The sequence below is a fragment of the Diadema setosum genome, chromosome 14 (genome assembly GCF_964275005.1).
Source record: "Diadema setosum chromosome 14, eeDiaSeto1, whole genome shotgun sequence".
NCBI classification, from domain to species: Eukaryota; Metazoa; Echinodermata; class Echinoidea; order Diadematoida; family Diadematidae; genus Diadema; species Diadema setosum.
The window spans coordinates 13,051,363-13,120,747 of NC_092698.1; the positions used below are offsets into that span (position 1 = coordinate 13,051,363).

At 38.2% G+C, this 69,385-nt stretch overlaps 1 protein-coding gene across 1 annotated transcript; it reads right to left on the reverse strand.

The window, feature by feature from the left end:
- Positions 1-781: 781 nt before the first annotated feature.
- On the reverse strand, positions 782-16,940 carry LOC140238044 (cyclin-dependent kinase 2-like). Its single transcript, XM_072317969.1, has 7 exons — positions 16,655-16,940; positions 12,990-13,067; positions 10,802-10,922; positions 10,144-10,314; positions 9,008-9,109; positions 8,402-8,605; positions 782-4,047 (listed from the first exon to the last, which is right to left on the reverse strand). The coding sequence occupies exons 1-7, from the start codon at positions 16,768-16,770 to the stop codon at positions 3,940-3,942; spliced, it is 900 nt and encodes a 299-aa protein (XP_072174070.1). The 5' UTR covers positions 16,771-16,940; the 3' UTR covers positions 782-3,939.
- Between the last annotated feature and the right edge of the window lie 52,445 nt (positions 16,941-69,385).

A 69,385-nucleotide genomic window follows, 5' to 3' on the forward strand; every position in this document is an offset into this window, starting at 1 on the left:
GAGTTATCGCGTAAACGGATACAATTTCATGATTTGACCTTGACCTTTGACCTTTAGCTGTTTTCACCCAAAATCTTATCAAATCGTTGCCCCATCATACTTCATACTTGGACCAAGTTTGGTAAAATTCCAGTAAATATTACTCAAGTTATCGCGTAAACGAAAGCGGACGTACGTACGGACGTACGTACGGACGTACGTACGGACGGACGGACAACCCGAAAACATAATGCCTCCGGCACCACTTCGTGGCGGAGGCATAAAAATAAGACATGAAAGTGGGGCATAATATTGGAGCGAGTTCCGTACGTGTAGTAGTAAAAATTTCACTTTACATTTTCATCAAGTTCATTGATCTTGACCACTGAACACGGATTGACCTTTTCCCGTTTCTGCACATAGGTTGCAATCAACGTCACTAGGTGTACCCCAATGAAATCTACGGATAGAAAATGGTGACCTTATGGCCTCTGATTTTCTTTATAGGCAACTAGTTGATTATTCATTCTAACATTACTTACTACTGGATAACATTACCAATGGTACTGTTATCCAGTAACAACCCTAGAACTTCCACACCATGGCCACAAGAGATGTCACACGTGTGTACACATGTTTGCGCAATCAGAGTCTCCAGTTTGCAAGGGGTCCAGGCAGGAGAATCTCCTGTTTAACCCATCGAGGACGGACTGAGTTTGCTACAACACACATTTCCCATAGATACCTGCCCGAGTATACTCCTCAGACATCTACAATACAAATGCAAAATAACTCCCTGTAATTCATATCTACACCAACATTTTATTTTCAAACAAATTATCAGTCTGAAATTTGCTATCTTTCAGACACACTGCTCTGCACAACATTGTCAAGTATAAAGAAATAATCATACACATTGTACTTACAGAAAGTACATCACACATATTGAAAAGTGAAATTTGGATGTGTAAGAGTTATACAAAGAAAAACAAAATCTGTCAAAATCATCCAAACATATGGCAATTTGACCAAGAAAGACTTGCTTGGCATATGATCATGTACATCAATATTATATCAGTGGACACTTTAACATGTGCATGTGTAAACATGCGTTTATACTAAAATGGATATTTAAACAATTTACACACTAACAGTGTCAGTCTAAAGACCTTCACTGATTGGCATATTCAGTACGTATGGTGATAAGAGTTGGTAATTTCCTAGCCCTCATTTACACACAGCAAGCCTTTCTACGACTGTTACATCTGGCTATGAACTAGTCTTTAGTTAAAACTTCTGAACGTATTAAAGTCATAATCATGGACTATGCACGGTGAACCATGTCTATATTGTATCTGTCAACATTGAAGAAGCTTCTTTCTTTGTGATACATGTATATCAAAGGTTTGTGCACATGACACAATCATCAAGTTTTAAACTTTATCTTAAAATATCTCACTGACAGAGGGTCAATTCATGTGAAGTAAAAATTTATATTTCTTGATGTCCTTTTTTACTCCTTATCACAGAGAAGTATATCACAGTCAAGAGCAAAAGCCACACACCTCATGAGACAATGCATCTACATAGAGTAGCTACTTGGACTAGAACACCTGTTGTTCATGTTCGGAGCAAAAGCAATATTTACCAGAGGCCAAGTATCAGTCTGGGTAGGTTTTCAGCTCCTGTGAGGTTAAAAAACCAATTCTGCCAAGATTACATGTAATATCTAGCATTGTCATCTTGTACATCACATATTATACATAATGGGCCTGGCACCTGGGGAAAAATATTTCATCATGAACTTCTTTGTTTTTTCCATCATATACATTGTATGTAGTTCAAACAGCAAATTTTGACAAACAGAAATATGAAAACACATATATGATAAAACACATGAATATGAAATTCTGTATGAAACTTTGCAAAGTAAATTGATCTTTTTCTGAACTATGCATCTATCAAAAAATAAACAAAGAAGGCAATGCAGACCATGACAGTTTTCACTGTGTGACTGCAAAAACACAAAATGCAATTAGTCTTATGCACTTACTGTTGCACTTGCAATTGCATGTTATGGGTGATGAACAAAATTACATTCTGGTGTCATCATACGAGTCTGCACAAATGTTGGAAATAAAGAAATACAGTCAGAGATATGTACTTGGAGGGCTTTGTTTGGTTTGGTTTGGTTTTGATTTGTTTGTTTTTTGTTGAGCTTTTTTTTTTTGGGGGGGGGGTTGTTACACAAGAAACTTGAAAAAAAATTAAGGTATTGTGAGTAAATGCCTTCTTAGGCGAAATATCAATAACTCTGTAAGATGAATGATTTCAGAAAAATGAAAGTTGAGCTGGAGATTTCATAACAGACTCTAGTTATGAAATCAGAGAGTTCTAAAAAGGCTTCCTCCATTGTTTCAATGTGGATTACAGTGTTGGAAGCTATGTGTGCTGAAGGACCACTGACACTCAATGGCCCAAAGTCACGAAGGTGGTTTAAATGTAGATCATAGACTACAATAAGTGTGAAATAGGCGTACCTTTGACATGCAAATATCAACACGTGTTTGTTACTAGACATCTGTTGCCGTACGCAATCTGTCAATTGTAATTACACAGAAGAAATTTGCATAAACCATGGTTTAAATTTAAACCACCTCCATGAATTCGGGCCAATGGGCTGCACAGGTATGTACAAAGGCCACTTGTGAAATGCCAAAATATGATATCTCTCACAATACCTCCTTATTTCCACTTAATTATATCTGGTCAAAATGGACACTTCGGATGTGCAATTTATGTATCACCCACTTTTCTATGCAAAAGTGACATAAATGACTTTCATTCATTCACTTTTCTCCCCTTTGCAATGAGCTACGTGTAGTCGAGTACAAATAACAAAGTCACTCATAGCACTGTTACAGGAAGACTATACAGTATGGCCAAGTCAGTGGGTTGCCATTTATTGATTTTGTTCTGCCTTTTAGGGTTCTCCTGAGATCAAAATAGCCCAAAGTCCATAATTCAACATTAGTTAACTGTTGAAGGTCCTGCAAACTTTTCAGGGCAGTTATGTATAGACCATAATTTGATGCCATGCAAGAATTACTTTTCAGTATAGTATATTTGACAACAATATGAATAGACCCAAATGTAAGGAGTGCATAACACAACACATGAATCCAAATAAAGGAACTCTATCCTATACTTGATAAAACATTGAATATGGCCAAAGTTATTACTGACAAAAGCGCAAATTTGTGATGCATAAAGGAACAGCCATACAAACAATGAGTAAAGAACATGCTGCACTGACAATTACAAGGTCTGTATTAGTATACATATGTGTGCACACACCACAGGCCAACAAAGGGAGCTATAAATTGGCAGAAGGGCTCACAGGAATTGACTTCATGTGAAATATGAGAAGTCAATTCAAGGGTCACTGTTACAGCAGTATTTGGATTAAAATTAAGACCCCTTTTCAAGGATATGGATATTTCCATTGTGTAAAGTACACATCATTGTCTAAACGTGGTATGCATCTTTCATCACAAATGTGTAATGCATTTCTTAAGGCCACGAAAGGGAGAGCAAGCTGAAATTGTGAATTTCACTCATACCTACAACATTCCATTCTCATAATCTGAATGTGTGTGGTAGATATGTCAAAGCTAAAACAATAAACAAAAATTGCTCAGACTACTGATACACACCTCCAGTGTGGAAATTAAGAGCAGTAATAATGATCAGTCAAGATTCACTGTGAAGATGAGTCATTGAAACAGAACTTGCATTTGAAGGACATGTTTAATAATAACATTTGTTACTGCCACATTCTGTATCATTGGTGCACATAACACTTGAAAGTCAACGTAACTCATTGGTATGCTATGCTATAAATAAATAAGGCTCTTTTCCTGGGTAATGATATAGGACTCTGGTGAACCTGTGTGACTGTCATGTTGGAAGGTGAGGAGGTGGCACAAGCTTTGCATCCTTGAAGTACGGATGAGCCAGGGCACTCCTGGCAGATACTCTCTTGTCAGGCTCATAACAAAGCATCATCTAGATCGGGATGAATAGCAGGAAAGACGATCATTAACAAGGGCAGAATTGGGGCTATTAACAATTACCCCATCACACATGAGGAACCACTCTACAAACTAGAATGTAACTTAAACCTATACTGCCATACTCTGCATTTCAAGAACAAGATGAATACAGACTGACATTGAAACAAGTGCCATAAAGAAATTGATAGGTGTTCTAAAATGACAATGCTAGGACATGGCCTAGACATACAGGGGTACCCTGGAACGACAAGATCATTGGGTCCAGCTAATGTACCTCATTATATACAGACTCTCGTGTCCACACACTCTCATACATTCTGCTATAATGAGGTTACATGCCTACATTGCAAGAAGTGATATGGATAACCACCAAAACAGGAAACTTGACAGGAAAGTCAGACGAGTATTCTTGCAGAAATAACAAAATAAAAATGTCAATATGGCAAGTGGTATGCCTCCACTATTTTGCACTATTCTCCAAACAGGTCTACAGAAAATCTTGCCAATGTGAAGCAATGGTTTTATATGACTGGCATATATATAATCACTATCTGTATACACAAATTTTCATGACAACACTTTGAACTATTTTCAAATGTGGACGAAAATAGTGAGGAAATAGCATTTCCTCTTGATCTTTGATCTCATGGCCTAATTTTTTTTCCCCTACAGAATCAATGTGTATGTATGAAAGTCATTTCTAAGGTACATCTCTGTATGGAGAAAATAGTGTAATTTCACCATTAAATAGTGTAATTTTAGCAGTTTCACTTGACCTTTGATGCCATGGTATAAAACTTTCTCTAGAGAATCTTTACCTGGTAATACATACATCTACAAAATTTCATGAAAATACCTTCAGGCATAGCAGAGATATGGGGAAATACTACAAATACTTAAAAAAAAAATAGTATTTGACCTTGAGCTTTGACTTTCAGCATGTGTGCCCACAAGTTATAGACACAGCTTTATCCACACATGCATTTATAAGCCATGTTTCATTCGAATACCTCAAACAGTGCCTTACACCGCATTCATATTGGCCATGCGACTTCGCAGTGAGTGCTCGACTTGTACGCGACTGGTGCGACACCGATGTCAATGTGAAGACTTGCACAATGCACCGCATCAACAATGTCTAAAACTAATCCTGCCGACTAGGCTTGACTGCGGAGTCAGTGCGGTGCTGATACGAGACGGCTACCACTGTGCAGGCCCACAAGAGGCGCACACAAATGTTCGGAGAGGTTGAATCGCAAAAATTGCCAATTTAAAAACAAAGCAGAGTTTTCAATTTACAAAATATTTTCATTTCTTTTACATATTTATTCATATTATCATGGAGGTAGAAAAGAGAGCTTTTCTACCTCCATGATATTATCCATACTTCTAATCATTATATGTATTTATTTTATCACATTTAAAGTTAAATTACATTTTCCTTAAGGTCGATAAGGTAAAAAAATAACATTAACAGCTGTGCACATGCACGCAATGTAAATAAATGGAAGAACGATCAGCTTTAATGCTGCCCTTACACATGCTTTCGGGCAGTGTTAACCCGCTTCAATGTGAACACACTGGTGTGCAACTTGTGCAAGACAGTGAGCGCAATGTGAAGACAATTTAGCCTCGACTGATGCTACACCGATGCGGAACACCGGCTCATATCAGTCACGGGTTAAATCTACTGACCAATGTGAATGCGGTATAAGTTACACTGTCCATAAAATTGATTACAGATGGAGGGACAACCCAAAGACATAATGCCTCCTGCAAAACTTATGGCAGAGGCACCAAAAAATAAAAATAAAAAAATCAAAAAAAATCATGGAAACTAGAAATGTCGCTATGGCGACTGGTATGCCTCCGCCATAATGCATGATTCTCCTAATAGGTGTATAGTACATGTGGACAATGTGTGATGACAGTTTCACATAACTGGCAAAATATTACAAGGCAAGTGCTATAATGTGTCTCGCCCATGGGATATAACAGATTAAAAAAAGAGATATAACAGATAAAATGAGATATAAAAGGGTAAAAATTTATGGCAAAAAAGAAACGTGCCATAAAAAGTGAACATTGGGTCCTTAAAATTCGTTGACCCCTGCCTGTGACCTTTGACCTTGTGGTGACCATCCACTCAGGCGCGGTGGAGCACCCCAATTTGCATCTCATTATCGCCCCGTTCTATTTGAATTTCCAACGGGCATCCACGGCTGCCCGAAACTGTGTGCATGAAAAAGTCAAATTTTTACCTTCTCCTTGTGCCGCTATGCGTGCCGCTAGTAAACTCCCCAAGGGACATCTACCATCCAAGTTTGGTCACAAATGGAGTTATGTATCAAAAGTTATGACCCATAATAGAAATGTGCCATAAAAACTTAACATTGGGCTCTAAAGGTTTGTTGACCCCTGCTTGTGACCTTTGACCTTGTGGTGATCATCCACTTCCCAAGGGACATCTACCATCCAAGTTTGGTCACAAATGGAGTTATGGATCAAAAGTTATGACCCATAATAAAAACGCGCCATAAAAACTTAACATTGGGCCCTAAAGTTCATTGACCCCTACCTGTGAGTTTTGACCTTGAGGTGACCTTCATATATGTTAAAATGTGAAACTTTGCATGACCCCTCTTCCCTCGAAGTTTGATTGCAATTGAAGCCCAGAGTAAAGAGTTATTGAAGTTTTTGTCGATGGACGACGGATAGAATCCCTTACCAGGTAGTCTCCCCTCACCTCCGATGGGCTCGACAAAAATGACATGTTTGTCACAACGTGTTGAATATTCACCTTCCTTGACCTACAATGTAGGTTTAATTGGACAAATGGGAGAGCATGTATTTGGGGATTTGAGGACTTTTACTTGACTTTGACCCTTTTATAAGTTTATGCATTGAGTAATTTTCAAATTATGGAGAAAAAGTGCAATTTCTGTATTGAATAGTAAATTGTTACCATTTTCTCATGGCCTTTGACTCTTGACCTTTGACCCTATGACCCTAAAATTCATGAGAATCACTGTCAGGCAGAACATGCATAAATATGTACTAAGTTTCAAGATAACTTGAGCCACTTCCAAGATAAAGGAAGAAACACTTTCACTTGATCTTTGACCTTGGCCTTTGACCCCTGACCTTTGACCCAATGACCCCCAAATCCCTAGATAATCACTGCCAGTCAGTACATGCATATGTGACCCGCTACAACAAAAGGATCCGAAAGTCAGGGAAGGACAATTTTCTGAAAATGGCATGACATTATTCCCTTACTCTTCTACTTTAATTTCATATATAGCACAACTCATAAAAGTACTAGGTTGCGGAGTTATCGATGATTTTATTAGCACATGTCAAGTAGTTGAGGAAATCAGTGAGTTTCGAGAAAAACGCCTTCAAAGTTTTCCTTCTGACGCTATCATGATCAAGGTGAGGCGAGACCGTTTTCACCGCTTGACAATAGAAGGCATGCTCCTAGCGACCTCCGCGATGTTCATTCAAGCTTAGCGCCAGCGGTCTACACACGACCAATCAGTAATCCAGATGCCACGCTCGGACCAATAAGATCACTCCCTCGTTGCTAGGGGTGGAGTCTAGCTGCAGTGCTAAATCCAAATCTTCGGACACGTTTCTGTTACGTTACGTTACGTTATGTTAAGTCGGAAAATCATGACCCAGAAAAATGCTGATTTCTTGCTTTTCCTTTGATCATTTAACTTCGAAATTTCGGCAGATGATAGACAAAACATTAGACCACAAAATTATGCCAAAAACAGAAATCCGATTGTTTCAACCAACTTTAATGATGTGACTTCAAACGCGATTTTCTCACCTCAGCCGTCAGCGACTTTAGGATCCTTTTGTTGTAGCGGGTCATATGTATACTATGTTCCATGAAGATACCTTGAACCATTTCCAAGATATGGAGAAAAAAGTGAAATTTTAACATTTTCACTTGACCTTTGACCTCATGACCCGAAACTCTTGACCAGAGAATCTTAATTGGGTAGTACTTGTATACACTACGTTTCAAGACAATATCTTCAGGAATTACATAGATATGGGGGAAATAGTGAAATTTAAAGCATTTGACCTTTGACCTTGAGCATGTGCACCCAAAAGTTGATAGGCACAACTTCATCCCCTCATACACATACATGCCAAGTTTCATTAGGATACCTTAAAGGGTTTTTTAGTTACACTGTCCACAAAATTTGATTACGGACGGACGGACGGAAGGACGGACGGAAGGACGGACGGACAACCCGAAAACATAATGCCTCCGGCACCACTTCATGGCAGAGGCAAAAAAAACAACAACAACCTGAAACATCAGTTACCTTCAGAAGCTCCTTTCCATCCTTGTTCAGCATTGGCACTATCTTGTTGAGGTCTTGTGGTGTCCATCTAGGGAAGCTGGTCTTGTAGTCAGGCAGCTTGGTGACACCAGGCCAGAGTTTCTCATCAGGTGTGCCCAGGGTGCGGAATATCCTGAAGAGCTGGTCTATCTCAGAATCACCTGGAAACAGGGCTCTCCTTGTGATCTTTAGCATGATTGGTACAAACCAAGAACACAAGAGAAAATATCATGTAATAAAACATGATATATGTCCTACAAGAGCCTTGCATATGACACTGACATGCAGCAGCAGCTCGAGACCGACGAATGGAGATGGGGGCACTATTGTAAATGTGGCATATTACCAAGATAGAAATACCATGTTGGCCAAACATTGGTTCAATAAAATGGTGCCAGTGTATTAGCCCAATGTCTTTTTGGCCATCAGGCCAATGTTGGCTCAACAGTGAAAGAATGATGCAGGAGAGATTGTTTCTTCAAACAGTTACATAGAGTTTGGAGATGTTAGGAAATACCAGCCTCTGTATCTACTCGCAAGACAGCGACTGACTGATGTTAATACTTTGTCTGGTACACAAAAACTTACCATCTCAACAAAAATGCAACCAAGACTCCATATGTCCACTGCTGTTGAGTAGTACCTGCAACCAAGCAAGATCTCTGGTGCTCTGTACCACAAGGTCACAACCTACCAAGAAAAGGGGGAAAGAGCATTTATTATAAAGTACATACAGAATTAGCTTTAATCTTGGCAATCTGAAATAGACAACACAAACATGTTCAGTAAAACCTGCATATCACAATTCGTGATTATAGTGTTTTCAATGCACATTCATTCACCTTTTGACCTCTACAAACTGTTATACTCTCCTCTTCACGCGATGGTGGCACTGAGGCTTTAAAATTCATACCTTTTGAATGGATTGTCTGATTTTCCTCAAACTTTGCTGACATGTTCTATTAATGCCAAGCACAAGAAGAAAATTGTAATTTTGTCAATTTATTGGAACCAAGTCTACCATCACTGAACATTTCTAGCTGAATGATTGGAAATGACTTTTCTTCCATTCCATAGTAAAATAATCTTTGACTCTTCGTCACGAATTTATCATGGGAATTATTCTCTGCTCATTTCTAACTTTCCTACCTAGTCATATTACCATTTAACAATCCTAGATAGAGTTACAGCTTAAAAGTTTGATTTTAGACAAAGACCTTCGACCACACAAGATTTTTCCCAATATCTACAACTATAATTATTATATCTGTATGTACATCTCATGTAGCATACCTGGACCAAGGTAATGACATAGAAAATCCATCTAGTCTCTTTTCTTGTATTGCAATAAGATGCTTTGGGGTGAAGGGAAAATGAAAACTTGAAAACATAGTGGATCCTGCATCCTTCAGGACAGAGGCATACATTGTAACTCTAAAGTAGATGCCCATTACACATCTCAAGGGATACAGAGACCGGGCATTTTCCTCTATCGCTCCTCACTTATGGAACTCCCTCCTATCTTTTCTCTGTGAAATTGACAAACTGGATCACTTCAAAGCCTCACTAAAAACTCAAAATTTTCACCAGGCATTTAATTGCTAACTCTCTCAGAGGAGTCTGCGCCTTTGAATGTTTCTACAACAGACATTTGGCACTATACAAATGCTGTGGATCAATCTATCAATCAATCAAGTAAAATTCAATGAAAGGTGAAGATATACTTCGTGTGTGTATGTTCTAACTGGAACTCCGAACGCTCGAGCCAGACCAAAGTCAGCCAGTTTGATACGTCCCTCTACATCAATGAGCAGGTTTTGTGGCTTTAGATCTCTGTGCAGAACACGATGTACATGACAGAATGCAATTCCCCGAAGAAGTTGTTGAAGGTAACTCTGAAATGAAAGTGAAAATCCAGTGACTTCCTCACGTTTGCAGTTTAGACTTTAACATCAAACTTTGCTTTGAATATTACCATGGCTTAAGTCATACCCATGACAACGATCTACCAATCAAGCACAATGCAAATTGAAATAAGGATCATAATCCAAAGCTGATGCTCATATGCATGACTTTTTATCATTTGATCCTACACTGAATATCACACTGAATATGTACAAGTCTTGGTACAAACATCGAGTATGCATTGAAAAATGAGTGATACACAAAAACATACATTTAACAATTAATATTACTCACTTCAATGCAATTTCTGAATGATGACAATACTGACATAAGCACAGCCACATTTCTAGTTTTATCTGAATCAGTGAAAAAATCAGGGCAAAAAGGCAGCTGCAAAACATGCATTATTATGATTTATTTCTCATCTGAAATGCATGTCAATAAAGGTATAGCCTGAAGAAACTAGTCTTATGGTACCTTTACAAGGCCAGTTGGCAAGCCAGATGGTGGGGCAACATCCATGTACTTCTTGAGGTCTTGGTTCATGAACTCAAAGACGAGATAAAGTTTCTTGTCACTGTGCACGACATCAAGTAATCTGCAAATAATAATGAGATAAAATATAACAAGGGACCCGGGGTCTCACGCTGACCCAAGTATCGCAAGTTCACCATTCATGCATTATTGCAGATTACTACCTGAGAACATTGCAAACTGGAGGGGGGGGGGGGGTAGGGCAGCTTTGAGGGCTTCCCTTGGGGCATGGTGTCCATTTGCATATTCTATCACACTAGTAAAAATACCTGCAAAGTACACTGTATGTTTAGAAAATTTGATTAGGCAGTTTGAAAAAAGAAAAGAAAAAGAGACATAATAATGGATGTAAAAACAAAGGGGTTTTGTGGTCCTCGCGTTACGTTAAATTGTCATCCTTGTGATAACGCACTGGGTTTTGTGACAAATTTGACCATGCGTTCTCAAGAAGAAGATGAAAATGTACAATTTAGGCCTAATTTTGAGGAGGTCCACGGAGGACACCCCTGGATCTGCAATAAACTTGAAACAACAGCTATCAATGTAGCATAGTATTGACTTAGCTCTATCACTTCTGGTTGTAGCGAAGATTTTATTTATTTATTTATTTTTTTTTAAGATTCCTTCAATTTTGGGGAAAAATATTTTCTGTCATCAATAACAGAAAAAATGGAATTTTTACGGAATTTCATGCAAAAGGGCAAATGGACAGTAAACTCATGTGCAATATCTGAGTCATGAGTTTCTGGTTGACAGGTCACATCTTCAAAGTTCCATTTGGTATATAACCAAGGTTTCTTTGGTAGATAAAAAATGAACCTGATTGAACTATGTACATAACTGACTCAAATCATAAAGCTGGAACATGTCTCTTCAAACTACAGCCTTTGTTCCACATTCGATGACTTTGTGAGTACAAACTTTGAAACTTTGCTTTTGCTTCCATTTTTTTTTTGTTTTTTTGCAATATCTTGCCTCATAATTTTCTCATCTTAGACCATCTTTTTGTCTTCTTTCTCATTAATTGAACAAAAACAGAATTACAGTAAAAGAATCATAACATACATTGCAGACCATCACAATAAAATCCTGCTCAATCTCTCATTTGCGAGTCTGCAAAATTTTCGACCTGATGGCAACACATACAGATGGACAACCTGAAAGTGAGAAATGCTGCACTATTCTTGCCGTGGCATAGACACACAGGCATCGATATGATAAATTAAAACTTATAATTTCTCCACATGAGATATATCAGCTAGACAATGGTTGACTAGTAGCAGTGCAATGACAGTGAATGGAGAAAGCAAGGTCCCTTGCACAACAACTGTTCTTTCATTCCAGGTCGAACACATGACCACTGTAGTAAATAAGGGACCATAACACTTAAATGTGATCATGCATCACAAAACGAACAAGAAGTCGCAAGCAGTGATTTTGTGTAAGCACTGAAAATTGGTGAATTTGGTCAACATAACTAATCTTAAGTTTTTCATATTATCTGAAAGAGCAAATCTTCTTCTACATTATGTTAAAGTTTGGGATCATAAAACAAACAGGAACTTGTGTTTTCATCAGTTTTTCTCGATTACTTTTTGGTGGAATAGTGGGATTAGGCGTTTCTCATAGAGCCCTCTATTCATTTCTTAAAAACCCTGTCCATACTCTTCACTTTCAACTCCAATAACTTTAGAAAGAATAAGGCTACTGCATTGAAAGTTGGCATTAATCATTTACAGAATGTGTTAATGAAGCATGTTTAATTTCAGCTTAATCTCATAATCCCTTCATTGTTGTTGCTCTGATGGTCAACATCCCGTTTTTTATTCCATTCATCCCACAGCTAGCATGGCTTGGTAAAGGTTAAGTGCTTGAATAGACCCTGTACTTCAGAGCCTGTTTTCTCAGTTCACACTTTCCAGAGTGTGTCCTTTCTTTCCAATATCTAGATAAGTTAAGAGAGTCCATTTGAATTGAGTTATACCTCATTTTAAAGCTTAGAGTCTGCTCTTTCAGAATCTGCCCTTAACTAAAAATCCATATCTGGCGACTTTTTGTTGGTTTTGTGATGCAGGGTCACAAATGGTAAAAGCTTACAAACACTGAAACCAAAGTGGTAGTTTATACATACTTCACAATGTTTTCATGATCAAGTTCTTTCAGCAATGCTATTTCCCGTATTGCTGTGCTTGGCACGCCTTCAGCTTCCCTGTGTTGAAGACAATAGAAAAATAAAATTTTAGAATAAAACATTATAACTGTAGAACATGCAACTTTCATGTACATGACAACATTTCATAATCTGAACAAGACCTTGCTATGTATACCTTATACTCATACCTTATACTACATGCCCGAACACTTGGCTTTTAACTTGCCAAGCTTTTTCATCGGCATTCCATAATCAACCAAAACTTCACCTTGTAGCAAGCCCACTCAGGTACAGCAGTCTGTCACAGCCCAACAGAAGGCCATGGAAACACAGTCAGAAATTGGGGGATAAGGTAATCTGCACTCATTGGCAATCAATTTCCGGACATCTCATGCCAATCAGCAATGAAAGCACTACAATACTGTGCATGTCAATTACTGTGCATGTCAATTGTCTAACAGAGCACAGTAAGGGTAAGGGGGGGGGGGGAACCAAATTATACAAATGTATGTGAATTGCATGAATGCAGCAGTGTCAGTAGAAAACGTTGGTGCAGTCTGAGGAAAACACGTATTTTCGGCATATCGCATATAGCCGATATACAGCGATATCAGCTATCGATAGCAAAAAATTCCCTTCAAAGTACCCGGATGTGCTGGGAAGGGTACTTCCGGTACGGTGCTGGATCATATTGCATACACACAGTGTATTCAGTTTTTACGTGTGCTGTGCAAATTCGATCTATGCGACACTGTGTTCACCTCAATTAGGAGCTCAAGCAGTCGATCAAGCTTGGTATCTTTTTTTTTTTTTCATGAGTGAAATTTAAAAGATGGGGTTTTCCTGCGAGGCAGCTTTGTGCTGGGCAGATGATGCCAAGAGGAAAAATACGATGAAATACCCGTGGATGAAAGTACGTACTGTCATGGGTAAAATTTCCAACCAAACGGCAGCAACGTCAACGGAGGATATGGACAAATCTGCTGCGGAGAAAAGACAAGTTCGAACTAACTCGAAACTCGCGACTATGCTCACGCCACTTTGATTAGACAGATATTTTGCCAAATGGAACTTCAAAGAACCCTCCAAAATATTTCTTTTGGAACAATCGCCCTTAACTGCCACCAGTCCGAACGTGAAGCGTTCCAACAGTATAACTGTGTAATGCTAACATTGCAAGGAGCGCCCCTGGGTTACCCTGCCCCATACTGGAACTGGAAGGGCGAGTAGTAGAACAAGGCCAGCGCAGTGTTTTCAAAAGTGTGGGGCCCCACTTCCGGGTTTCATGAGCTAACAAAAAAAAAAAAAAAAAAAAGGCTCATCTCTTCTCCCTGTCCACTTCCGGGTTTCTTCAGTTGACAAGCAAAAAAAAAAAAAAAGGTCCTCAGCTCATCTCTATCCAGCCACTTCCGGGTTTCTTCAGCTGACAAGCAAAAAAGAAAAAAAAAGTCTTCAGAGAAAAAACATAACCTTACCGCCGCCATAGATCTACTTCAAGATCCCTATCTATTTCTATTTTAGTGCCACTTACGCACTTCTAGGTAAAAAAAAAAGTGTGGGGGCCTAAAGTGATGACACCTTTAGTATTAACTACACGCACCTCTACTCCTTCGCAGACGTTATTTTCAGCAGTGGGTGTACGTTTCCTTCATGAATATATCTTTATTAATTGTGGAAAACTAAAATATAAGGAATCCCCGTATTCTATGATAATCATTCAATAATCGGTATGCGTATTTTTTTTTAATTACGTCAAAAACCCACCGAAATCCGTCCTTAAAATCAGGTCTGTAAGTGTCCGTATATCTTCACTCCTCATCTTCTGCGTGTTATTGAATAGCAATCACTCTCCTATACTACAACGTAGCTAGTCGGAGCGGAAGTGGATGAGCTAGTCGGAGCGGAAGTGACGTCAAATCATGAGAGCAGCACGCGCGGAAATACATGTACGTAGAAGACGACAAGCTTTACGTAACACAAGAAACGCACGAGCGTACGTAAAATGCTACCACGGTACCTCGGGTTGAGCGTTCGTGGTAGTTCGTTGATTTTGTGAATCATCGCACTATCTACTCCGAAAAATTCAACAATACGGTTTGGATACCAACAAAACACCAAATTCAACTCAACCATCAGCAAATTATACGATATAGGTGGGTGGTATTACTGTTAAAATCAAACAAAATAAGACATTTTTGTGGTCTTGCCGTCAAAAGCGACGGTCGTTTACAACGTTAAAACACTAGTATGGTAGCCCTACTACATATCGACCACCCTTATTGAAACCGACCGCGTATAATTCGCGCACTGAACACTTTAGTACGCACTTCTCTGCGCGCAAAGCACATAAAAATGGATTGGCTTTGAATATAGATTAGGATGGTGTAGGAAAACGCGATAATTCACTGTTCATTAATGGTTTTAATCAAGGACAAAATTTCGAATGAATATTTTCACCGAATCGTAATGACAGCACAATGTAATGTCTATGGAAGTTTCTAAAAGGCTTCTAAAAAGCTTCGTACAACACGGTGTTCAATACAACTCGGTTTACGTGCATTGTCAATGCAAAATCAGCGGTCGATCCTAAAAACGCGATTTACTGCGGGGAGCTGAAACAAGGCAACGCAAGTTCGTCGGCGATATTTTTGCACTGAAACTTCGAATCGAAAAGGGAACAATGGCATTTGATAGAGCTGGATTTTCTCAATCACGTAGGTCAAGTTTTTTACGTGAATTTCAGTGTTAGGCCTAAATATTCTTATCAAGCAAATAAACATTAGGCGGTCGATTAGTAGTAGGCCTAGGTCCAACCCTACATGTCAGACCGCTGTTTGCACAGCGGTCTGGTCAGGCTACTTTAGTATCTAAGTGTTAACGTTAGATCTATGTATTCCTTTGTATAGATTCTACCAGGTAGTGCACAAAAACTGTGGGGGCCCGGGCCCGAGCCCCCACGGCCCCCACGGCTGCGCCGGCCATGTCTAACAATAGTATAATGCTCATGTTGGGCATTATTTAACGTTAGACCCAACGTTAGATCTATTTTATCTAATTATTTATCTATAATCTAACGTTAGGGTCTATAGGCCCTAGAAGATTTGTCTATTTATTCATGGTTTAATATCAATAATAAACATCTGTGAACATAAACATGTGTGAATTTAATAGACACAGATCAATCCAATCAATCATGCTCACCGACACAGTCACATGTCACAGTCAACAAAGGGTTCCGACACAACTTTAGTTACAAGTTGGAGAAGAAAAGCAAGATAGAAATAGAACAGGGTTCTAACGTTACTAGAAATCTAACGGTTAGACACCTAACGTTAAACCGTTAACGTTAGGGGCCTAACGTTATATCATTTGGATTTACAGTTCAGAGCTCTAACAGTTAAATTTAATTAAATTTATATGTTAATGGGAAAAACCATGAAAACAGTTAGAAGTGTCCAAGTGTTAGAGTCTAACAGTAACACATTTGTTAGCAGAAACTCTCGACCTCTAACCGTTAAGTAACATAACATTGCATTATTACCGGTACTAATGTTAGATAGACTAGACTAGACACCTTCAACACCATTCAAGTAACAAGGAGGTCTAACCATGGAGCTACTAAGTTAACGTTAATGGTTACTTACGTGTCCAGTCGTATCTTCTTGAGAGCAACAGTTTTCCCAGATGCCAAATCCTTCGCCTTGTAAACCACACCATAGGTTCCTTCCCCAATCTTTTCAATTTTTTCAAAATTATTCATTTTCGGTGATTACATCACCCCACCAATTCGCACCTTTCCCGAAACAGAGTAGACTCGATTCTGACCTGCATAAGCTGCAGTTTCTTTGCCTTATATTTTAGCTGGCTAGATATCTATGCACACATACATCACACCCAGTCTATCGCCGGTCGGCGTCATGGTTGCTTTGTCATTTTTCGGCGCGAGCATGCAGACGTTGAAGCACAACACAGCGAACGTACACTCGATCCGTACGAGGTGGTGGGCTGCAACGGCGCGGGCCTTTGGTAGTCCCAGCGCATACAATACGTGCGGTACCACTCGGATGAGATTCATGCAGACGACGTTCCATCCATTTCTAGTTCGCGCACTTTAAATCACATGACCACCTAGTCTGGTTTCCAGACCCTACGCAAGTTTAGTACATTGTACCTTCCTATAGTTACAGCTAACAGGAGATAAAAATGATAATGTTGAAAGAAACAAGAGAGTAGTCAATGTAAGCTTTGTCAGTCACAACTAATAGGAGATGAATTTCATTATATGTTTGTTTGTCCGGCTCTTTCTACAGAGAGAAAATTGTATTTAGAGAATAACTTCACAAAAAGGCCAAAATTTATACTTTAAAAATAGATAAATTATTCAACACGACCAACTTATATTGCAATATGCTTCGCTTTTAATCTTCTTTACTCATGTGATAAATCAAAATAGCTTGACTAATCATCAAGCATTTTTTTACCACTTTGTATATAATGTACAAAATTTTACAATTATTGTTAATTTTCGTTTTCTGTTACTGCTGGTGCCTTGTTACGCATCACTGTTTTACTGTAAAAATTCTCCTTTAGATGTATTAATATGCCAAATAATTTCACATTATTTCTTATCTAAGGCTACAAAAATTGATCTTTAATATACAGATTTTTTCCTGTGTAATTATGTGTTTTCATGTGTAAATATGTTTTATACTTCAGTGTAATGTTTCATCATACAGTGTATTAAAATAAGTTTCATACTGGATTGAGTGTAAATATGTGTAAAAGTGTAAAAGTGTAAAAAAGTGTTTAAGATATCTGCATCAAAGTGATGTTTCATGTTAATAGGCTGAAATTGAGTTCTCCAGTACCCTAATGGGGTGACATGAGAATAAATTACTGTGATTAGTACTGTCATCACTGTCAACTGCGCCCTCCGAAAAGCACGGTAGCTCAACCTGCTATTTCTTTCGTCGTTAGAGGGCGTTAATATTCTGGGAAGATGAGCAGACGGTAGATGGTCTAGAAAGCCAGACCATCATCACGAAGAGTTGGACGGCTTGGCTGTGATTGGTGGAATGTTTCTCACTGTAAGTCACGGCCAATTTGAGAAGAGAAACTTCATTGGCGCTGTTTATCCCTTTCAAGCAAACCCTACCCATTACTTATCAAGTGGGCCCTAACCCTTTTTCTATCTTTACATATCCCATCAGAGGAAAACGAGAAGAGTAAAATACATTTAATGGCAAATGCACGAAGATGAGTGCGTCACTTTTCATCACGGACAGCTCAACAGAAATAATTACTCCTATGGGGTGTGTTCATGCACTTTGTGAAGCTGGATTCACGTCATGAATTACAATTCAAAACATGTTTCAGAACTGCGTTCCTGCTGGTTCCAATTAGTTCGATTCAAACCTACAAGCTATTTTAATTATACAGTGATTATTATTATTATTATTATTATTATTATTATTATTATTATTATTATTATTATTATTATTATTATTTTATTCGGCATTTGCAAAACAATACAAGTGATAACAGAGAAACAGAATAATAATAATGATAAAGGACATTTTATACGGTATTGCGTATACTTTAGCTACTATAAATATATACTCTAGTGCGCATTACAAAGTAATAATCACGACATACATAATTCAAACATAAAACGCATCGTTCAAAAGATGAGCTTTTAACCTGGTCTTAAACTCATTAACTATACGTGCTTGCCTTACAAACTTACAAACAAAGGGAGATTATTCCCATAATTTCGGTGCAGCATAAAAGAACGCCCTGTCACCAAGGGTAGCTTTTTGATTTCCCTGAGAGATATTTCATTAGTGTCTGATCCCTTGTGAACTTCGGAGATGGTAGAATGTTTGAAATGATGATTTTAACTCCACAAGTTCCCGTATGTACACTGGTGCTGTACCTTGAATAGCTCTCCTATACGATCAACAGAGTTTTAGATAAATAAATAGATGATTCTCTGCTTAACAGGCAACCAATGTTACGCACGTAGTAATGGGCTACAAAGAGAAAAACGAGGAGAATTGCAAACTAATCTAGCACATGCATTTTGCACCTTTTGTATTTTACCTAATTGTTGTTGTTGTATTTTAAAGAAAAGAAGAAAGAGAAAATGGTGGCCCTATAAAACAAATAATTTGCCCCGGGCAATACTGACGTAAATCAAAACATAATGAATCCATTGTCAGGTAAACCCAAAAATAAACTGTTACATTTATAATCTAATCTACTACCTTGTGGCAAACGCATGAATGATTTTTTTCAATGCTTTCCCGTTTCAATTGCTTTCGAATATGTGCAATATTAAACAAATTATGAAATGAATTCTTACATACTTCAGAGATATGTCTGTCAAATCACTCTCCCAGATTTCGTGCAGAATCAACACGAAAAATATCAATATCAATCACTTTTAGGCTTTCATGAGTGCGTAATTTTGAAATTTGCTGGTGAGTGCCACATAAACCATTACAAATTAATACAAATAAAAAAAAATACAAATTAAGTTTTCTCATGCTTGAGAAGAAGATCATTGGATAATAACCATTTTGTGAAGATGTGCAGTACTGCGCATTTTGATCCAAGAAGTTTAAAGACCAACTTCAGCATTTTGGGTCCGCTTTTGTTTATTTTTATACAAATGATTTCAAAAATGTAACAAGTGTTTTGTCATTTCCACATCTTCTTTTCACATTGAAACCCAACAATCCTTTTAAATGTAGTGAACAGAGCGTTAAAGTTGGTTCAAATGTGGATTCAAGCAAACAAGTTGTCTCTCAATATGATATACAAAATCATTCATATGTTATTTAGTAATTCTGCCACTCATTTACCAGTCGATATAATGATAATGACTGTTTAATTCAAATTGAATCGTCTAAAATTTTCGGTCTTTATATCGACCATGATTTATCGTAGAAATATCAAATAGATGACTTATGTCAGTGTATGTAAGATGCTTATAGGAGACACTGTAATACGGTAAACACACTCAAACATTTTTCCCAAGTATATTAGAAAAAAAAATGTATTCCACTTTTTATACCGTATACCTAGATTACGGTATATTTGACTTGGGGAATTGTGCAAGTGTTCTTCTCTGTTCATTTTCAAACAAAAACTGAAAATATAATTGTATCTACCACACTCCTAAAAGCACGATGATATAATATGAGTCAGATGTCTCTGTCACTTTGTCGGACATCTCCATTTTCCAAGCATCCATTTGCTAGGAATCTCGTTTTATCTCGGTGTTGAGCTTGATTCGGTTCTTAAATTGGATCGGCATGTGTCATCTCTCTGTCGAGGACTCTATTGCTATCTTTCTCACAGAAAGTGCTGAAATAGATGAACATGCTGTCCTCGCTGTTGTGTTGTCGCAGAAAGAAAAAAATAAAGGGGGGGGGGGGCGCGCGCCTCCCCCTTTATTGTGTTAAGGCGCCCCCTTTTATGGAATTCCTGGATCCGCCCCTGTGTCATTTCTCTTCTATACAACTCGTCACAAATGCAACGTCTTCAGTATTCTGTACCTCCCTATTTTATGCTTTTCTCTTCTTAAAAAGAAGAAAAAAACATTCGACAAAAAAGATTTTTTATCGCCTTTCTTCGGTGCTATAGTCAATATTTAGCCCTTTATGCGTGTTATATTCACAGGAGATCACTACGCACCACTGTGAAGGTTTCAGTACACTCCATTCTTGCTTTATTACGCAGTGCAATAGCGTCCTCACTAGTTCGTGCGTTTTACCATTCACTTTGAAGATACTAAATGTGATTATTCTGACTGATCTCCGTTCTTCAGAAGAAGTTTATGACATTGAATGAAAAATTCCGTGCAAATACATTAACGGAAATAACATCCTGTCTGCTATAAACTCCATGACACTTGACAATTGTCATAATGAAGTAAAATTAATGCTCATTTTCCTTCTCTTTCTGTAACTCTCTGTTTCCATTCAGTTCTCGTCAAAATTAGATAAGCGGAATTAAGTACGAGAATAGTCAAGAGCAAAATGATCCAACAACAACATAAAGACATGACCGGATTGTTACAACAGCTGGCAGATGCTTTCTAGAGTGATAAGAAGAGTGATCCACGGTTTTGCTTTTCAGTCGATCACTATTTTCCACCGCTGTACAATTTGTATTTACTTTTTTATTACAATTGCAAAGTATGCATTTTTTTCTACAATATCATTTTGACTTATATTTTGAATCACTTACTGATTCGTCTTCCAAATTGTTTAAAGACAGTTGAATTAATGTATCTCCATGTATTATGTATTTCCTTTTATTGATTGAAATAAAGAATATTTGTATTGCATTGAATTGAATTGAATTGAATTGAATTGAATTGAATTGAATTGAATTGAATTGAAGAGAGAGAAAAGAACTATAGATGAGAATTTCCCATTATAGCATTCTGCGCAACTGTCTTACATTCAGCAATATTGAGGGATAGTATAGACGGGGTGAATAGGGAGTGACAGAAAATGAGAGATAGAGAGATACTCCAGTATAGATAAATACTAGACATAAATAGGGAGAGAGAGAAACATCAAAGTACAACACCACACCATTGTTCACGTTAGCTTCAATGAAAAGTGCAACACCAGATGAATAGAATGGTATACAGGTTTTCATCTATTGCATGGTGTTGAATTGTACTTTAATCATTTACTAGAGCCCCCAAAATAGTCGAGAAATATTCGGAGGAAGGTTATTGCCAAATTTTGTTAGTCGCATGACATAATTTCTGACAATGTGGTTATATCACGACTCTGAATCAGTTATTACGAAGTAATATCGTTGCTTTTAAACTGTATTTTAGGGATTGTATGAACGTTTTTTATAATTTTTTTTTTATTGACACAGTCGTTTGTTGGTATTTCACAGAGAGCGGCTCTTGGTGTACTCGCGCACCTGCAGCAGGTGATAGTCTTTGTCCGCGGCTCATTTCTTGAAAACTGTGATTTCAGTTTTGGTTTCATGGCAAGTTAGAGACGACATATCAGGTGAGAGTATATGTCAGCTGTTACCTTGTTACTGTAATCATCTTGAATCACGATAACTGACAGAAATCTTTGTCTGAGCAGCAGTGATAAAAATAAACAACACTTTTTAGATCTTTCTTTACCACTCATTTTAATTTTCACAAGTTCATCAAATTTATCTTCAATCATTATAGACAAGTGGGATTGTCATCATTTCGTATAATTATTATACCTTCTTTGTTCTTTGACAAATATGAGGAAATTGAATGCCGAATGGACGTTAATAATAATTTGCAACATTATTACCTTTGGGAGCACACGAAGATTAGGAGTATTGACATCAGCTAGTTCTATAGACTAGCGAACTGGCGCTACTCACAAGGAGGTGCGTCCTTTCGCGCCACGACGTGTCGCGAATCGTAGGACCACTCACGCTCCGATTAGATTACGCGCGAAAAGGCACTGCGTGTCGTCTGCATTGTCTAGATCTCAGCATAATGATAATAATCATTTCTGTTAAAAAGCGTTTACCTGTGCTTGGATAAAGGAAAAAGGACCCCAAGAACTCCACGCAGTCTAGCAATACACCTGCGATATGCTTTCATCAAAATTCGCGGGGTACAACGTTAGTCACGGCCATCGAGACACTGCAAGGAATTGTGAAGGGGCCCGAAGGGAGGGGACAGAGTGCGATAAAAATGCATTTTCTCAATGAGGATGCATGTTGGCTCAGGTGTGTTATTCAATCAGTTGTATACGGTGGTCTACGAAACTAAACGGCTCGATAGTGGCCACATGAATGACAGTGAGCGATTGGAAATTGATGTGATGATTTTTTTGATTCCTACATCCTACATTCACTGTTTCATTTTCGCAGGCTATTTTCTGATTCAAAGTTTAGTTGGTTGCATTTTGACGCTGAAGAAAATTTATTCATTTCGTGTCTTTCTTTCTCAAGGGACGTGAAGTGAAAGGAAAACAGGGAAAATAAGGCTTATATGTATAATGTGTCCTCGTTTGTCATTGAGAAAGTATTTCTACTCAAGAGTTCAGATGACTGAGGAAAACACACTGCAAGACGCTGCCATTTATCATCACTGTGGTTTCAACTTAAGTTCAGTTTAATTATTCTTTTTCTGAATTTTTCCTTGATAGTCATATATTTTACGGCACGTGCATGCATTAAAAATGCACATAATGAATTCACAGTATGATAATCACTATAATCTTTCAAATGTTTGTTGTGGTTACAAAGACATTGGCATAAACCGATTGATAACACATGGGCCAACAGAGACAAGAGTGTGTGCAAGGTATGAATCAGTGTTGCAAGGTTCTCATGGGAGTGCAAATATATTATCGCTATTTGCAAAAAGAATGTATTCAAGAGTTTTGGAGGAATCCATTATCTGCATAAAGATATTACGCAAGGAAGAACGAGGACCCAATAATGATCCCTTGGGAATTTCGGCACATAATAGATTGGATTTCCGGAATTTAGAAAATGTGAATAGTATCATTGCCTTCTTCTAAATACGCTAATAATCAATAATCCATGAAAGTGCCAATCACGAATGCCTAAACCTTTAAACTTCTAAGTCAGAATCATATGTTATATCAAATACCATCATGATCGTATACCTCCTGTAGGTCCTACAATATTCCAATTATGTGTTCGTTATTTGCGAATGTACTGAAGAGTGTACTTACTTGGGTAGCACGGTTAGAAATGATGGAGGTCTAAGCTAATAAAATCCTTAGGAAAGGTAATTGAAAGTCATTAGACCGCCTACCAGGATACTTATGAAATTATTTTTTTTCCTCGGAAACATGGATTCGAAAATAAATGAGAGTAGGCCTATATACTAGTTTATTGTGACTATTAATATGACTCATGACCAGCCCCAGCTGAAACGAATACATTAGTGAAAACGTTATAAAAATTAAGAAAATTTATTATTCTTGATTACATCAACTTTTCGAGGACTGTAGGCCTAATTGCTGATATCTAAGATCAATGCCTTTTTGAGCAGGGGAATAACAGTGGCAATTTTCAGCTTGTCAGGAAAAACACTACCGATATTTGATATGATATACGACTATAGAATTTATACGACACAAGGATCAGCAATATCGAAGAAATTATGCCGTTTGAAAGAAATTACGTTTGTCATCAAAGCCTGCACTTTCTTTGTTATTCATAGCACTAAAAATATCTGTCATTTTCTATTTGGGCTAGCATAGGTGGGAAAAATAACAATTAGTATTTAAATGGCTGGCTTAGAAATTCTGAAAAGTGTTTATTAGAATTACTATCTAACAAAATGTTCTCTAATTGTTGACCTATTATGAATTAAAGATATTAGCTAACATCACTTGGACTTTCAGTTATCTCACTATTGAATCTTATTATTGTTATTTTTTTAATATTTGATTTCTGGTGCAAGTTTCTTTACTTTGTCTCCCTCTACAAATTAAATTTGTTAAGATCGCAACTGCTGATCTGTAAATTACCAAACATGTCGGAAAAAAAGGAACCAGTGGGACTCGAACCTGTCATCTACTGCTTTCCGGGATCAGCAGTTGTGATCTTAACAAATTTAATTTGTAGAGGGAGACAAAGTGAAGAAACTCTCACCTGAACCTTCACCCCTCTGAATGATATCTTTCTTTCATTTGATTTCTGCTTTGAAATATTTATAGCTTGTTTTGATATCTTCCATATACTTCCAATTTCACGTTTGTCACGTTTTGTTCTAATTGAATCGATAGAAATTTCTCTTTTGTATCCACATAATCTTAGTTGAATTATTTTTATAGGACACATGATTACATTCATAGAGCCTTTAGTTTTTTTTAATCTTGATTTAACATAACACGTTTTTTGATGAACTGTTTTTGGGCTGTTTTACGACTTTTAACTCTTTTATCCTTTTGCTTTGGAGTGTAAGCATCAATATGTTTGGTAAGCATCTTAAAAAACAATTCTCTGACGACATATTTTACATTATCCGTGAAGAAAACAAACACTTGACTAGTCTGCCCTTTCCATACTGATCCGTCGATCCTAAATAACTCAAGGCTCGGCGAAACAACATCAGAGGGCAAATTATGTTAGGTGTATAGGTATATTGTTTTGTGATATTACGAGTTAAACAGATAAAAGAAGACGAAAGCGGGATAGTAAGGAAGTAGAGGGGAAAGATTCAGTTCAATTCAAATCAAAGTTTATTTCCAATATCATATCAAATTTGATTACAATCACATATATCGCATAAATAAATATATCACATAAATATCGAAACGATTCTTTTTGTTTTCAATACAATAATTTCAAAAACAAACCAACAAACAAACAAACAAACAATGCATTCCAACAATAATAGATAGTTAAGTAGTCATCAAAATTATTTACCAAACCAATGTTAGTGATTTGGGTTGGAAATCCCACAATAATCATTTAAGTAAGATTCTTTCTTGAAACACTGGTATCCTCAATATTTTTTGCTAGCCAAATTCTGCTTAATGTTTACTCTCCTTTGATTACTCCGTACTTTGGGAAATCCACCCAAAAATAAATAAACTTCAAACGAAAGAGAAAAATATTCCCGACAGAACGATACAAACATTACAAAAATCGGATAAGATATAAGGAAGATATGACATTTTGAAATTTCACATTTTTTTCGGAAAAAATTTCTTGATTAGTGCTTATGAATATTCAAATGAGAGAGTTGATGGTGTCATATCCTCGCAATTTTTCATATATTCTGTTATCTATGAAATTTGGAAAATTATCATTTTTAGCTAATACAAGTAAAATCATGTTCTCATACCGAGATATACCAGAGTTAACATTTGTCCTTTTTATTTGGGGTGGTTTTAAGGCAAGTTTTATATTTATACAGCTGAAATATGAGATTTTTGTCATTTCCATATATGAAATGTATAATAAATTAAAGTTAACTTATTTTTGGGTGGATTTCCACTTTAAGTAGTTATGGCATTCTTCAATTGTGGGGAAATGCTACTATAGGAATATACTAAACTTGATTGTATACTTTTTCGTCGTATCCAAAAACATGTCATTTATGAGAAATATTAACCTTGTCAGATATTGTCTCATACCAACAACATGTTCTTCAAAAACAAAATACTGAAAACAACAGGTTTGTTTAGCTATATGATATTTACGTACCAGTTTTCCAGCTACTGGATTTTTTTTAACTCATATTATGATAAGAAAACAAAAACAGTTTGATTCACAGCTACCCCTCGCACCAAACACGAAATTGACGCATTTCACCTTCCGCGTACTCTAACAATTTTTTGCTAATGCATAGAGGACCCAGATGTTAAAAGAATTTTTAGTGAATGGATGTCTTATATACTAGATATTGTATAGATTTGCAATGTCTATGTAGTTGTATATTGTATATTCATATAATATATTGTATATGTCCTTGTAGGCCTTTACCGTCATGCTTTCGGAATTCATCAATTCCACAGTTCATTGTTGTTGTTGTTGTTGTTGCGTGAAAGCTCAGTGCTTGTACATTCCACTTTTGTGTGTGTGTGTCTATGTTGAATACTCGTAATAGTTGTAATGCAATAATAGTCTTCTACATGCCAAAGTGCATAATTTACAATAATCACTTTTTGAAAGCAAATGAAAACTTGGTCACAGTCATGGTTCATAATCTACTTTATATCAAATATGTACACTGTATATCTAATTTCCTTTATTTGGTGTTTTAATTTGATCTGCTCTGAACTTTCTTGTACGCTCGCCGTTTTTTATTGAATTTGATTATTCGTTGCTAACATCCAAACAAGTTTGCTTTTATTTATGTCCCGCGGTTCTTCTGTTTGAACCACCCGAACCATAATTTAGATTTCTACCAGCTACCATCAAAATTATTGTTATACATATATATTTGTTTGTTTATTGTTCAGTTCAGGTCAGTTCAATAATTTTTTTTTCCATGCAGCAAAAATAAAAATGAAACAAACTATAATACAATATAAAGCATGCTTGAAACCAAAATCACATATTTGATTAATTTCAATCAAGGAAAAAGAAATACAAAACGAAAAGTGAATTGCATAGTATATAATAAGATATGATAATAAGCATGCTTTGAAGGCTAACAATAGAGAAGATATGGAAAACGAGCGGTCCACTAAAAAGGTAAGCTTGTAATACATGGATCACTCAAAACATGATGAATACATACACATCATCGTTATTCAAACCGTAATTATGTTAAAGTGCAGAAAATACAATTTCAGGCAAATCTAGCAATGTTCAAGTTACAAGCACTATTTGAAGAAGAATGGTGAAAAACAAAATAAAACATAAGAAACTCACAATAGTGGATATATACATACACACATGCGAGTGCGTTGCCTACACTCGTAAAAAGGAGAACAAAAACAAAAACAAACAACATATGAGTACATCGATAAAGGACGCGACATCACAGAGAGGACACATGCAGAAGAAGGTAGAACGGCATGCATATTTTAGAGCACGCCACTCCATCGCCGAAAGCATGAATATTATAAAACATAAAAATTATGTATCATTATGATATGTTGACTACAAATACTTTCTTGATTTATGATTAAACGTAAGTAAAATTTACAAGATTCTTTTATACTGTTGTCAAGGTTGTTCCAAAGTTTTGTTCCAGTATTTATGAATGTACTTTGGGTATGCACTGTTCTGAATATAATAAGGGAAGGTGGAATTCATTCGATTGTCGCATCGGGTATTTATGGATGTGACTATTTCTGTGAAATAAATCTTGAAATATTTGGGGAAATATTATTACTTCTATAAATGAACATAAACTGACCAAACTGAAATAAGCACAAATCTTTTATTTTCATGATTTTGTGACCGGAGAACAAACCATCAGTGTGCGCTTGTAGTTGAATGTAAAAAATAAATAAATAAATAAAATTAAGAAAAAATAAAATTCTGAGAGTCTTCTTTTGCAACAACAAAAGTTTTTCTAATAATGTCTGGTAAGCATTACCCCAGGCTAATATTCCGTAATATTTAGATACCGTAGTATCAAACTTGAATACAACAACATCAATGCAGATGAGGGAAACCAATATCTTAACCTATTTATCACATCTATATTACATGAAATAATGGTACAAATGTTATTAACATGACACTTCCATTAAAATTTATTATCGACACAAAAACCTAATAATTTACTGGAAGAGAATACTTCTAATGGAGTACTATTAAACATAATTTCACCTGGTGGATTATCTAATGAGTTACTGAAAAACATACATTTTGTCTTTGTTATATTCAGTAGTGTTAAGTGATAATTCATTCGCGTAAGTGTGTGACATTCTTTAATTCATCATTTACTGTTCTCACCAGGGTCAGGGTGATTCTTGTATTGTTGACAAAGCACAAGAATTTGTGCCATCGTCCAATTTAACCTGATATAACAAGCATGAAATAAACTAAACTGGAGAAGAAAATACAGTCTCGCAAAAATTGAGATTGATTTGAAAATACTATATAGCACTTATATACTGCCTGCTGCTCTGATACTAAACCTACGAGGCAGGCACTGGGGCATCATGAGTCAGGACAGTCTTGCTGCAACAAAAAGTTATATAGTTGTAGAATCTAATGGAGATTAATTTTTCCTATCTATCGTAGTCGATGCCTGCTATTGTCACGGATTATAGAACAAAGACCATTGTATCTTTATTCTGAGCGAAGCGTTGAAATGAAGTCAAATAAATCACCTAGGCTGTGTAGATGTATGGCTGTATCAAAACCGACTTTTTCCCACGTCGTACATCAACCCGTCACTTTGGATTTAGTCCGCCACGGTCCAGTGAATGAACGAGTCCTCATCCTAGGCCCTCTGAAATTGAAATATAGTCAATCGAGTTATAAATTACTGCACATCTATCACCTAGTCCTTTTGTTATCGTTCCGAAAACAAAATTTGACGGAATTTAGGCATCTGCGTTCTTGTATTCTCACAAAGACACCGAGAATAGAGCGCCTAGATATTATGAAAAAGTGAAGTTCTTGTATATGCTCTACTCAAACTCATATTTTAAGCTTTCGTCTTGCCAAAAGATGAGGGAGTGGATGCTAGGCCCTATTAATCTACAGGACAGGTGGGGCCATTACAGTATTCACAAACAATCATTCATATTACCTTGATTAATTGCTTTCAAGGTAGTAGTCTGCAGAAAATAGAAAAATACAGAGCATTAAACGATAGTTTAATCTTTATAAGAAATGCTGTAAAGAAGCTGCCTCACATTCCATATCCAATCGAAATATTCCATCGAAATTGTTCACAAAGCGGAAAAAGAGGGATTATTCACACTTGAAGCTCGAAAAATCAAACGAATTTGAGCATAGAGAACGGGGAAAGGAAAAAAAAAATGAAGAAATACAGAGCGAGAGAGAGAGAGAGGTGGAGGGAACCTTTGAAGCCATTGATTGATCCGAGATTCTTTCATCACTGTTCATACCGTTTGAAATGCGCTTTTCTATGAAATACAAATATGGAAATGAAAGAAGCACACAGAGTGTGGGTACTGGAGCTTAGGAATTCAAGCATTTGCTATTCTCTACTCGGTCAAACGAATGCAGCGATACTGGATTTTGCAATCAGTTTTTTACACGTTTCATTTATCCTACAGAAAGAACAACTTTTATTATTTGCACATATACACTCGCCTTAGTTCAAACAGTTCAAGAAGGTAAAAGGTGGCAGGCATACTGGTAAATCATTGAATCCTTTGAGATTTAGCTTATTCAATTGATTCATGCAGTTGTTCGTTCAGCAAGTGTACAAAAGAATGTGCAAAGATAAGAATAAACTATGTGTATTGGTGGCGCCAAACCGCACAACTGTACTCATATCACACGAATATGCATGTTACCCCACATTAAGAACGCAATAACGGAATGATTATATATTATATATATATATATATATATATATATATATATATATATATATACATATATATATATATATATATATATATATATATAATATATATCTCGCACCCCCTCACTCGCCTTACCTCGCCAAGAATTATTGGGAGTTCAGACTCACGGTATGTGGCTAAGTTTAGGTCTGTTAGCTCGCCACTACCGAGGTGAGGGTCGAGTTAACAAATAAACCACCGAAAAAAGAGAGAATAATTTAGAAAATTAATTAGTTAAATACAGTCAAATAAAACCGTTTGTGGAAATTGATTTGGGATCACAATAATCAACTTTATTCACCCGCCACCCAGGCGTGAAATATCAATGACAGACAGGTTGGTATAAATTATTTAACAAAATGTGATCATTTCAATACAATAACCAATCGGCAGCTTATCAATTCTCACACACATCACACTCTCAAACACACTGACCTTTTTGTTGTTTCTATTCGGGGAAGGGATAGGGAAAGTTAGTGGGGAAATGAAGTTAGTATGTGTGGCCACTTACTATTATTATTGTTTGACGCGAGTGTCCAAATGTCCGAAGAAATGTGCACACAAAACATGAACGCGAAGGTCCTCCTTTGACGACACGGGTGATAGCAGGGATGGGGTGTCTCGACTCTGGGGATGGTGCGTCTACTGCAGGGATGGGGCGTCTTCAGGGATGGGGCGGCTCGGGGAGTGGGGCATCTCGGGAACAAGGCATCTTCTCGGCTAGATCTCCTCTGCTCGTTGTGCACAGGTTTAACACGGGCATTGCCGATTGGGGTTCTTGTTCTTTGAAGAGATGTCTTTAAATTGATGAAGGCGTGGAGTTTCGATGAAATAGTCCCGTTGACAAAACTGGTATTATTTTGTTGTTCCGAATGAAATTACTGGCGTTCGCAAGAGTCCGATTTTCGTTGCTTAGGTTTCGAACGAAGTTACTGATGTTGATAATTACAAATTCAATTTCCAGTCAAAACTTGGACTATATTTCAAAGATGTGCAGCTTCGGAAAAATTAGTAAGTTACAGATGAATAGTGGAGATGAACGGGAACTGGAATACGGGAGCCGAGATAGGGTTGGAGTTGGGGCTGGGACTGGGACTTCGGCCGGGGCGGCTCTGGGACTGGTCTCTCTGCTTCTCGACTCGACTCGACTCCACACTACTGACTCCACTGACTCCACTTAGAATTTGGGGGTAAAGGCTGGGGATATATAGGTCATTACACATTCATTAACACACCCACTAAAACAGCTCACTTCACGCCCACATCACTCCTCATCTTAATCTTACTCTTTATATTTCCATCCCATAATGATTATTTTTTTGGGGAGGTCCTGAGATTAGCCTAAAATGATTGTCATCTTGGATAAGTCATCTCATTGGTCCTAAGTATCATGATCCGCCTACAAGGGATGACAGATTAATACAAGAAATGTTCCAGGAATTAACCAAGTTGTCTTGGACATTTAAACCACGAGTCATTAGAGGGCTCCATTGGGATAGTGGTCAAGACAGATGTGTGACAGGTTGGGAGACAGTCGACGCCATCACCACTCAATAGAACACAAAAATCTGGCGGAAGTTTCCTCTTGGAGTTTGGGATAGTATATCTAAATATCAACACTTTGGGCTTTCAACATTGCCGCTTGCATCCGACGGTGGATGACTCACAATGGCTGTTTCTGGCTAATGTTATGATCACTCCGGCCAGTCCATCTGAGCTGCCTGTCTATAAATCAAAAGGGTCTTTGTTTTGGGGAGTTACGTATAAAAAGGGCAATGACTGTCGAGGGTCAAGAACCTACTGGCAGAAACTTTAACCTTGCACGTAACAGAATTGGGGAACTAGTCTACAAATTCAGACACAATAGGGGGTATATGTCTGTCGCCTTACACCTTCCCTCCTGCCAGCTGAATGGCGTCCTCGACATTCGAAAACTTATTAATTAACTGGTTCATTATGATCCTTTTTTTTTTTTGTACACCACTATATCCTACGACCTATTCATCAACATTCACTAAACAACATTGAACACATACTTGAACAAGAATAGTAGTTACTTCATACGCCTGTGCTTAAACTATCATAACCATGTCTCACACTATACCTTGTCTGACGCTAACAACGGAGAGCACTCATATCCGATGAAATAAATTCGTCTCCGGCATTAACAACTCAATGGCCGAACTCTTATTCAATTCGGTTAACTCTTGTGATTGGCGTGTATCGAGTGTCTTCACCTAAAGCACAACCTTTCTTTCCATAATCATGAACTTAAGAAAATATGTCAAAACTCATTAAATCATGCGTAAACACTTGCAAATATCACACTTGACTGTTCCACTGAGTGATTAAAATGTGATGTAAAAAAAAAATAGTAACTCCAACAACTAAAATGTGAATTTCTAAGGTATATGAAGTCGAAACATAATTAAATGTGGCATTGATAAATAATCAACAAACAAAAATGTATATCTATGTTTTATCTGAATGACAACAGCATCACTATTTGCAGCCGTCTAAACTCTTTTGGTAGCATGAAGGTGGTGTCCACCAAAAAAAATCACAAGCAACACTAATAAAAATCAGGTCAACCCATGTACATATTTAGGTAATTTACCATCAAAACAAACATAAGGTAATTCTATCAAATTATCCTACACTACCGCGCAATCACTTCCTGAAAATGTGTATATACATGTAAGCATCTGAACATTGTTACGACACAAATTTCTTCTTTCATCTTATCATAAAAAAACAAAATAATGCAAGCATTGACTATCTTCATCTTAAAATAGCTTGCATTCCAAGTTATTATCATTTAAATCAAAAGCATTTTTTTGTGCAGTGTCTCAAACACTTGTACTAATGTTATTTTACATCATTCATATACACGAAATAAGCTACAATTTGCGTCATTAAAATGACAGCATCTTCATCAGGCATACAGTAAGTCATACCTGACCTAGGTACATTGCCCATAACGCGATGCATCTATCAATATGCACTTAAACAAATACATCAAAATCAAACTGGATTCAGAGGAGAATCAAATCAAAAAGGTGAACTTTACTTATTCGTCTTTTCTACACATCTGCTCCTGAAATTGGGTCATCCTATCTTTTGGTTTCATTTTCCAAAATGATACTGATGCCCTATCACTGTCTGCATATTGCATGACCTATGACCAGCCCTCATCTGCAAGGAATTGTCTGCCGAAAAGCTCAATTTTTTTTTTTTTTTTTGAGCTTAAGGTAATGCCTGAACTCAAATCCTTACAAATTCCTAAAATAACGCATAATGTACTTTAACCATACATATCAATGAAAACATCAATATCACACATAATACGGGATTCCAACAGAATCATACCGCAAGCCTTATAGTCATACTTAATAACGCTATCTATAGTCACGACGTTCCTCCTGCAATTTGGCAATCCTATCTTTTGGTTTCATTTTCCAAAATGATGCTGATGCCTTAGATGCACGAACACTTTCTGTAAACTGCTGTTTTGCTCTTGGAAAACATGACAGCACAACAACAGACACAAGCACTCCAACACTTACTAGAATCTCGGTCAGTGAAAACAACAAAAATACAATCTTCACCAACATCAACACAACCAACCCAAACAGAATGAGACAACCTGTCTCACTTTCTAAAATTGGTTGTACAATTTGACTCTGGTAATACACAAGCCTGTCAGGTGGATGCGGACACCTTCTTGACCTTCTCGGCTGAAAGTCTTCCTCCTTAACAGAGGCGGTCTCTAATTGCTCACCTGGGGAAAGGGGAGGAGGGACCTGGGGTTCCTCATTATCACACTCTGGTGGGGGCTCATAGGGCAGGGGCACATCATTCGGGGGCACATCATTCGGGGACACATCATTCGGGGACTCATCATTCGAGGGTTCAGGAGCTCGGGGCACCTGATTCACATCAGCAAGCGGGAGGTTCCATGCACTCACACTATTCTCATCAATGTCATCAATCATACGTTCATCATGTTCAAGCTCATGAACACGTTCAAGATTGGGGGAATACCTCTTGGGGTGATTACATTTCGTGGCCGTGGGAGATGGGGGAGGGGGAGGGGCACCCTTGGGAAGGAAATTGCAAGGGAGAAGTAGATTGCGATGAAGAGTTTTGGTCTTCCCACCACCTACTTCTGGGCGTACCATATACACGGGTATGTCTACATTTGGTTGTTTAATGACTACGTGGGGGACCCTACCCCATTTGTCACCAAGCTTGTTCTTGCCTTTTACGCCAACATTTCTGATTAGAACTCGGTCTCCGACTTGGACTTTATTCTCCTTCAGTCTTCTATCGTATAAGGCCTTATTCCTAACACCAGCTTGATCATCACGCTCGGAGACTAGTCGGTACGCGTAATCTAGTCTCTCGCGCAGACTCGAGACATAATCGGGGGCATTATGTGACTGATTATCTCGTACATCTAAGCCTAAGTACATGTCAATGGGGAGGCGGGGATGTCTCCCAAACATGAGATAAAAGGGAGAAAACCCAGTAACGTCATGTTTGGTACAGTTGTATGCATGGATCATGGGAGCTACATGTGACTTCCAGTCACTTTTCTTGTCCTCCGTTAATGTCCCAAGCATACTCAGCAGTGTCTGATTCATTCGCTCGCAACTGCCATTTCCCTGGGGGTGGTATGGGGTAGTTCTCGATTTCTGGATTCCAACCAATTTGCACAAATTGTGAATTACATCTGACTCAAAATTTCGTCCCTGGTCAGAATGCAGGCGTTCAGGGAAACCATAATGTACCAAAAAGTTATCAAAAAGGGCCTTTGCAGTGGTATTTGCAGTCTGATTGCGGGTTGGGACGGCAACGGAATAGCGGGTGAAGTGATCAGTTATTACTAATATGTTACTATACCCTCCTTTGGACTCTTCCAGTGTCAAAAAGTCCATGCAAACGAGTTCGAGGGGGCGCGTGGTTTTGATATTGACCATGGGGGCAGTGTTACGTGAGTTTAGGACGCCCTTCCTCCTGACACATCGACCACATGTTATGATGTACTGTTTTACATCACGACCTAGGTGGGGCCAGTAAAACCTACTTCGGACGAGATCAGTAGTTCTCTCTACTCCAAGGTGGCCCATTTCGTCATGTAGGGACTCTATAGCTAACCAGCGGAATTTACGGGGGAGAACTAACTGAAACAACTCTTTCCCTTCGACCACTCTCCGTCGATACAACACACCTTCTCTCAAAACTAATCTGTCCCATTCACGCAGCAACATGTTTACTTCTTGGGATTCTTTCTTACGGATCCTAGTTGGGGGGCAAACTCCACTAGCTATGTAATTAATTACTTTACTAATTACAGGGTCTTCCCTCTGTTCCTGGGCCCAGTTTGGTGGCTCACTGGGGAACTTGGGCTCATTGACATTACTTAGTTCATGGGACGCTTCGCCAGTGCAAGTACTGCCCTGGTGTACGAGTTCAACGAAGGGGCTACTCTCTACATCTACACGCAGCGCATAGTCTATTACAGCCTGTACTGTGTCCTTACCGATAGGGGCTTCCCCGCTAATTGGAGGGGTGGGGTCGGGTGACTCAGACAGAGGTCGGCGGGAGAGGGCATCTGCATCTACGTTCATTCGGCCGGAGCGATATGCTATGGTCAGATCATAATTTCCAAGAGCCGCTAGCCAACGGTGCCCTGCAGCATCCAGTTTGGCAGTGGTGAGGACGTACGTGAGGGGATTATTATCGGTGACAACATGGACTTTATTTCCATACAAGAAGTCGTGAAATTTCTCTGTCACAGCCCATTTAAGAGCCAAAAATTCTAACTTATGGGCAGGGCAATTTCGTTCGCTAGGATTGAGTGTCCGGCTACCATAGGCAATTACCCTCTCTCTGCCTTCCTCGTCTACTTGGTATAGGGCTGCGCCTAAACCTTGTGTACTGGCATCCGTATGCAGAATGAATGGTTTAGAGAAATCTGCATACTGAAGCACAGGTGGGCTAGTCAAGTGGTCTTTAATTTGCTGAAAAGCATCACTATGCCTCTTGCTCCAGACCCATGGTGGTGCTACGGGGGGACGGGAGAATTTGGTCTTGCCCCTTCTGCGCTTGGGGCCTCCGAGAAGTTCATGCAAAGGACTAGCTATTTTGGAGAGATTCGGGATGAATTTGCGATAATAGCTAGCTAGGCCGAGAAAAGATCGCAGTTCCTTTACGTTTTGTGGGGTAGGCCAATTTCGAACTGATTCAGTTTTGTCGGGATCGGTTTCAATTCCCTCAGCCGAGAGAATGTGTCCGAGGTATTTCACTCGGGTCTGGAGAAGCTTACATTTTGATGCTTTTAGCTTGAAACCGTGCTCAGCAAGACGTTGTATTACAGCTTCTAGGCTAGATACGTGTTCCTCAACTGTCTTACCAAACACGATTATGTCGTCTAGGTAGACGACGCAGGAGGTGTGATTGAGGTCCCCCAAACACTTTTCCATGGCGCGCTGAAATGTGCTTGGCGCATTGCACAAGCCAAACGGCATCCGATTACACTCCCACAATCCCAAAGGAGGGGGTAAGACAAATGCTGTTTTGTGTTTGTCTTTTTCGGCTATTTCTAGCTGCCAATACCCGGATTTGAGATCCAGTGAGCTAAACCACTTTGCTCCCTGCATCATTTGCAATGTCTCATCAATCCGTGGTAAGGCATACGAGTCTCGAATTGTCTTTCCATTTAGTTTCCGAAAGTCTATACAAAATCTGAGTGAGCCATCCTTTTTCCTTACAAGAACCACGGGGCTGGCATAAGGGGAAAAGGACTCTCGGATGACATTTGCCTTGTGCATTGATTGGAGGTGTTCTCATACCTCGGCATACATCGAGGGGGGTATGCGTCGGTATCTCTCTCTGAAAGGTTGGGAATCAGTGAGAGGAATTGTATGCTCAATTATGTCGCTATGGCCTAAATCAATGTCTGACTGGCTGAACGCATGTGGGTAATTGCTAATTACTCGAGTGACACGCTCAACATCTTCAGGTGATGCAGGGGAGTTAGAAAAATCTAGCCCTTCTACAATCCCATCCCTACTTCCTACGTCCTGGCCATTGATAGATTGCGAATTGACATTAATTGTACCCTCAACATCGCACAGATACATTTCACCAAATATCATGTTACGATAGATCCACACAGGACTGTCTGACTGGTTTTGTACTAAGACTGGGACCCTTCTAGCCTTTTGGTTTTCTTTTGTTATCCTGATAACATTCTGATCAACTTGAACACCAAGCGGTAGTCTATTTGGTGTCCTAGGCTCTACTATTACGTCATAAGCTCTGCCTGCAGCTGGGAGAGGGGCTTCCCCATCTAGGATTATGGCCTGTTTGGGAGGAATCCTAACTGCGCGCTTGGCTGCACTCCTAACTACCCCTATTTTACCTTTTGGGTTCACACCTACTGGTAACTGCATGCACTGGTATACTAATCGCCACACCCGGTCAGTTTGTTGATCTGTCACAAAGTTTTCCCCAAACATCAACACACCTCGTTCAACACAAATTTGAATCACATTCGTACCTACACACAAAGGGACTTTCCTGTTGTATGGGGTATCTTGCACAATCAAAACTGGGGCATCTATGTCAAAATCGGGGCTTGGGAGAGAACCTGGGAGACGAATTGAAAGTTCAACATAACCTAAATATGGAACAGGTTGACCATTTGCACCCTCAACTCGAAGAAAATCATCGAGACTGCGTAGTGGGATTCTGGGGAAATGTGACTCATAGAACGATTTTGACAAGGTAGTTATTTGTGATCCAGTATCTAGAAGACATTTACACCTATTTCCATTAATGATAGCGACTGCCTCATTAGCTGTACCTACCATTTTGTCTACGATTTGTTTAGGGGGGCCCTGTGTGGTTGCCTTGTGAGTACCAACGTGGCCTACTGCCCGCCCCGTGGCAGAGGCCCGTTCCTGTTTAAAGGGTAGTCAGAGTTTGCCGGTTGAGACATTAGGGGAGGGATGGATTCCATGGGTGGAGCAAAGGAGGGGTGAGGGTGGGGGTGGGGTGGCTGAAATTGGGGTCTCCTTCTCGGGGCATTACATTCTCGAGCATAGTGGCCAAGACGCCCACAATTATAGCAGGGTCCATTTGGGGCACGGGGGCGCATTGATTGCAATTGGGATCCATGACTAGCTAATTCCATTTCTTGTAATTTCTCCCGGAGTTCCCTGATTTCCTTTTCTAACTCAGGGTGGTTTTCTTTTGGCCTTTGAGCTTGGGTAGCATGGGCACCTACTCTGGGGCGGGGGTGTTGGGGGGTAGAGTGGAAGTTACAGAAGTCTTGTGCCTCCTGTTCGACCAATCTGGACGCTCTAACAAGTTCATCAAAGGACTTCACAGCATCATACTTGTGGCGGACGGCCTGTTTTATCGCCTCATTTGATAACCCCTTCCAAAAAAACTACACGCAAGGTTTCATCCTTAGCAGAAGGCGACAGGCCACCCCTCTGTTCCGCTTTGTCTACTGCAAGTTGTAACCGTGCACTGTATGCAGTGACGTTTTCCCCTGGGTTCTGTTTTGTGGAGTAGAGCTGTTGGAGTAGTACAGCACCAGACTCTACTGTTCCATAAAAGCCGTCTAACTTCTGAACAATTTCTTCCACCTTTGCGTCCACCCCCATATTTAAAATTAATTGGCCTGCCTCTCCTCTTAGGGAGCGACGCACTAATCTAGCAAGGGAGGCAGGGCTGCATCCTTCTTCTAATTTGAGGCATTCAATTTCTTGCCTCCACACCTCGAAAGAGACTTCTCCCCCCTTAGGTTTGGACTCCCCCGAGAACAGGGATAGTTTCAGGGGACTCTGAATTATCGTTTGGGACTGGGACATAGGGTTACGTGGGGGCTCTGGATCAATTGGGACTTCAACTTTAAGTACTAGGTGGGATTTGGGCACTCCCATCACTTCTAACTCATTGCCTTCCAATTTCTTACCATTTAATTTAGCCACCACCTCAGCTGCCACACTCTTGTTTGCAAATGCACAGTGGGCATTTCCAGTGGGCTCCCCAGTCAGGGAATCCTTCCCAAATACTATGCGAATTGCCTCACCTACCGTACCTAAATGAGTTTTCAATGTCTCCTCAGTAGTTTGGGGGTTAAGCTTACGGACTAGAATAACACAATCCCCTTGCAAAGCAGCCATAATGTCTAGACAACAAGACTACAAAAAGCAAATCAAAATATGCCAACAAGCAAATAGATAATTATATTATCGGAATTAGCAAGTGAAACCTACTCCCTCACTCACTCAAATCACCACAAGATATAAATAAATTCACAGACAAGTATGATGAAAAATCATCACCACGACATACAATGCATGGAGTTCAGCAGGTAGTACGAATGACACACTTCATTTCATAGCACGCCACAGCCATACAAATTGTTTCCCAAACAAAGTTATGCTGTCATGCCTTCCAAATGCTTACGCACATCAGTACCATACAAAATTATACTGTCATGCGTCCTTAAATTTTGTTGAGCAACACGCAAACACAAACTCAAACTTCAGGTAATTAAAGTGAGAAAGCTGGAGAAATTTGATATTCAAATTAGGGAAAAATAGGAGCAGTCTGTTACTAATAATAATATGCTGTTCACATATAAGATAATATTCTGTCAGCAATCACTCCTCTGAATCCAGTGAGAAATATTGATAGCTTAAATTAAATAAGACTGTGAAGACACTAACATTAATGTTCTGATTAAAGCACTATGAAAAACTGTAACAGTAAGCCAATCACAAATCACGACTTCATTAGACATCAATCATAATTACCAAACAGAAACATTACCTATATCTCATGCCTGGGTGATCAAAATAAAGCAAAATAGTCGCTGGGTCTTTGGGGGAAATTTTGAATTAAAAAAAAAATTGGGGCTTCAAGGGTTTAAACTTCCTAAAACAAATTCAAAAGTAGAGCATCGTGCTGATGACGCACTGAAGGTCTGGAGTTCCGTCTCGCACCCCCTCACTCGCCTTACCTCGCCAAGAATTATTGGGAGTTCAGACTCACGGTATGTGGCTAAGTTTAGGTCTGTTAGCTCGCCACTACCGAGGTGAGGGTCGAGTTAACAAATAAACCACCGAAAAAAGAGAGAATAATTTAGAAAATTAATTAGTTAAATACAGTCAAATAAAACCGTTTGTGGAAATTGATTTGGGATCACAATAATCAACTTTATTCACCCGCCACCCAGGCGTGAAATATCAATGACAGACAGGTTGGTATAAATTATTTAACAAAATGTGATCATTTCAATACAATAACCAATCGGCAGCTTATCAATTCTCACACACATCACACTCTCAAACACACTGACCTTTTTGTTGTTTCTATTCGGGGAAGGGATAGGGAAAGTTAGTGGGGAAATGAAGTTAGTATGTGTGGCCACTTACTATTATTATTGTTTGACGCGAGTGTCCAAATGTCCGAAGAAATGTGCACACAAAACATGAACGCGAAGGTCCTCCTTTGACGACACGGGTGATAGCAGGGATGGGGTGTCTCGACTCTGGGGATGGTGCGTCTACTGCAGGGATGGGGCGTCTTCAGGGATGGGGCGGCTCGGGGAGTGGGGCATCTCGGGAACAAGGCATCTTCTCGGCTAGATCTCCTCTGCTCGTTGTGCACAGGTTTAACACGGGCATTGCCGATTGGGGTTCTTGTTCTTTGAAGAGATGTCTTTAAATTGATGAAGGCGTGGAGTTTCGATGAAATAGTCCCGTTGACAAAACTGGTATTATTTTGTTGTTCCGAATGAAATTACTGGCGTTCGCAAGAGTCCGATTTTCGTTGCTTAGGTTTCGAACGAAGTTACTGATGTTGATAATTACAAATTCAATTTCCAGTCAAAACTTGGACTATATTTCAAAGATGTGCAGCTTCGGAAAAATTAGTAAGTTACAGATGAATAGTGGAGATGAACGGGAACTGGAATACGGGAGCCGAGATAGGGTTGGAGTTGGGGCTGGGACTGGGACTTCGGCCGGGGCGGCTCTGGGACTGGTCTCTCTGCTTCTCGACTCGACTCGACTCCACACTACTGACTCCACTGACTCCACTTAGAATTTGGGGGTAAAGGCTGGGGATATATAGGTCATTACACATTCATTAACACACCCACTAAAACAGCTCACTTCACGCCCACATCACTCCTCATCTTAATCTTACTCTTTATATTTCCATCCCATAATGATTATTTTTTTGGGGAGGTCCTGAGATTAGCCTAAAATGATTGTCATCTTGGATAAGTCATCTCATTGGTCCTAAGTATCATGATCCGCCTACAAGGGATGACAGATTAATACAAGAAATGTTCCAGGAATTAACCAAGTTGTCTTGGACATTTAAACCACGAGTCATTAGAGGGCTCCATTGGGATAGTGGTCAAGACAGATGTGTGACAGGTTGGGAGACAGTCGACGCCATCACCACTCAATAGAACACAAAAATCTGGCGGAAGTTTCCTCTTGGAGTTTGGGATAGTATATCTAAATATCAACACTTTGGGCTTTCAACATTGCCGCTTGCATCCGACGGTGGATGACTCACAATGGCTGTTTCTGGCTAATGTTATGATCACTCCGGCCAGTCCATCTGAGCTGCCTGTCTATAAATCAAAAGGGTCTTTGTTTTGGGGAGTTACGTATAAAAAGGGCAATGACTGTCGAGGGTCAAGAACCTACTGGCAGAAACTTTAACCTTGCACGTAACAGAATTGGGGAACTAGTCTACAAATTCAGACACAATAGGGGGTATATGTCTGTCGCCTTACATATATATATATATATATATATATATATATATATATATATATATAAAACCTTATATATATTATATATATTGGTGAGAATGCTTTCTTATACTCCCATCTCCCTCTCGAGACAAATTTCCGAATGTGGAAATTAGAAATATATGTAGTTACTTTCAGTGAAAGCAGTAAGGGGTGATAACATAAGTGATCAGCCGCAGAAAATGAACGGTGAAGATGATTGAATTCAGTACAGGGTGTAATGTCGAGAGACAACAATCTCCTTCACGTATCTTAGACATTCCAATCATTTCTCATTTTCTCAGAGCATACCAACATTAAGTATGTGTTGATCCTTTTCGTATTTATACTAAGGAACATGAATCTTTTCATCGGAGGCAGTGTAGGAATATATGTGTTGTCTTGCATGTATCTTGATTTTACAGAAGAAGGAAGACAATGGCGACAAATTCGTGAGAGACCATTACGAAGAAAAAGAGAAATAGCGGAGTTCTCTTACGAGTGGATATGCGCAAGTCTAAAGTTTGACGAAATTTAGCGCCTATGAACAATAAGGGCCGGAAGCATTTTGATTCATTCCGAGCGATCCATTCTGCATTCAAATGCGGTTTTTTTTTTTCACTTTTCCTTTCATTCTATTTTGAAGCTCCAACGTCAGTTTCTGTAAGACAAACAAACGGTATATTTGACTTATACGGTCACGCAAACATATGTGATATTCATGCGGTTAAAGCTAGGGATGGAACGAGCATTTTGCTGCATGCAGCGATTTGCCTGACAGTGCCTGAGGTCGCACGGACCGATGAGGAAAGGAGCTGGAGGATGAAGAGTTAAACAACCTTGTCTCATTCCTCAACGTCATCCGCATGCAGTACATCGTGGTCACACGGGTAGTTGAACACGTACCCACGTTGGTGTCTCTTCTCGCTCATACATTACAACCGCACAGATCCTGAATTTCTAACGGATCACCAGAAGCGTTTAGTGAACCGAGCGACTCAAAGAAACTGCGTGGTGAAGTCTGAAATGATATACCACACAGTCATCACTTCCACTTGAAGGCAACCTTTCGGTATCTTTCATTTCTATCTGTGGTGAAAGAGAGAAAGAGAGAGAGAGAGAACATATGAAAGAAAGACAGACAGATAGAGAGGGAGGAGGAGGATGAAATTATTGCCACTTATAAAAAAGACGAATATAGGTTCTCATGCCAAATGATGATCAAGCTGCTGATGACGCCCATGATGATTTTGATCATTCAAGATAATGTCACCAGTTGACAAGCCGACAATCTAGGATTAATATGTATCCAAATATGCCCTTCTTCTGAAAATTTCTTACGAAGTTCCACGTTCTGGGTGGTAATCACATATTTTGGTTCAAATTAAGCGGGTAGAATCTTCGTTTCCCATCTTGAACAACAAATCATCATTTTCATTTTTGATGAAAACTAGGACGTGTTATCGCCTTGCTTTATACAAACAGTTGTCGTTTCTTTTTAGATACAAAGAATTCACAACAAACAAACAGAGGTCAAATGAGGGCGTTTCAGCAATATATACCTCTTCTTCTTTCTTCTTTTTTTTCTTTTTCTTTCTTTCTTTCTTTTTGCTGGCATTTCATTCTGCTGAATATACTGTCATTTTTGGTAACATGGCTCTGGTTTCTTTGTTCTGTTGGCTGTTTCTTTTCAAGGACACATTAAATTTGGGGTCGTCGACCACTTATATTATTTTCCTTTTGATACCTCAAACAATGTTGAATAGCTTGAATAGTATTCGATGGCCAAGGGTTAACACAGAAATACAACCTCCTGTAGCCGAGCGACTGGCGTGATTGATTCTACCTGCGTGCTTATCTTGGACCTTTGCCAGTGTCAACGGTCAAACTCAATTCCAGGGCTCGTCGCTTCTGAATTCTTGGTATTCTCAAAGTATTTCCTTGTCGTATGCAACCACATAAGTCCATGTATCAGTCACTGTACGTTCTTTCCCTAATTATAAACTCGATCATCATTTATCTATAGTTCTACGCACTATTCACAGCCTCCGAATGTCTTTCGGTAGAGGGACATACTGATCAAACATAATACAAAATCTCAGTCAAACGGTTTTTTAACTGTATCAAATTAAAAGAAGAAGGTGCCTCAATTAAGAAGTATTATTCCTCCAGGGGCCGCGGAACTACCACCTCCCCCCCCCCTCCCCCACCCTGTCTGTAAAAGAAAAAAAAAACTAATAAAAAAAAAGAAAAAATCGAAGAAACAGACAATCAGGACACCTATATTTTCCAATGGGTTCCGTCCCAAGATGCCACAAGATGGGCCATGGCTCAATACCACAAACTGTTATATACTACTGAAAAAATGAGGAGAAAAATCAGCACATCTCCATGCCCAATTCTCGACCGTTCTTGTTATCGGTCCAGCATGGGTCTTCTCAGTGAAGCTATAACTAGCCATTGTTACCATGTTCTGGTCCTTACTGCACATGCAGAACCAACGTCATTTTCCTTCTTTCTTCTCCTCTTCCTCCCCCATCCCACAAAGCATTAATTCACCTGCAAATTTGAAAAAAAAAGCTCGAAAGAGTGATTGCCAGCAGTTTCGCAGATGTCGCCATAATACCACAGCATTGTCATTGTAACATCACATTACTTTCACATCACCTCCCACCTTAACTTGTAAATCGTTTGCGTTCTTTTAATGCATGATATCTGGCACAACTACATGTATAATGACATTCAGTGAAATAAGTGATTTCTGCTATCATTTTCTAGTCAGATGAAACAGTGTATCATCCCTGTAATGACAACGCTTAAAGTATGGTGAACGAGACATTAAAATCAAGAAATCATATTTTTTTAAAAAGGTGGCAAAGCAGAGGGAAATGTCTCCTAAAACAGATTTTTAATGTGACTTATTAAAAGATATTCGCGCCACTGAGAAATCGCGAGTTTAAACTGACTGATTTGCTTCACCGATATTCGCTCCGGAACAGCCGTCTTTTTCAAGCCCTAAAATATGACGTCATGAAATGAACAAAACTCTTTACGAGTGGTGCAGCGGGACATCGAGGCCGCCTTTCATAAAGCACGTATTTCTTGGTGAGCGGATGCAATATCTGGCCTGTCTTTAGTCGCATCTGCTTTCTCGGCTGAGACATTAAAACGTCCAATTTTTACCTTATATTGTACGGAAAGACTTTGAGTTTGACATCGAGAGTGAATTGAGTGTTGACAGTGACAATGACACTAATAGTGGCAGTGGCAAAGTCGGGGTGGTAGACGAAGCGAGGGAGAGGCAACGGAGCCCACTGTGTTGTTGTACGTGTATTTTGTTATGGTGCGCCAAAAGTAACCGTGTCTGGTTCTGTTACAATATCACTTCCCCACTAATAATTTTGTTAAAAAAGCCCGGAGGCTTCATATAATGATGCTGATGCCCTTGATTTTGACAGAAGAGCTAACATTTTGCATTGATTTTGTACTGAATTCCTGATTTTCATTTTGTTTTTATAGTACCGAACATTTGGCGCACCATAGCAACAAACAACCAGCCCGTGTTCGCGGCATAAGGGCTGCGCTTGTAATTGTATTGTCCGACTGATGCTAAGTTTGACTTTCTTGATGGGCCTAGCTAGCTAGCGGCATGATACATGTATATGTCGCGACGCGTCAGCATCCTACTACTAACAGTTAGACTAGTACTGTACTATAACGTAGTAACGTTAGAGGTTCTACTAGGGTCTAATGCTTCTAGAAAATGTCTAACGGCTACTTCTACTAGTAGCTAGCTGCCCCTAGAATGCACCAGAGATCAAGTTGGGTTCAGGATTTCTGTGTGAGGAGATTTGCCAGCAGCAGGCACACGACGACGGTGTTCTAACTAGAGTTCTGCAAACGAAAACAAAACAAAACCAAAAAGACGATTTAGCATGCCATCACTTTACCGGCAAATACAACCTACAAGGGAACTGGTGAGTACAGTTTCGTATGCTTGATTAAATTATGTACCTGACTAAGTTCGTATATCAGGAAATAAAGTAAAACCTTGCATGTCTAATCGTTGACGTTTGATCTAAGAATATAGTAAGATCATCTAACTTAGGCCTACGTGATTACGAGTACGTACATACGTAGGTCAGAGTTCTGGTTCTAAGTTAGAGTGCCTAGGCCTACTACGAGCCGTTTGAGAGTCGAGACTGAGGCGCGAAAGCGCAAGTAGAAGTCTAAAAAGGTGGTCCTCTGTATACTTAATGGTAATTCTAAGGAAGATGGATTCAATAAGTGAAATTATAACTCACTTGTGCCTTATTGTGTGAACAAGATACCTCGCTGAACTCAGTGGGTCATCATGCGGAATTCACGCTTTAAACCACGGCGCCGCGTAGCACAGCGCATCAGCGCAGGGCTGATTCGTTCATTTCATGACGTCATAATTTTGGTCACCAAAATTTCGCCGTCAGATCGGGTTCAGGTGGTCTAAAAAGGGTCTCAAAACACCATCTCCCCATCGTTCTAGAGACGTTTTCACCTTCTGAAAATTAATTATTCATATTCCTAGAGACTTGAGCTTTCCAGAAATATATAAATCACCTAGTTTATGAATATCGTCTTTTTTTCTCGTTCACCATACTTTAATGCAATATCTACCATGAATGACAGTTAAGGTCGATATTACGTAAGTATACCGTAAGTATAACAATGCTAAATGTAATATCGACCCTTAATGTAATATCTTTCAACCCTTAATACTGACTTGACTGTTAGGCCTACATTTAGGATGATGATAGCATTTAAATGGTCGATTTAGCCTAAATACATAACATGAGGGTTAAAATGTAAATAATTTAGGAATGAATTTATAATGCATTTAAGGGTTGTCTCCGGTTACTGTAGTACATTGAGGCTTAGATGCACATTCAGGGTCGTTTCCAGGCATTATATTTAGGGCAGTTGACTTGATCATTACAGTTAGGGTTAAGGCATTACGCTTAGGGTCGATGATACGCAAGTGTTGTTTTTCCATTGATGGGTAATACAAACGACATTGTATTCGGTATTAGCAAAACCTCGACTAGTTTCCGTATAAGCCAAGAATAACAACCAACATCACCACATTAAGCATACTTTCACAGTGACCGTATCTTCTTATGTCGTCTTGTGGACTCTAATGTGGTGACGTCACGCCATCAGCCCTGCGTATTAATTTCGTCACGGCGTGACTTTCGTCCTCTGTTAGATTCAGAAACGCTAGTTGACTTGCCCACACATAACAACGACATGTCACTGTACAACAGCGGTACGTGACGTTCGAAGTGACGTCATCACTTCTCAGTCCACACTTTCTAAGCGGCAATCCTCTTTGTCAAATGACTTGGAACATTTTGGTGTGTATGTGAAGTTTAGGCCTATACATCAATGGACTAGACATTACAAAGCACAGTTCTGAACCGGCAAAGAGTCAGTCTGAAAAGAAAGGGGAAAGTGTTATAAGAAAATATTACGGCAAAATTTGATCAAAATCAAATAAAACTTGTTTTATTCGAAGTTGTAAGATTGTGCAGTTTCGCTAAACTCTTTAAAAACAGTTATCGTTCATTCAACATAGTGAATTGATGATATCTCAGCATTATACAACTTCCCCTACTGCAATCTGTGCACAAGATCTTGAAATTGCATGTTTCTAAATGCAATTATGTGATTATGCCTTGTTTCATATCATAATGTGACTGGTTGTTATTATGAAGTTATTCTGACAGGAATACCTCTATGTTCTACACTTTTAAAGCAGAAATATGTAATATTTGTCAGTGTTTTGTACAAGATAAAGGAAAAATTATGAGGTGATGAAGTGAGGTAATGGAGTCATCACCTCACGTATTTTCATATTCACATCAACGGTTTAAGAATTGACATGCAAAAATTAAGTAATCTTTAACAAAACTTCTTAATTTTTAATCCGTTTCAGCCGTATTGATGACTAATCTCTAAGACTTTAATTTTTGCAATTTCACTCAACTGTTGGTTCCTGCCTTTTTCCGTTGAGCTGCATTCTCAGTTTTCCTGGCTCTGCATAATTATTTTCAGCACCTAGTCTATTTGCAAATAGTCGTTTCGCTAAGTGAAATCACCGTTGCACAACGGATAAAAGCATCAAATTTGGCATGCGACTTCCATGAGCACTATTAAATGATTAAAGTAGGAGCCCTCCGATGTTTTTACGAAACACACACACACGAATCAAATATTCAGATGACCAACATAATTATATTGCAAATAACAATATTCTAATGCAGAAAATACACGAATATTTGGGTTTAAAAATGATATCATGAGGCATACACTACATATGAACCCAGCAGACTAACGAGTTTTACATCAAAGAACAGTGTTAGCATCGTGTTTGCCAAAGACTACGAAAACAAGCTGTGATGACGAGGCTAATAACGAGTTGTGAAAGGGGCTGATAGCCAATACTAGTAATCAGTTTAGAAAAGAAAAACAACTGTTAGGGCGCCATCGTCCATCAAAAATATGACATGCTGGAGGACACCGCACTGCAAAGATACTGTGAAAGATCGGGCCGCGACCCTTATGTCTGACACTTCACTGTATCATAAAGATTTATACAGTGAAATGTGTTATTGGAAATAAAATCTCATTAGGTGATACGCTATGTGTGATATGATTTCAGAGGCGAAATTATGGTATGCCTATATGTAAGGGTGCCATTGCTTTGGAATCGCTGAGACAATAGTATGTTTGGTACTCCTTCCACTTTTAATTATTGTCCCCTCTGAAGGTGTGTCGGTCACGGGTTATTGTCATGATTTATCTTTCACGTATAAGCTTACGTTCACACTCTTGGTTCGAGGAGACTTATAGATACGTGGTTAGAGGCGATGTCTCTTTCTTTATTTTAATTGAGGTAATGCCGCTTTCGTCCAGGTGCAAATCACATTGTTATGTAAAGACACACACTCTCTCTATTTGCCTTTGTTTTGTATTGGACGGTTCATTGCTTTTTCTGCTGGAAAATTTCACAAGCTTGTAGCTGTAAGAGCTCTGCCAACTGATCATGACAATGACAACAAGTAAAAGATATAGCAATTTTGCGTATGCACTTAAAGGTACTAGCCCACATTTGCAAACCCACGAAAATCAAAACTGCATAAAACAGGTCCAATATGACTTCAAGTACAAGTTATAACAGTAACATACCTCACCTGTTGCTCTTTGTCTATACCATTCGATAAAAGAGAGAAAATCATCGTTTTAAAATCAATTTTCAAACCGGGTCAACCCGACCCAAAATCGAATTACGAGCGCGGGCTAGCTACGTACTAACTGCGACCAGCCCCAACGTGCAGCGTTGGGGCTGTGCCGTTTTCGCATTCAGATCGAGGAGTTGTACAAAACGGGTGCCGTTTCGGCGCTATATTTCCTTAATTTTTCAACAAAAACTACTAGGAATACTTACATGGGTCGATTAAACCTAAATGATTAATTTCGGCGACTGTTTGATGCATTTCATTACTTATGATGCAGAAAATGTCTTATAACGCGAATATCTTCAGCTCACCGATGCTCACTGAAACAGTTACTCACAATCACTTGCACAGGCGCACAGCATGCATGCAGTGCAGTGCATTGAGAGCATGCGTAATGCGTACTAATGGATATAGCAGCAAGTCTCTCCACTGTTGCACTAGGGCAGGCCGCTTATTACTCCTAAAAAAATGTAGAAAATTTTGCAGTTTCTAGATAGATGGGTGAGAAAAACCAAGTCGAAAAGGTAATGTATTAATTGTCACTGTGTTTATGATAGAAATTTAGCCGTGCTTTATTTGTGAAGTCGCCGTGAATGTGGCAGTGATTTTTACTCCCGCTCAGCTGCAAGGTAGCCGCCAGGACCGCGCCGGAAGGCGCGGTCTCCGGGGCTAGCTACTAGTACGTACATGTAACTTACACATATCGCATGCAAGTAGTACGTACGTGGACCGGAGCTAGCGAGCGTTATACGCATGCATACGGTGCATTTTCGTTTACTTTTATGAAAGTAATGGACTAATTGGAACGAAATTTTGCACAGGTGTTACTGCAATCATACCTAAACTCCATGCTAACTATGAGACCAATTGCTGCAGGTTTACAAATGTGGGCTAGTACCTTTAAGGGTCAAAGTTCATATTTGAAAAGACCTGGAAAAGACCAATGTTAAAGTCAAGATGATCTTTGAAAAACTTTATTTCCATGTTACAATATGTTCGTGTCAAGGACGACATGGTACAGATACACTGTACTCAGAAAACATGTTAAAGGGGCCCTGAAATCCAAATGCACGTTGATTTGTGTTGATTTATGATACCCTTAACATCACTTCTGCGGTGAAACGAATATCTAGAAACATTCCATATATTTTTAACGATTTTTTCTTCTCTTCCCTCGCCATGTCTTTTGTTAGTCACATTAATATGACAGAAACATTTAAGTTATGCTGAGTCGAGAGGAAGGTGCATTCCAATGTCTTTTGTTAAACATTTCAGTACTGTAGCAATGATTGACAGATGAGGTCATCTCAAGAATATTAATATTGATTTGTTTGTCGACCGATATCTGATGACCCCCCCCCCCCCCAGCGTATCACCTAACTCGTCTTTTACAGTGACGAGTTTCATGTCTCGTTTTGATTTGAATTTGAAAACAAAAAATGATTGTTCCCCTCCAAATCATTGCTTAAAGCTGTTGTAAATGTTTGAGATGTAGATGTGGCGATTGCATCATATAACCTACAGCATTTAAAGGGGCTGTTGTCCTCTCCAAGCAGACATAACATTTTGTGTTTTTAGTATTTTATTGTGTTTGGTTAATTTTTTTTTCTTTTTTCGATCCCAATTGTAGAGTCTAATTTAGTGACAAGGATACCAGGTGCAAATTTGTCATGGGACTGTGGTAGTGCGTAAACATATCTCACACAGTTGTGCATGGATGTGAAGTATAGGATCTGGATCAGGGAGGATTCATTTATTCGATCAACAGACAAAATTGAGGAAAAACAATACTGTGCTACATAGGGTTAGCGAGGGAAATAATATGACCGTTGAAGTAGAGCACGAGTAACCTACAGATTGCAGCGGGAAAAAAAAAGACACGACTGAATAAAACTCAGAATTTGATCATGCATGCAAGATGTGGAATCCATCACACTGTGTGATTTACTTTAGACAAATTCTTGTTCTCTCTTCGCTTCAGGACTATTTAGAATGCGCTTGATATGGTCATTGAGAGTTGTGTATGTGGTATGCAGTTGAAGCATGCATACCGTAATAAGTTGTGAGAACATAGTCCGTACCCTCGCAAACTTAAATCCATCCGCTCCTGACCTTGCCCACAGTATAGTGTCGACTAAATTACACTAAGTCCGACGGATTACTCCTCCACCATTACCATTCTGCAGAATAGAGGCTCTCAGACTCGTTTATCATTCATACATCACGATTCTACCCCCCCCCCCCCACCACCACCACTAACGTGAACCCAGTATTATACAATAAAGAAATGATTGTGAAGGGTGTTCTGGTACATTTACTCCTCTTTGAATAGGGAGGGGATATATCACCAAAGCCGTTCAAAATGCTCTCTGTAAACCCTGATCCCTGCTCAAGAATACGTTGATGGATTGTGTTATCTATCATTACAGGAGAAGAAGTGGGAATAACGACCATTTCATTATCACAGTATTGGCCTCTACCCAACTTTTGTTTCCTCTTGTCGAGGCAGGTCGCAGTTATCAAGAACCAACGCTGAGAAGCTTCACTATATAGAATAGTTTAGTTCTGTTGTTGTGGGTTTTTCTTTCAGTGACTTGGTAATCTACTACAGGGATTTGGTATGACTTGGGACCAAGAAGAAATTATAATGGTGAGCTGAACTGATAATGAAGCAATTAAGTCAAGATGTATACCGACTAATCCTCACTGACACCGACGATGATATTACATCCAGCGAAGACCTAATTGACACCAACTTTTAGACCCACCTTAATGGAATGGGTATAGTTTCATTTTAGATGGGGCTTCAGGTTTCGAACGTTTTTTTTCTTTATGATTGTTTCTTTTCTAAAATAATGAGAAACCTCTCATGAAATAATATCATGAACGAGCATATTATTCTAAGAGGAATTCAAAGATTATTTGATGAAAATTGATTTTGAAACGGCTGAGATATCCAAAACAAAGTGATTCTAGTAAAGGCAAGTTAGCAACAATCACTCAGCTCCAAATGTCTTAGTTGCCGATGTGGTTACTGTAATCGTAGCATTGATTCTTTAATCGCAACTTCATCAATGTTGAAGTTGAGCGATACTTTATTGTAGATGGGGCGTGCTTCATGATAGCAATTCTGCCGTGCTCCCACCACAACCACTACAACGGCTATGTCTGACAGTCGATGGTAAACAGAAAATGCTCCGTGTTTTACTCAAGGATAATGCCAACATCGTGGTGTTGAAGAAGCAATTATGATTGGAATTGTAACATACACACAGTTTGGGCACGAACAATAACAACGATTGATAATGACAGCGTAAGAACCTCCTTGGTGATACCCAATATCAAGTTCTCAGCCACATTAATTCACATATCACTGAGGACGCGCTATGAGTGTCAAGGACGACGAAGAACGACTAAGACAAAACTCATGTCACTTCGATTTTTTTTTTCACTCTTCATGCAACATAAATCGTACCAAAATGCTACATATAGGTTTTCCCATCCATTTTCGCACATTTGTCATTCAATTTCAAAGATTTATTACTCAATTTCGTCCCGAGAAGCACGTGGAACGCAAATCCTAACTTCAATTTCGTCAATTGTCATTGTAATTCTTTTTCGTCAAACATTTTCGAAGACATAGCATTCAAATTGTCGTCAATTGTCATTCAAATTCATCCCTCGCAGAATGTGAAGATCAAATTCGTTTTTGTTCACACAATTTCATGAATTTTTCATTCAAATTAGCCAGATGTTGTATGCGAGACGGTACGTCTGTTTGTATCAGTGTGTACTCGGATTGCTTGTGTGTGTGTCTGTATCTGTGGTTCTGTGTGTGTGTGTGTGTGTGCGTGGGGGGGGGACACTTGTGTGTACGTTAACTCATGAATGTAGAATGTGAACGGTTACAGAAAAAAAAAAATACATGAATGACTGGGAAATCACACCGGATAGAGATATGAGACGAATATGAATGAAAATTTAACGAAAATGATTGACAAATGACGAAATCGATCCTGCTGTTTTGAGTGCCCTTACTGACGAATTTGAACTGTAAATGACGAAAATGTATGCCAAATGACTAAACTGAATGGACTTTATTTGAAAATGAACGACGAAAGACGAATTTGAACGTAAGATTGGCCTATTCCCGACATCCCGCGACGAAACTGAAGTAAAAAATTGGGAAATTGAATGAAAAAAGTTTGAAAATGAATGGGAAAACCTATAGTATTGTTAATCAAAATAATGATCATGATAGGCTTGAACAAGTGCTTTTTGTATGTTTGAATATCAATGTGTGCCTGTATGATAAAGTGTGTATGATGTGTATGTGTGTGTGTAATAGAGAGAGAGAGAGAGAGAGAGGGGGGGGGGGGGAGAACGATAGAATATAATGCAATCAACTACAGAGGAAAAGCGGCTCAGTTTAAACCCACCTGTATGTAGATTACACAGCAAGCAAAGGTTAAGTGTAAACTCATCAAAATCATATAGATTTTTGAATTCTTAAAAGAACGATGCTGAATCAGAGTCTTTGGAGTAAACTAAATGGAAGGTGATCAATGTGCTTTGAGAAAGGGGGAGATGACATAGATGTAATGGTCCCCCTCCCCCCCCCCCCCCCCATCCCACTGGGGCATTCTTGAGTGACTTTTTCCCTTGCGCTATTTGCTCAAGTCCAAGGTCAATTGTTAGTAGTTTCTAGGAGCAGCGCAGCGTCCCTGGGAATATGCACAAGTCGGCGTGGGGCCAACAATGGCGTCCTCCCATTCTGACTCGCGCTCTTTTGTTGACTAAAGACGTTCCATCAATCGTTGAGATCACAACCCTGCCCCTCTAAAATGCAGGTGGCACGCCAGAAAAAGAATGAGGGCCCACGGAGCCACACTCACACGCATACACCACGCACTTGCACGCACGCTGGTGTATAGTCATCATCACACTTTATGATGGCATCCATGGTGTATCCAGTATTATGCACATACACGAACATGAACGCCATTTGATGTCTGTACTTCCGAGGACACCTTCAATGTGTTTCAGAGTTACACAGATTCTTAAAAAGAAAAATCATGTCCTCGTACGTTAACGCTTAGAGGTCCACTCATGATTATTACAGTCTGACACGAGCGTGTATATCGTGACATAGCATACGCTTAAAGGCTGCCGTCTCCGACGAAAATAAATAAAAGCAAACACATTAAAGAAATGGATAGATTGGTCAGATTACGGTGTAGGCTTATGCTTAGAAGTTTCAAATCCCCTACCCAGTCAAGTGATAACACTATAAAAAGGCGCCACCTCACTGATCTCAGAATCATGAAAATGTATTTACACTCTACACTAAACGATTGCAACTGCAGTGGAAAGAATGTAAGGAGGTTTTTCTTTAACCTCCTTGGTGATAGCAAACTCCGTGAGCAGCAGTACGAAGATCGGAGGAGACATTAAGTGAGTAACTCTTCACTACTTAAAAGAGTGTTAGTATTAGTCATGCCATCTTCCCTTATAAGGAACGGTGTATAAGAAAGAATACTTTCCAGATAAGTAATAGAAACAAGAGCATATTAAATTGGTGACCATTTGAAAGAAGGTGGACCTAAGTTAGAAAGTGATGGTCATTCCAAGCCAATGCGTCACCTTATTGGTTTGTAGTCCTGTGTGCTTCGATCGCAGAATAGAGATTTTGGCCACTACAGTACGTCTCTAATATGATGTCATGTTTGTATAGTTCTGCTTGATTGTATAAGACTACCAATAAGTAATGATTCACATTCCCATTTAGCTAAGGTTTTTTTTTTTCTTTCAAATAACATTTATTCATATTTCAAACAACAAAGATAACATCAAAATTTCCATTTACATGCATAAATTAGAGAGAAATTCAAATATAATCAAATAAATCATTTGGAAGATTAAACAAAGGTCTGCCACAACGTTTTTTGTTTTTCTGATAGAAAGATATATCGCAATCTACGTTCTCTATTATCAACACCTTTGTAATTACGCAGTACTATAAATTTATGAATACACCAAAATGCTATATTCATAAAATCATCTACTTCCTCTTCTTTGTTGCTCTTTAACAAAAATGTAATATTAATGTCAACAGAAACATGAAAAACTTGTTGAATTAACCAAGAAATATAATTCCAAAAACTTCTGTTCAGTTTGCATGTAATAAAAGCATGTGTTATATCCTCATCTAGCTGACAAACATCACAATTGAAATTATTACTTATTTTCCACTTAAACAAATTCATCTTCACTGGTAATAAATTATATAACACTTTGAAATTAAATTCTTTCAACTTATTATCTTTTACTTTGACTAAATTACGTACAAATCAATCATTCCAAATTATCTTCATCCCTAGTACGCTTTCCCAGAAAAAAAAAAACAACACCTTGTGTATACTCCTTCTTGCTTGATCAATTGATTATAAATATATTTCGATGTTACATCACATAATCTCTTTACATTTTTTCCAGCTTCTAAATGTGGGGTACATATTAATGAAATATTCTGCTCTCTGTCCGTAGATAATTGAGTCAACCATATTTTCGGTATAGCCTCCCGCAGTTTCGCATAATCAAAAATTGTCCTTCTTTTACTATTTCTAAATTTCAATAATGACATGAGTTCTTCCACCGTTTTGTATCTCCCTCCAAACAAAATGTCTTCTAATCGGATAATACCACTCTCAAACCATTCTTTATAAAATAGAGGCTTCTTTTTGAAAACAATGTTTTGATTGTGCCATAAAACGTTCTTTTCAACAGGGGGTTTCTTTCCTAATATCTCCTTGTCTATCAAAGACCAGGCGCGCATTATTTCAATATAAAACGAAGGCATATTTTTACCAAAAATGGACGTAACATCATCCTCTTGAAAATCACAATTCAATAACAAATCTAAACATCCAAAACGGTTAAACCAATAGTGAGCAAGGGTTTTCCACATGGCTGTCGTGTCATCAACTATCCTCCCTATCCACCTTAACCTGAAACTTAACATCAGCTTTTCGACATCCACCATTTTTAATCCACCATTTGAATAATTTTTGGTAACATCACGCCTTCTTACTTTTTCTACCCGACTTTGCCATAAAAATCTAAAAAACATCATATTCAACCTTTTCATAATCATGACAGGAACTGAATCAAACATAAGCAAATGTACTATTTGACTAACTACCAAACTTTTCAAAACTATCACTCTCCCCATAAAGGTCAAACTTCTTTTCCTCCAATTATCTAGGAGTCGTTGCATTTTTTCCAATTTATTTTCCCAGTTTGCTTTACATGTGATCTTCTCGTTTCGTAAAATAAAAAACCCAAGGTATCGTATAACATCTTCTGTCCATGTTAATCCTACATCTGACAAATTCCATCTGTTTTCTCTCTGACCGATCCATAACAAAGCAGTTTTATCTTTATTTATTTTCGGTCCTGCCACTTTTCCAAACACATCTAATTCTTTTGAAATAACTTTTAAAGACATAGAATCTCCAACAAAAAATGTTGTATCATCTGCATACTGTAATAACTTCAACTCAAACTGACAGTTACAATCCCTGAAACATACACCTTTTATATCATCATTTTTACGTATCTTATTAGCAAGAAACTCAACCGCAATCACAAACAAAAGGGCCGATAACGGGCAACCTTGCCGGATCCCTCTCTGAATTTCAAATTGTTCTGTTATTAAACCGTTTACAATTACAGAACTCACTGTTGTTTATACATTACTGCTACCCAGTGTCTAAACTCTGCTCCAAAATTCAACTTTTCTAAACATTTCATAATAAACAATCTATCAACAACATCAAAAGCCTTAGAAAAGTCAACCATCATAATTGCACCTTCTTCAGCTTTCTCAGACATATAATCTATCATATCCTGTACAATTCTAACATTAAAACCCCCTAATCTTCCCTTGATATACCCAACTTGGGTTTCCATAACAATCTTTGATAACACCTTTTTTAATCTTGCTGCCAAAACTGTTGCCATAATTTTATAATCACAATTAAGGAGAGTAACTGGTCGCCAGTTTTTCAATTCATCACTATTTCCCTTTTTAAAAATCAAAGTGATGAGCCCTCTGCGTTGAGAATCCGTCAACTGACCTTTTTCATAATTATGATTCATTAAACGCGTTCATTAAAAGTTCACATACATCATTCCAAAAAACTTGATAAAACTCTACAGGCAAGCCGTCCATTCCGGGTGCTTTATTTCTCTTCATAGAAAAAACTGCCTGTTTAATTTCGTTCAAATTCATTAACCCTTCACACTGCTTTTGATCTTCTTCATTTAACTCTTTTATATGTTGCGATAACACATAGTCATTAACACAATCCGAATCAACAAGATTTCTCTTATATAATTCGTCATAGAATCTTTTAACCTCTCTCAAAGTATACTGTTGGTCCGTAACCAATTTCTGTTTACCTCCAACTTTCAATTGAGTAATCAATTTAGTTTCACCGTTCTTTTTTTCTAACGATAAAAAATAATTTGTGTTCTTTTCTCCATCTTCCATCCATTTCACTCTTGACCTTATTCCTTGTCCTTTACACTCATTCTTATACAATTTTTCTAATTTTTCTTTGACAATTTCATACTTTTCTCTTAATCCACTATCATCTCGATTATGTAACTCACATTCAATAACATATAATTCTTTTTCCAAAATACCTTTCCTATCCCATTTAGCTAAGGTAACTTCTGTTTTAGTGGTTACGGTTCGTTATTCCGAAGGTTCGTTAATCCAAAAATGAGGTAAGGTTCGATATCATGAAGGTTCGTAATTCTAAAAATGAAACAAGTTTCGTTATTCCGAAGATTCATCAATCCAAGAATAAAATAAGAGAAAAGGTTCGTTATTCCGAAGGTTCGGTTTGATAACGATTTTGTGTTCTTTTTTTTCCCCATTTTTTTTTTTTCATAAAACCTGACATTATTTTCGGAATAGCGAACGGTCGGTATAACGAACCTCAGGAATAACGCCACAAATGTTCGGAGTAATGAACCGTTTTTCGTTTTCAGGTTAACGAACAAGGTGTACAGAATGTGTGTATTTCGGAATAACGAACCTTCGGAATAAAGAACATAACTCCAAGGCGACCACTGTCTAGACCTATACACATTACTCAAGGAGGAACAAAAACGACCGAGCAGTACTCGACGGCAAGACATCCATTAAAATTTCTTTCTTTCCGCTCATTCTAAATCTTTAAAATACCTGGCAACACATTCTTGATAATTACAAAACGTTACACAATATATTACTGTAAGTAAACATGATATTTAATGATGATCATGTATAACATACAGACATATCATACAATGAAAAATGATAAAGAGAAATAAACATATCATGATTAAACTTAATAATGTAGTTACCTGCTAGGCAGACGCGTGTGTTTCTTGGGTTGTGTTGTGGCTGTCTGTGGTGGGATGAGAGCGACCATGTGATTGGGAGCCTCTGGGAGGGAAGACGAATACCCAAGGTCGAAAGCTTTTACCATCAGCCGGCATCGTGCGACATCTACTGTCTTCATTGTCTCAATTATACATGTACATATACATATACATATATACATATACATATAATGATACTTGTAGTCCGCGTGTTGGTACCAGTATAGAAAAGATGAAGAAGTAGAGTGGTAATGCATTTTGACAGTCCAACAGTGCTATATCTAGACCAAATTTTCGACGAATACATTCGTCTTCCTCAGGGTCGACAATGACTTGCGCATGTACTTTCAGAATTGTCATTGTCGACCCTGAGGAAGACGAATGTATTCTTCGAAAATTTGGTCTGAATAAATAGCACTGTTGGACTGTCAAAATGCATTACCACTCTATACCTCTTCATCTTTTATATATACATATACATATATATATATATATATATATATATATATATATACATGCATAATCATCATAAAAGGTTGATAATATATTTACACTATTACCGTGGCATGGTACATGCACGTAGCTACATGGCTACTTCTTGTATTTACTCAACCAAGACTGGAAGTTCAAATCATATGGATACTGTTTGAAAAGAAAAGTCCACCCTTGCAGTGTTGCACCTTTGCGCCAATCCGCTAGTACCCCCCCCCCCAAAAAAAAAAAAAAAATCCCAATACACCCTACTTTAAAACACCCATAAGTGTTTGCTTTTAAAAAAAAAAGAAAGAAAGAAAGGTAGGTTTTAAGAATACCGCTAATCATTGTGGAGGTTAAATCGCAGACCCCTCCCTTCCTAAAGCCAGGAAAAATGAAAAAGCAAGAAAATGACAAGGGCTTTAAATCACAGATTCAAATCATTGGCCACCATAACCGGATTTTCAATTTCATCTCGCTCAAGCTGAGAATATTCTACAATGTGTCCGCAATCTGGCATGTGCTATAAAGCACACACACACACACACACACGCACACACGCACACACACACACACACATACACACGCGCACACAAACAAACAAACTAGCTTACCTCTCGTTTTAATTCCGGTAGAGCGATGTTGTCTTGAGTCTGGGCCACACACTTGACTATGCTTTTGTAAAGATTGTACATGCATTGGGGCTGGGTCGATGTAGTGATTGAATTATCATGCATTTCACTCTCCCCCTCCCCCATATACACTTGAAATTTGAAGTATTTGAGTGCTTGGAAGTATAATATTGTAAAGCACTGACAATGCAACGAAATCAGTGTTATACCTCTTTTGTTGTTCTCTATCACATTTTGTGAAGGCAGTGACATATACCGCGAAAAAAGAATTTCTTTAAAGAGGGAGCTATAGTGGCTTTAAACTCATGTGATTATTCAATATTTCCAAGAAAAATAATCAAAATAACAGTTGGATATCAGATATATTTATTTCACATATCTTATGAGTACAAACAAAGTACCAGAAAGACTTGATTAGAGGCAATCTTAATCTCATACAAAAGTGTTATACCTCTAAAATCATAAAGAAAATACTGTGGTCTTTAACATTCGATAACTTAGTATTGTGGAATGTAAACATTACATGACAAACTGCCAACAAACAAAGTTGGTTTTGATGGATCTCAATTTCTTTGGACATCTCTATGCCACTTAAAAGATCCCTTTGGATTTGGAAATTGAGTAAATAATTCGTATGCATTCTGCCAGGGTCAGCTTGTCATCACAGGACATTGTCGTCACAATACTATGTGCACAGTTAAAATTGTGTTACAGACAGAAACTGGAAGGTTTAGCACTATAATCTCACATTTTAAGCTACTCTCTAAATGAGATTTTTGAATTATACCAGAAGGTGGCCATAAATCCGTAATGTGTCATAATGACTGACGATCTAAAACAACAACAACAACAAAACAGATAACACACATAATCAATGACCTATTTTCATCCATTTATCATCTTCGGTTGATGTAAAGGAGGATTATGGCGCTTGAGAAGCAATTGATCATAGAAAAAAAAATGAAAGCGTGCTCCTGAATATGGTGACTTTGAAAAATAAGCAACTGATAACAAAAAATAATAAAAGCTTGCGCCTGAATATGTTGACTTTGAATAATAATGATAGATTGGGCGAACAATGCACACAGTTGCAACCAAGGAAACAATGGAGGAAGAAGCTTGCGGCCAGATATTCTCCAAGATTAATGATGGCCCACAGCGAAAATCGACTTCACCAGTATCATCATCGTCATGCTACCTATCGCAGATTATGCTACAGGGATTTCTGCAGCATGATTTTTTTTTTTTTTTTTTTTTTTTTTTTTTAAGAGCGCATTCTCCGCACTCTTCGGTTTGCTGCGCCTGATTTCAAGTGTCGAGGCGGTGCCGGAGAGCACAAACCGCACGCCATTGTTGCAGCTGACCTCAACAAAGTTCTGTCGGGATTCGTCCCAGTTCCGTTGCTTGCGACATTGCTAACAGTTACACTCTTGCCTGTCCTTAGATACGTATGCATTTTCTATCACGTGACACTGTTCTTCTATATTTTAAAGAAAGAGGGAGAAATGGAGGGAGGAAGGAAGAGAGAGAGAGAACAGGAATGATGTATTTTTGCAATAATGACAGGGAAAATAATAGGAGGGGATTCAACGATGCTATCTGAACTAAATGAAATAAAACATCAATATGGCATCTGTATGATTCGTTACAAATAATACGAACAGGTGGTTTTTCTGTAATAATGATATGAAATAATTTCAATAATATAAAATTCTTTCTGTATAAAAGGAGTATGCGTTCCCCCAGGCCAGTATGCCATAGTTTAGATAAGGTAATAACAGAGTGAAGCATGATATTATGAAGAGAGTGTTTGTGGGAAGATAAAATTTAACAGCTATATTCTTTGAGATAGTGCGACATATTAATATAGAATCAATGTGTAAATTCCAAGTGAATTTATTGTCAAGAATCAGACGTGAATTTGATTGAAGAGACTTCCTCTATTATTGTGTCGTCGAGGAAAATATCTCTTGGTAGATTTTCCAGGGAGTTACTGAAAAACATACATTTTCTTCTGTAAGTTTATTAGCTCTTATCCACTGCAATATAAAATTCGTCAATTCAGTATCTAAAGTATTTATTAATACAACAGGATCGGAAGTGGATAAAAACACGTTTGTATCATCCGAGAATAATGTAAAAGAAAGGATGCTTGGTGAATTTGACATATATATCGTTGACATAAAGAACAAATGAAAAGGGTCCGAGCAAACTTTCTTGAAGAACACAGTTGACGTTATGCACAGTGGATGTATGACCGTTGATATACGTAGTATACAAATTGTTTGCGATAATTGGTTACTCCTGAACCACTCCAAGGCCTTTCCTCGGATACCATAATGAAATAATTTATGAAAAAGTTTATTGTGGTCTATATGGTGTTAAGGCCTTGGAGAAGTCCAGGAAGGAACCAATAGTACGATGGAATTCATCAATAGCTTTTGAGACTATAATCATTTAACATTTAAGTCAGACTGGAAGAAGAGTTTTATCAAAATAAAGATTTGTTGCTCAGTCGTCAGTGATTACTCTTTGAAAAAAAAAAACAACAACAACAGCAACCCACAATTCCGGTAGCTATAGGGTAAGAAATCACATCTTGGAAAATATATTGGCCGCCATTTTGCAAGCCATCTTTTTATAACTTTTTATCATAATAAAATCTTTAGTCATATTTCTGTGCTCGTAAGAGTCAGGTTTCATTTGTTCAAGAGAAGATGTTAATATCAACATTTTCAGTTCAGACGCATTTTGGCTGATTAGACAAATTCGCTTGGCTATATCCTTATTGATTCGTAATGCTGATTATCACTTATGTGACCAACAGAATAGGTAAATATGTGCCATATATCTGTAATATTTTTCCTATTTTTCTTAAGATTACGTGGATACGTCCACAAAAAAAAAAATGATGTGTTTTATACTTATATAGGTTTACCCGTCCATTTTCGCACTTTTAAAATTCAATTTCAAAGATTTTTCTTTCAAATTCGTCCCGAGTAACTCACAGAATGCAAATCCTAACTTCATTTTAGTCATTCGTCATTGTAATTCGTTTTTTATCAACCATTTTCAAAGACATTGCATTCAAAACGTCGATTGTCATTGAAATTCGTCCCCGCCGCCCATCGACTGCAGAATGTAAGAATCAAATTCGTCTTTTTTTCGCACAATTTCATGAATTTTTCAAACATTGCATTGGTCTTTTAGTGTGAAGGTGAACTAATTCTAAGCCTGCATTACCTCACTTTCTCCTGGTATTGGGATCAGTAGACATTATTCCTAAACCGTTTGCTTGACAATACACACACACGCACACACGCACACACACACACACACACACACACACAGGAGATTGAAGGATAAACGGCAGTCAGAGAACATCAAGAACAAGAAAGACAATCTTTAATCATGTCGTGACAACTTTTGCACTTGAGCTCTTTTACTTCATGATTTTATGTTATTGCATGAAACAAACTTTATTCAAAATGATAAACGGCAAAAAATTGATGTCTATTTTTTATGTACATTAAAATGGGCTTAAACTGCACACATGTAAAATTGTCTGGAAATCGTGGATCACTGTTTTCGTTTGTTTACATTTGTTTGTGTTTGTATGTGTGTGAGTGTGTGGATGTGTGTGTGTGTGTGTGTGTGTGCGAGTGTGCGTGCGTGTGTGTGCATGTTTGTCTGTGTTTTTGTGTGCGGGGGTGCGGTATACGTGTGTGTATGTTACTCCGTAAATGTGGAAAAAGTGAAAGGTTGCAGGAAAAATTAAACAACCAAGAAATCACAACAGAAAAGATATGAGACGAATTTGAAGGGAAATTTGACGAACATGATCGCTGAAATGCAAAATTGCTTTTGCTGTTAAGTGTGCAGCGAGTGTGACGGACGAATTTGAATTGTAAATGACGAAAATGTGTGACAAATGACTAACTTGAATAGACTTTGTTCGAAAATGCTCGACAAAAGACGAATTTGAAACTAGGATTGGCATATTCCAGATCTCTTGGGACGAAATTGAACCACAAATTTATTAAATTGAATGAAAAAAGTTTGAAAATGAACGGGAAAACCTATATTCTGTATTCACTCAAGCCACATTAGGGCCTTATATATTTGGATATCACTCCCTTTTGAGGCTTCCAGGATTATCATAATAATTATGTCGTCGAAAAAGGATGAACACTCTCATGTTCACACATCAGGTATATTTTGCTTACTTTACCTGCATACAAATTTCTTTTGGTAATGCATTCATCCACGCATTCATTCACACATACATTTGTTTAGACATGTATTGATTGATTCATTCATTTTTTATTCATTCTTTTATTTTAAGCCCACTTCATTTCTTTCATTTTCATCTTTTCTTCCTTCTGTCTGTTTCTTTCCTTTTTCATCTCCTGCTTCTAATTCATTCATCTCTCTCCGTCAAATTTTGTTACAATTTTGAAATATTGTCTGTCCCCCTCTCCTATGTCTCCAGTGTAAAGGGACGGGGTGAGTCGCCTTTCAATAAGTGAGACTCAGTTAAATCCTGAAAGTGCAACAACCCTAACTTTGTGATCTAGTCATTTCCACTGGCTTGCTGCCTTTAGAAAAGATTGTGAGGGGAGTAGAATTCCTTGCCAATCAAGTGCAACAGAAATTATCACAAAACGTGTTCTCTACCGTTAATAAGGTGGCTGAGCCGCGTCACTGTTCGCCATTGTTAGTAAGTGGACAAAGCGGAAAGGGATTGCAAGTCCCTCTTTTACACCATCGGCCTCTCGATCCAATCCTGGATTTGTTTTTAAGTGACCAGATTTATAGGTTTTGGAAGCCTCTTCTCGTCGTATCCTTGAGGATCAGCGCGGTCATCTTGTCTACATGCATACCTATCTTATCTCGAAAGAGCAGTTGTCCTGAAAATGAAGGTTAGGAAGTGACGTGGTTCTATCACTTCAGCGAGTTATGTATCGTGAGACTCAGAGCTATGAAAGTCATTTCAATATTGTAATTAGTTATTGGTCATGAGAGGACTGCAAATTACAAGCCAAGCTTTTCAGCAGTCATCTCCATTTCCAACAACTTTTATTTCATACAGTAAAGCCACATTATAATTATGATATATATTTCCGTTAACAAAAGAAATGAGCTAAGTGTTATGCTGTAATTACCGTTTGTTGCAAATGAAATAAATGAAATGAAATGGCATAGATAGACGATGGGTGAACGTTGTCGACAATAAATGTCTGTAGATATACAGTGTGAAACTATCTTTAATTGGGGGCTGCGTTGAGATAAGCCTTCGTATGCAATTTGTTTTCCCTGAGTTTCATACTGATTTTTTTTTTTCGACAAGTTTGTACCTAAGAAAGTAGACTACGATTACGATTGACGTAATATCAAGTTTGCTCATTGTTCTACTCGTTTTAATGCGTTCATTACTGATTTCTTCAGTTCTATGTTTTGTTTTTTTAGACGACAAATTAAAAAAGGCTAATAGCTGGTGTGACTTTGAGTTTGTGTAATGTTCTGTTGGTTGGAATGCGCTCATTGCTTACTTCTTCATATTCTGTTGTGTTTTCATGTCTCCGCCACGGAGTGTCGCAAGAGGCATCATGTTTTCTGATGTCCATCCGTCTCTCCGTCCGTAAAAACTTTGTGGACTGCGCAACTTAAAAATCGTTTGAAGTATCCCAATGAAACTTGTTATGTATGTATGAGTGTATGAGTGTGCATATCAACTTTTGGGTGTAAACACTCAACACACCAATGGTCAAAGGTCAAGGTCAAATTCTTAAAATTCTAGAAACGTTTAGTGTATGCATCAAAGTTCAAGGATCAAAGACATGGTTAAAATGCTAAAATTCTATTATTTGATGCTGACATAATACTTTTTCTCCATACCTTGGAGATTACTCAATCAATGCATAAACTTAGTCAAACTAAGTTCACTTGCATGCAATCCCTCCGCAGTGATTCTGTAGGAAAAGTTTTTGGCCATGGGGTCAAAGGTCACGTGATAAATGTCACAATTTTTGCATGTTTTGAAAATACCTCAACGTAATGTCATAAAAATGGATGTTACCAGTCGGTGATCATTAACTTTGAAGAATTGTGGGCCATGGGGTCAAACGGCAAGCGTCAAGGGTCAAATGAATACGCTCAAATTCCCGAATATTTGCAATTTCGTCATCCATCCAAATTAAACCTAGTTAAAGGAAAATAAACACTCAACACATTTGTGAAGAACTCGTCATTCTATTTTTTGTCAATTATGTGAAACGGTGCTTTCATTTTGTCAAGACGTACTCTCGACCAATTTGGAGAATCATGCGATAAAGCGGAGTCATTGTCGCAATAGCGATATTTCTAATTAATTTTTGTATTGTAGGGACACGTTCAACAGAAATGATATATGAAACTTTGTTTTTAGTTTATTTGTTTATTAATTTTTGTCTCCAAGCTTGTCACCAAGAAGGAAGACTACGATCATGACAGGTGTGATATCAAAGTTGTTCAACATTCCATCCATTTGAATGCGATTATTACTCATGTTATAGCTTCCTTTCTTGTTGTGTTCTTTTTTCCTCTTTTGTAAGAGTCACCCGAGATTTCACGAATCCTCTTCGATGTCATTAGATTGAGCACACATGAAATTGTAAGCAAATCATGAAAAGCAAACTCTCCTGGAGGCGTCGTTACTTAACAAGACCAAATCAAATGATAACATTATATAACACGATTCATGAGAATGTCAACCTTATAAAGAAGACACCAACCTGCGCTAAGCAAAGTCGACGCATATCATTTTGATATCAATACCCACATCCCCACGAGAGTTAAGTCCTCCCTTTAAGTCTCTTTTCATCCCTTTACCGGCGGAGGTCACACCAATGCCCTCTTCTCTTGCAAAGTTTAGCAGAGGTAAATGCAGAGCTGCCCTTGTGCGGCTAGCACTCAACCGAATCGAACTGAAACCAGGCATGGCCAATGAAGGGGGACAAAAATCAGTCTGAAAGGGTAAGAAAGGGAGAGGAAAAAAAAAAGTTATTTAACTTTCCTTATAAACTTTGATTTTGCGCCTGAACAGAGATTGAACATGACTATTAAATAATTATTTTCTAAACCATGTCGCCAGATACACTGAACGCAGGGAAAGAGAATATAAGACTGAGCTCTATACATTTCCGAGCTGCTCGATAATGCAGACGCTGGTAAACCGCAGACAACATTTTTACCAACCAAACCGATTTTCTAAAGGAGAAGGACAAGAGAATAGTTATACCTGTCTCTTCTCTTCTCCCTCCCTCTCTCGGGGGGGGGGTGGCAGGGGAGGTCTTTATAGCGAGCTAAATTTAGCATAAGTTTGGATTCTGGGCAAAATGGATGTGAAAGCCCGTTCAAACGATGTGAGATTCCTTTTTGTACTCACCCAAATCTGTTCAGGTCTTGACAAGAGTTGAATTGACTAAAATCAGTATGACTGTCAGCGTATGTTTCGATTTCATTCTTGAAAAATACTTTAAAACGAATCTGCCAAATAAGTGAAAGCAATTTGTGTATAATAACATCATTAATACTTGACATTCCTGGGATCCATAAAAAGGAGAGTGCGCTTTGCCGGGTTTAATCTAGTTCGGCCCAAAGCACGGAGAGAGAGCCCCCCAAGCATTGCCGAATATCTATCTTGAAACTTGGTCCATGCCAATCTACCAGTCGCAATACTTCAGGTCTTATTTTGAGTATTCAGCGGTTCAAAGTTTTAGTTTGATCATGACATTCTGTGAAAGAAAATTAAATTGATCAATTACCAAAGTAAGCTCAAGGCATCAATATAGCTATGAGCCCAATGAATTGTCCTATAGTCTCCACAGTCACGACAGTGAATGATCCTGAGAATCATTGTGTGAAAAATGAAGACCAAATGAATGCAAGGTTGATGTATAATGTATTATCTATTGTATCATCTAAATATGGCAATCAATCAGTGTGTTGACACATAGGTCCATAAGGATTATTTCTTAATTATATGTATGTATATATATATATATATATATATATATATATATATATATATATATATATATAAATGCATACAGGAACAAGCTTTGTTTATTATAGTGGTATGCACGGGAAGTACGCGAGCATGAATAATAGCAATCAACGTGTTATACCGAGTACTTTAGGTGTTTTTTTTCCTACTTTTTGCAACTTTAGATTGGGTATTAGAAGATAGTAATAAGAAGATAGTAATAACTCGTGCGAGCAAATATAGAATATACATTTTCAATTTCATCTTAATCTTCATCTATTTCTACATCTGAAAGCATATATGAATACATTTAGTCAAATGCAGGAACAGAAGATAAAACATGGAAAACTAGAAATGTCCATGCAATGTTTTGCGATTGGTGTGGTTCTCCCAATATGTCTAGAGCACGTCTTGTCAATGTGAGACGACAGTTTCACGTAAAAGGCAAAAAAAAAAAAAAAGATGAAATGACATGCTTGTCAAAAATGATTTAAGTGTTTACTTTCCTTGAACGAGGTTTTATTTGGATGGATGGATGGATGGATGGATGGATGGCTAAATTGTTTAAGAGAGCAAGTATATGTATGCAAGAATTCGAGAATTTTCCCATGGCCGTTGACCGCATGGCCCACAATTCTTCAAATAATAACTAACTGGTTAAATCCATTTTCATGAGAATACCTTGAGCTACTTTAAAAATCTGGAAAAAATTGTGACATTCTACAATTTCCTCTAGTCCTTTCACCCTGAAGCCAAAATCTTCCCCCTTCGAATCATTGTGCAGTAATCCATGTTTACGGTTAGCTCTATTAAAGGCACTATTTACCATCTGCAAATTAAAAAAATAAAACAGCTTTAGTGCTTCAAAATAGTTTTTATATGTTAGTTAGGGATAGAAACAACTGAATTAAAAATGTTAATTAGTATAATCGATATTAAGTGTTTTTAGATATTCAAAATTATATAGCAGTTTTGAGTAATTGAGAAAATTAGAAGATATCTCCCTATATTTGTGGCAGGCTTAATTGCAAAATTTGTATTTGGTAGGATGTTTTGTGATACAACTGAACTATACATAGGCATCAAATATTGATAACTTGAACATTTTTTTAATATCTACTCCCAATGGTAAACATTGGATTTAAATTTATCCATTGAGTATTCTTCAAAGTACGGCTAAAAAAAGTGCAATTTCAGCATTAAATAGTAGAATTTTTGCATTTTAACTTGATCTGTGACCCCTGACCCTTGATCTCATGACCGAAAAATTACCAAAAGAATCGTTGTCAGCCAGGGCATGTATGCTAAGTTTCATTAGGATACCTTGAGCTATCAATGGAGAAAAAGGGTGAAATTTTAGCATTTTCACTTGACCTTTAACCTTTGACCTTACGGCCCAAAACTTTCTCTAAAGAATCTTTATCTGGTATAACATGTGTACACTAAACATTCCTTCAGGCATTGCATTGAGATATGGGGGAAATAGTGAAATTTTAAGAATTTGACCTTGACCTTTGAACTTTGACCTTTAACATGTGCACCCAAAAGTTGATAGGAACACATTTTGTCCACTCGTATACATATATTTATATATACCAAGTTTCATTAGGATATCTCAAACAGTTTTTAAGTTACGCTGTCCACAAAATTGATTACGGACGGAAAGAAGGAGGG

Bases quoted from the DNA above. Each gene is read 5' to 3' on its own strand.
- LOC140238044 (XM_072317969.1), bottom strand. From the start codon at position 16,770: ATGAATAATTTTGAAAAAATTGAAAAGATTGGGGAAGGAACCTATGGT. The intron at 10,315-10,801 runs GTACCATAAGAC...CTTTCATTTCAG, and splicing joins TGCCAACTGGCCTTGTAAAG to AGTTACCTTCAACAACTTCT. The intron at 4,048-8,401 runs GTAACTGATGTT...ATCCCGATCTAG, and splicing joins ATGGAAAGGAGCTTCTGAAG to ATGATGCTTTGTTATGAGCC.